Source organism: Lycium ferocissimum, chromosome 1 (assembly GCF_029784015.1).
Source record: "Lycium ferocissimum isolate CSIRO_LF1 chromosome 1, AGI_CSIRO_Lferr_CH_V1, whole genome shotgun sequence".
NCBI classification, from domain to species: Eukaryota; Viridiplantae; Streptophyta; class Magnoliopsida; order Solanales; family Solanaceae; genus Lycium; species Lycium ferocissimum.
The window spans coordinates 29,145,766-29,217,854 of record NC_081342.1 but is presented as its reverse complement, the minus strand read 5'-3'; the positions used below and the strand labels follow the sequence as shown (position 1 = coordinate 29,217,854).

The window sequence follows — 72,089 nt, the reverse complement described above, 5'->3', positions numbered from 1 at the left end:
TAGAAGGTGTCAATCACCATTTTTGACATCCAAAGATGGGATGCAAGTAAGATTGGGGCGACAATAACTATCATCAGTTTCCCTCTCATAGTTCAGCGAGTAACTAAGTTATCTCAGTACTTATTTGGTCAGTAGTTTATTATCAGGACTGATAAGAGAAATATAAAGTTTCTTATGAAGTAGATTACGCACTAATTCTCAGTTGCTATGGCTGACTAAACGGGTGCCTTCTGATTACACTGCTGAATACAAGAGAGGTAGAAAACAAGGCGGTTTATGCACTTCTAATGGTAACTAGGTTGACCTTATGTCATTGGTAATTTTCACTACAAATACTGATCTATTCCAAGCTATAGCAGATAATTGAAATTCAAATACAGAACTGAGGACACTGATTGAGCAACTACAGTCCAATCCAACTACTCATCCACAGTTTACTTGGAATCAAAATCAGTTGAGAAGAAATGGAGGTTAGTGGTTGGAAAGGTCCAACAAATGAGGAATGATATCATTGCCTTATGAGACTCTATTCCAGAGAGAGGCCACTCTGGAGTTGAAGCTACATTAAAGAGATTACTAACACTATTCTAGTGGAAAGGCATAAAGACTGATATATACTTTTCAAAGAAAGAAAAGAGTATGATTTGGCTGCATATCCTGGCTTGTTACAACCACATCCGATTTCGGAGGTGGTTTGGTCCCAATTAGTATGAATTTTATTGTTGGCCTTCCCAAATCAAATGGCCATGAGGTAATTTTGGTAGAAGTAGACAAATTGAGCAAGTATGCTCATTTTATGTATCATAAACATCCTTATGCTCAGTCTGTGGCTAAGGTGTTCATGGATGTTATTGTCATGTTACATGGCCTACCTGATACTGAAAGTGCGAGAGGGGGAGGGGTGAATTGTAACTTTTTCGTTCAGACAGTCGACTAACTGAGAACACTAGTTGACTATAGCGTAATGCGAATGAGGGTGCATATAAATGACACAGAGATATTTTATACTGTTCGATTCAATGCGAATCCTAGTCCAAATTTGCCCCTTGCGAAGGGTGTTCTCTCTGCTCTTTGTAAATGTTTTGGTACAATGGTTTGTTTGAATGGAGCTCCTACGTCTACATTCAAACACTCGTAATCTTTTTGATACAATGCCTCACAAACTATTCTATAGCTCTCCTTTCTTTTTTGTTTACACTATATCACTCAAGACTACAATGTTTGTGAAAAGTAAAGCAGAGAGCTTGAGAGTATGAGACAAATGTATCTCTTTCTTTGTCTCTAGAGCCTCGAATATATAGTCTTCAAGTGATTAGCCGTTAGACTCTTTTTTCAGCAGATATGTCAACCCAAGAGATTTGATCCTTGTAAATTAGGAATATTTGAGGATCCTAATTTCCAAGAATAAAGCAAAAGCTTATTAAAACTTGTAACGATCCTTTCCTTCTATGGTATCATCCTGGTTGGCAGATGCTTGTTTCCTTGTGCGTTGTTGATAAGTAATAAAGGTTGTACAGCTGCTTTCCTTATGCGTCATTTGCCTTGTTGGAGTGGTACTTGTTTCCTTGTATAGCACATTTGATTTAATGCTTGATTCCCCATGATTGTGCTGATTTAATTGATTGAGTAAAAACTGATTCTTGTTCCAAAAATACGCAAAGAGCCTATTTTTATTGAGCCTTGAATTTCTTTCCTTAAGCAACTGACTTGGGCTTGTACGTCTATTCAGCCGACTGAACTCCTGTTGTCCATTGGGCTTATCTGTCCAATCCGTTTGGTTGATCCTTTGAGTATAGTACCTACACAACAATTTGTCATCATTAAAATCATAACACTAACAGATACCATAACGAGTGACAGAGATGTAGTGTTCTTGAGCTCTGTTTGACAAAGTTATTTTCTTTACAAGGAGTGAAGTCGAACACTTCTTCAGCTTACCATTTTCAATTTGATGGCCAAATTGAGGTCCTGAACATATGTTTGGAGACATATTTGAGATGCTTTTGCACTGAAGATGCTACAAACTGGTATTCTTGTTTGTCTATGGCTGAGATTGGTATAATACATCTCACCATTTTGATATAAAGACTACTCCTTATGAGGCTCTCTATGGAAGATTTCTCCGCATTTATCTCTTCTGTCAGGTGAATTAGCTTCAGTTGAGGTAGATAATACACGACCTAATAGAGAAATGAAGCTGCAGTTGCTTAAGCACCATTTCTTGAGAGTTCAGTTGAGGATGAAACGATAGGTTGATTCTCATAAGGTTGACAAAAACTTTGAGGTGAGAGTAGGTCTTTTTTAAGGTTAAACCTTACAAATAAATTAGCGTTTCAGCACAACCATGTCACAAGTTAGCTGCATGGTATTGTAGGCCCTTTCAGATTTTCAAGAGGATAGGATCAGTTGCCTATATACCCCTATTTCCATCTTCAGTACAGATATATCCTACAATCCATGTATCCTTATTGAAGAAGTGCTATGAGGTGCCTGCCCAAATCCCCTATCCTCATTGCTCGTCCTCTTGCCCCCCATCAGAGGAGAATGGTGAAAAGGGGGAATAAGGTTGTGTCACAGGTCTTCTTGATTAAATGGGAAGGACCATCTTGAGGATCAGTTTTCCATATTTTGACCCTTGTGGTCAAGCATCTTTTGCAAGACGGAGTACTGATACATAAAATGGAGCTGAAATATCAGTTAACCTGAGGTAATGTCAGCTGAAGTAGTTATGGTAATTACAACCACTTGAGTTAATTGAGATAAGTCGAATTAGTTAGAAGCAGTTCTACCATATTCGTATACAGCATAATTCATTTTCATTCATTATTAACTCAATTTTCTCAGTTCATCTTCTTTCTTCCATCACTTTAGATCTCTCTCCCGAACTTCTCTGTAAAGTTCCTGATTCAGCTACTTGATTCTCAGGTTCATATTTGAATTCCTGCAATTAAGCTAACATCGACATATTCACTGGTTCATCCCTTTCCCCCCAGAACTATAATAAGGCTTTTGGGCAGCTAAATTGTCAACTGTAAAGGTTTCAATTCATTGTGGGAATAACTGATGGGGATTCCTTTGACTTTTATGGAGCACATAAAAAACGACAAGCTAACTGGAGAATAAAAGGCATCCTTTGTTTATTTTAAAAAGTGAAAGATGTTGGTGTGCAATTATAACAAATCCTGTCGCTCTTAAGCTATAAAATCTTATGCCAGTGAGAGGTGCGTTAACTATTGCCGAATGCAATGTGCGAAGAAGGTAGCGAACTAGAGATAAAAAGTTGCACTGTAGATAAGTTAAGGTGATAAAAGAAATAACATATTGAATTCCATGGTAAAATATCCAGAGTTACTCCAATCAACCACTCCTTAAAGTAGGCAGTAATTGCAAACTCCACCATCAACACCCTTTTCTGGTCCCTATTGATAACACCATCAGCGTTATATAAATACACAAAATCATAAAACCAGAAAAAGCAAAACAAGTTCTCAACCTCAAATGGACAAACTTTTATTGTTCTAAAGCCGAATTAACCTTTAATAAGAAGTTTACAGTTCCACCTAAACTTGCATCCCAAATGGGATTAAGAGAGTCCCAAGATGACAGAGTTCACCAAAATACAAGGAAAAGAACAGCAACCTTAGTACTCTCCAAGAATTCAAAAACTAGAGGTGACAGCAATTTCAGTTGATACCACGGAATGATGGCAAGACAGCAATAAGTGGATCACCATAACCAACAGCTTCTGCAAAGTACCACCGATTGAACAGTGAGTTGAGGTTTTCCAGAAAGAACATTAGAAAACAGTAGATACCGTTGACAATTTAAAAATACATGCACAGACCCACATCAAATATGTTAATGTTTGCACACATTTACCAAGCTAAAAGATTCATCAAACGCAAATGCCAAAGAAATAATACAGGGAAAGGGCAAACGGCTTAGTTAAATTGGTTGGTTGTGAACCATGCATGGCATGCTCGGTTCAAAAGAACCATCATAATGTGCAAAATGGCCAAAACTCACTCACGTATCAATTAGATCACAGGCACTAACTATGGCAGCACCTGTACCTTAGGAGATTAAAGCAACAATGACAAGTATATCAGGTGCTTGTTAGGTCCTATTACTTTTTTCAGTATCACTCTGTGATTGACCAATTGAATCCATCTTCCCATTTACTTATTTCTGTTTGATTTCGTCTCTTCGCCTTAACTACTCATTTACGGTTACAGCATTGTTATAGGTAATTCATAATTACGGCATCATTTCTCTTTAAACATATACTAGTTTCCTAACAGGCTCTTTTTGTAATCATTTGGGTAACATACCTTATATATTCAATAGGTTACTTCTTCATTTCTTTCACATTATACACAATATACACAGAAAAATGGAACCTTTCAAACTTCATAGAGCTTCAATTGTCACATAGCGTTCCTCGAGCATTGCTAGTGTTTTACACAAGTTAAAACAGCTTCAATACCTATCTCATATCCACATAAACTTGACCTTAATTCATAGGAATTATTTGACATCAACATTCTTCCAACTAGTTGAGCCGAAAATCAAAGTTAGATTTAATATTTAGTTGAATCCAACCTTGAGTAGCTACTTATTGTTTCTCAATTTATAATTGATTGCTTCAATAGTTTCATCTAGCTCTAAAATCTATAATTGTGGCGGACGCTACTTCTTTTTTTAAAAAAGAATACAACCAGCTATACTTCTTTTTTTAAAGAATACAACCAGCTATGAGATGTACATACGACTCATTAGATTTTTTGTCATTTCTATAGGATCAAAGTCTTACATGCCAGGTTAAAGAAAGCAAATCAACTTTAAACAATCCACTCAACCCAGAAAGAAACACAGCAGTAAACTCAGACAACAATGCATAACTACATGATTACATCAGATCAATCTGAGAATTAACCCAAAATATCAGAACATGTGTTGTTGACATGATACTGGACTGGAGTCTAGCCCATCATGTCTTAAGTAGGAGATGTAAGTTTAGATCAATTATTGATCTCCCATATGGGCTGATCGTGTCCTAGATGGTTGGTTATATGAAACAACCAACCTACTAGTGCAGTCGTGCAAAAGTTAGTTTTGAGGAGCGGGGAAGTTACGGAGAGGACCCGCAAGGGTGGCTCAGTTGGTTGAGCATGGGGCTTTCATAATGGAGGTCTCAGGTTCGAAACCCCCTGCCTACAACAACAGGAGATTTGCCTTCTGGGTCGAGCTCGTCGCACGGGGCTTGCCTAGTGCAGGTTATCTCTCCTGTGTGGTTTGCGAGCTATTACACAGGAGCTGGGTTTACCCTGTGCGCACCTAAAGGGTAGCTGCTGCAGGTTCCCATGTCATCAAAAAAAAAAAAAAAAAGTTACGGAGAGGAGTTACTTTGATGGGAGAAGTTAAACAAATTGACGTAACTTCTGTTTTAGGAAATTCTTTCTGTGTAATTACACCCAATTACATCCAATTCCAATTACATGGGTGGCTTTCCAAACAGCCCCTTTGAGAAATAGTGTAGTTTTTACTTTTGAAAGAAAGAACTCGCGTAAAAAGCTTCTCCTGATCTTCTTTCTACTCTTAAACATCTCAAAATAGCATATGTTAAAGTAGCAAGGCATTTAGATTATAGTCCCTCCATTCCATATTAAGTGACCTTTTAGGCTTTTTATTTTGTTTCAAAATAAGTGACACTTTAGGATTTCAAGAAGAAATTAATCCTGTTCTTCCAAACTTACCCTTATTTATAATCAAGAATCATTAAATAACTTTTCTTTTTCTAAGCATTAATTAGGGGTAAGTTAGTAAAAATAGTCATAATTTTCTAGGAGTCAATAATTTCTTAAAGGGTGAGCATGAGCTAAAAGAGTCACTTATTATGGAATGGAGGGAGTAGAAAAGGTCTGTTTCCGAATGAAATAGAGCGGACTTGAAGTCAAAACTTCTTGTGGACAATCAACTTCCTGTGTACCCACTGCAATTTTGTGGTTTAATTATTTCAGCACTATAATTGTTAATTTAGCAGATTTTAAGTATTTCGCATGCACTATAATTGTTAATTTAGCAGAAAAACTGCAGCTGGGACAACTTGACGAGTAAAACAAGGTGGAGAAAGAAAAAAATGTTTGAAAGAAGCATACCACCATCATTAAAGAGGATCCTCAAGACTTCTCCAGCCGCATCTGACTGCTCAACAAAAAAATAAGAAAAATTAAAAAAGAGAGGTCACCAAATATTACCCTCAGAGCAGATATTTAACAAAAAATTGCCTTAAAAAGGCTTACCCTGACAGGAAGTTCAGTTCCAAACTGATCCAAAAAGCCAATAATCTGTCCCTCCTTGATAACATCACCCTGCACACAAGCACATATGCATGATTCAAGCACTAAGCTATACTCCCATAAAGGCCTCTGTTAGTTTAATCCTGGCATGTGAGCATCACATTGAAGATAAAAAGCATACGCCAACAAGAAATGTCAATGGTCCACTGAGTTACAAGATCTAGTAAACCACTGGCGCTCTCAACCCTTAGACCTTTAAGCAAAGAAATGATGATGCTCACAAGGCAAAAACAAGCTAGATGTCCTCAGCTCATCCATTCCATCATCTAGACACGGTAGTTATTCAGAGTAACAAACTGTACTCTTTTGAAGAACTCAGCCTACAACCATCTGCTGGTCAAGAGATTTTTTTTTGAGACTAATCTAATTTTTAGGAGAAAGAAAGTTAGTGATTGTCCTTATAATATGAAAGCCTTCAAAAAGAAGAATAAAGTTCATAACAAACGCTGGAGGGTTGGATTCATTATGGGTTACCTCTTTACACGCAGGGGGTTGTTTCTTTCCCTTTAGTGTCCTGGCCCTTCGGAATGAACCAACCTGTCAGAGAGAAGTGGAAGCCATTGCTGATATAGTACATGATAATTGCTAAAAGGATTTAATAGGTCAAGAAATACACACCGTTGGGCATGATACAAGAACATAACCACTAGCTCCAGTAGCCTCTAGAGCTGCTAATTTTGCTGATTTTTCGGCAGCAACATTTGTGAATGGGCTGATCTTTTCTGAGGACGATTTCCCCTGGGATGCCGCAGGAGCAGCAACTGTTGATGAAATAGATGGTTTGCTTGCACTAGGTGGTGGTGATGGTGGTGGTGGTGTGGAAACAACAGGTGCAGGCACTACTGGAGATTCAATGTTCCGTTTCAGGTGGAGTTCGAAATCTCCAACCTATGAGATAAACCATAATATCCAATCAAACATCAGTGGGAATCATAACGCCTTTTCTTTCAGAATATATTAGAAGATAATTTTTCTAAGAAAAATATTTAGAATTATATTTCAACAAAAAGACTAAATAACTATTTACAAGAGAAACCTACAAAAGTGATTCTCTAAACTGAAGATACTTGTCCTATCAAAACCAACATGAAGTTTGTAGATTTGCGTAATCAAATAAGCAACAAACTGTATCAGAAAATTGACTATCATAAGCATTCCACAATTGTTGCCTTCAAACTACTTGGACGATACTTGCTACAATTCCAGTAAGACAGAATAATAGCAGCTTTCAACTCTTTATGCAGGAATGTTTCAACCTTATAATTTTTACTCATTGCAGTAGCATATATGAACATGATTGGTGGTATAGAATGTAGAATCCTGCAAAGCTGTCAGCATCAACATGAACCTGTATTCCGTCTTTTCTTCTACTATAAATCAATATATGAAATTCTGATTCCTGTTGCATGAATGCTTGAATTCTTCCCAAATTATCACCAAATATACCATCAGAACTTTCAGATCAAATGGGTAGTGCTAAATAGTAAATGCTACCGTCTCAAGATATTTTATACTTTGTTTTAACAATTGTAATGCGTTTTACAAGCTTTTTAAAAATTTAATTTTCTTCTATTACAAATGGGGACTAGGGAAGTGGGGTAGTGAGAAGCAAGCTCACACCTATTGAATGGAGACTCCCACCGTTACCACTAGGCTATAAGTCTTGGTACTAATTAACTTGTAAAAATAAGCAATCTGCAGATTGCCACCACGTTGCCATTTTCTAAATATGCTAGTATATAGTTTCAGATTATGTGGCAGTGGAAAAGCTATAATGCATACTCTGTGGCTCTGGAATCTCATAGGATTGAAGATAAGACATGCTATATTTTCTGCATCTTCTTGATGCCTATTAATGAATTTTTTACTTCATTAAAAAAGATAAGTCATGCTTTAACATTCCCTTTTGGTCATTTCCAACTTCCTCAGACTTTCACAGTCTTATAATCCCGTCTATAGTATAGTTCCATATTTCTGTTTCAGAATCTCCCAAACAAATAAAAACGCATTATGCACTACACATGAAAGGATGCACCAGCAAGCAAAGAAATGCTTACCTTAAGTTTCAGCTCAGCTACTTCTGTATCATCACACACCTCAGTAATCAGAGCCTGGTGAAAAGCAGTATAACAACAATCATGCTTAAAGTCACGGCAAACAAAGAGCTAGTCTAGAAATTTGTCTAAGATAAGAAAGCAGTATAAAAGAAGCATCTTAAATAACAATTGGCTAATGAAGAATAAAAGATATGGTTTTGACTTGGTTGCCAAAATTAAGTAAAATGACACTGGTGACTATGGGTTTGCCACAAACATGAGCAGTATTTTCAAATCATACAGAAATAATCACAAGTTCAAAACTATGCCTGACAAAGATTGGCCGAAGTTGCAGAAATTCTTGGTTTCGACATAGTTCAATTGGCATTTGCATGAAAATGGTTAAAAAAGAAAATCCACAGAACTCATGCTTTAGTTCAGAAGGACCAATTAAGCCAAAAGTTGGGCATCAAGCATATAATGCTAAATAATCAACACAAGGTACTTTAGGCACCCGTAAAAAGAATTTTTTTTTTTTAAAAAAAAAAAAAAAAAAACAGTAGGACATTCTAAAATCCAAAGAGATAAACCAACCTCAAAACCCTTCGGAAATGTTGCTGTTGGCAGTGGACTCCTTTCCGTTGGCACTTTTTGGTGGCTAGCTGCAAGAACGGTTCCTTCAGATTAAGGGAGTTTGGCCTAAAAGTTAGATGTGACAAAATAAAGGAAACTAGAAAACTACTCTCCACCCCTTATCAGATAAATGCCAAAATGATAAGCTTTAGATTCCAATAGAAGTTCTGCATACTGCCCAGAATGAATTAATAGGCTGTGATTGCGAGCATAATAGTACGGTAGATACCAAAAAGTACTAGCGCATCAAATAAACCAAGAATGTGATGTACACTCAATGCAATAGCCAAACGGAAATCAGAAAAGATTAGCCCCTAGATACTGATTTGCAACTGGTTCAATAACAAAGTAACTCACCATCAGATTTCGCTGTCACAGTTGTTTCAGATGTCTTTGCACATGAAAGTATCAATCTAACATGCTTGTTAGGAGAAGACGCGAGCCTTGCACCATTTGTGGAGCCCTTTAGGGGAAACTTAGTAGGCTTGGAGTAGGCAACACTATTCATTGGAATGACGCCATGCATTTCAATTACGGACCTCACATGGGAAGTGGTACCTACTGAATCTATCAGAAACAGTAAAGTAGGATATCCACATGAAACAGAAAGATTGATTAGAACTACTTGGAGTATATCAACATGAAACAAATAGATAGAGCAGAACTATTGGCAAGCATTTATGCAAGAAAACAGGTTGGCACCAGTAAGGTAATTGAGAAACTAGATACAGTGAACACCAAAAGATAAAAGGAGCTGTAGGTTTATTAAAATAAAAAATGCACAAAAACCGGTAAAGCCAATTATGTGCTTATGCTAAAAAAAATATTTCCCTTCTTTTCGTTCAAGTGGAAGGAGAAACATTATCTTTTTCCCTTTCCCGGGTCGCCTTACACTAGTTTATACTCATTAATTAGGATCTACCTCATGTTTTTTCTGGATCAATTGCACATTAGTCCCTATACTCAACAGAACTCGTGATCTTTTGTGAAAGTAAATTGCACGTAAGACCTTGCAGCTTCATCAATCATGAACCACTACTTTGAAGTTCTTCTTAAAGACTAAGCTAATAGCATATATCTACTGCCACAAGTTTCTGATCATCAGTTCTTCTAAAATCAGGCATAAAAGAAAGGACAATGTATTATTACTACACAGTTCCAAATATCATTCAATTCCATTATTAATCAACAAAAACTAATACTCCCTCCATCACAATTCATGTGGCACCTTTCAGATTTCGAGATTCAAACAAGTCTTTACCGTAATATTTTCAAATATCTTTTAAATATTTTGAATTGTCAATTATTGTGACTCATAGTACTTTTTAAGTAGTTTCCAAATATGTAAATCTTAAACTACAAGATTCCATGCCCCAATTCACAGTCAAAATTAAATTGTTTGACTCTCTAAATTGAAGCAGTGCCACATAAATTGGGACAAAGGGAGTAGCAAAGAGAAAAATAGAGAGATATCGACAAGCTATAAAGCTCAATCCAATTTAAGAAACTGAAAAACTCATAATATATGCATTTAAATCAATGAGATGAAAATAAGAAAGTAAAACGCATAGCTATCATTTCTTGCCAATTCGCTATCCTTGTAATATAAGACCAAAAAAGTGCACCACCAAATGGGGCTGCTTCGAGTATAGAAAAATGGGCCCTACACGGGAATAGTCGGGATGATACGGGACACCGGATGTTAAACCAAAAAGAATTGCCGATAAAAGTAGATGATTACATTAACATTATAAAACAATTCAATTAGATGCACACACAACTGAGAATGTATATCAACTTACAATGAAAGGAGCGGAGAGCGGTAGCGGACTCCATGAGCTGTGATCGGAGATACCGATGAAGAAATTTGGAAAGAGAGAAAATGGGAAACTGAGAAAAAGAGAGTTTAGTTTACTACAGTTGTGAGATGAGTATATTTAGTGTACTATCTTCATTGAGATGTCCGCCCCCGACTTCTATTTCTTCACCCAATTTGTTGCACCAACCCACTTTATTTTGATGTTAATTAAAAACCTCCTTAATATTACTCCTTTACCCTTAAGAAATACTTACTAGTGAGGAGGGTATTTGACTATTTTACCCAAATTTAAGTTTAATTTATAATCTCTCTCCATTTAATATTTACTCTATTTATATGTCAATGATCTCATTAATGACAAAGTTAACGGGGAAAAGATACTATTAATTGTGCCTTGAGTTCTAATATAATAAATAATTTAAGATAACTATTTTTAGTGACCTCGACAGATAAATGATATGGAGGTATATACATCATACACTCGATCCTGTCTATTTTACTTGTCGCCCTTACTAAAAATTCATGGTTCAACGTAGTTGTCATTTAAAAAAAAACTCAAGATAATTAGTTGTTTGTTTCCGCTTTGACCATTACTCATATAAATGTAGAGAAATAGTAATATGTGAAAAAGAGAATTATATTAAATTGAGAGGAATATAATAATAATAATAATAATAATAATAATAATAATAAAAATAATAATAATTTAGTCAAATTACCTCTAGCTAATGTTTCCTTAGGGTGTGCCAAAAAAAACATATGACAAGTAAATTAATGGACCGGACGGGAGTATTTATAGGTGAAAATTATTTCGCCTCTCCAATTTTGGAAAGCCACCTGGTAATTGGAATTGGTGTAATTACTAGGGTAGTAATTACACAGCCTAGTAATTACACAGGTAGTGTATTACAACGACACCGTTTGTTTGTCATAATGTAATTACCGTGTAATTACAAGCGTCTTGCTTTGGTTGCACCGTAAGTAATTACACAAATCAGTTTAATTTAAAAATAAAATTTAATTATAAAAAATTTAAAATTAATATTTAAAAAATATTGCCTTTATAAATGATATTAAATTAGTTATTTAATAACACATTGTTTCTTAAAAATATATTAATTAATAATCATATATTTGTAACTAATATTGTAACAAAAATAATTGATATATATTTTTCAAATTAATATTTAATTTTAATTAATTATAAAACTCAAAAGAAGATTTTTTTTGTGAGAACGTCATGGATTAGATGTTTGACAAAAAAATAATATTAATAAATATAATGCCATAACATTATTCAAATGTTTGACACAAAAAATCCATCAAATGTAAGTGAAAAATAAACAACATGCAATGTGAAAGCAAATAACTTAAAATTGGAAATATAACCTAAATTCAAAATACAAAAGAAAAAGTTCAACATAATACTCTTATGTCAAATTCCAACATTACAAAAGTAAGTTCCAACATAACTTAAGTAAATAATTCAAAATAAAGAAAAAATATAAGTCTATAACCTCATTCACAATGGAATTCTACTTTAATAACGTCACTTATTATATGTCAAGTTTGTTAATGACTCACTCTTTCCAATATTAAGAGGTGTAGTTTCAAATATTAGAGTAATAATAAGGTTATGCTAAATGAATAAAATAAAAAAATAAAAAAGTACGAGCAATTACATGGAACCACAAGAAGTAAAGGTTGAGAATGAGAAGAAAGAAAATGAAAAATAAATAATATAAAAAGAAAAATACATTTTAAAAAATAAAAATAATTCAAAAGTAAAAATAAAAAAGAAATTAAAATAATAGAAATAAAAAATATTAAAAATCAAAAAAATTAAAATAATAGAAATTAAAAATTAAAAAAAAATTAAAGTAAAAAAAATAAACAAACTAAAAAGTAACCCTGTAATTACAGGGTGTAATTACACCCAATTCTCCCCCCCCCCCCCCCCCGCCCTGAGAATTGGAGGGTGTAATTACACCCTGTCAATTACACCCAATTTCCACCTAACTATGTAATTACTTGGTCAAACAAACAGGCCAAACTCTGTAATTACATCCAATTCCAATTATATGGGTGGCTTTCCAAACAGGCCCTAAAAGAATTGGATTTGCCTTCAGCTATGGATGAAATACATTTTTATCTCATATCTCGGACAGTGCCTATTTTGTTCTTTAAGCAATATTTTAATTCTTTTTGTCATCATAAAGGATTCAGTCAAATAGTGCAACATCTTATTCTAAAATGTAATTTTAAAGTCGCTTGAAGTATAAAGTATCCAAAACAATTTTTTGGAATTTGTTAAAAATACTTTTATTTTAATAATTATAATTGATATTACGCATACTAAGGACCCGTTTGTCCATGAACATTAATCACTTTTTTTCGGAAATTTTTTTCACTTTTTTTTTTTTAAACTAGTGTTTGGCCATGACAATTCCAAAACCCTGTTTTCACTATTTTCAATTTCTGTTTTTGACTCTTGCTTTTGTTTTTCTTTTTTCAAATTTTACCCTGAATTTTCTATTTTTATAAATTTAACTCCATTTATTCTAGTATTTACAACTATTTGTTTTAGTTCTTGTTGGGTTTTGTATGGGGTATAAATGCAAGGTGGGATACTCCGCATAACAGTGTTACTCGCTTCACATATACAACAAATGTGCTCAAACCTTATGAATGGCGATACATTAGTGGTAATTTATTGCATCATTTGATTAAAGAATTTATTTTCTTCCGATAAAAACTAATCTGTACCGGGTGTCTACACCCAACAAGTAAATAAATGACACTTGTTATATTATTTAATTATACATATTAAAATTTAACCATAGTTACCAAGTATTTTGCATATGATCTTAATTAATAATATAATATATTCTCACGCTATTTCGGTTATCTTCTACACAATAAGTAGATTGACCGTAAGTTCTTTGTACTTCTATGCCGGTAACTAATCACATCGCAAAAGCCATAAGTAGATTGTGTAATCGCTTGTTTTGATTCAACCAACCTTAGGATTTAAAGAACATGATTGGACTCATCTTGTAGAGGCCCATCATGAATCTAGTAAAATTTTGATGTCTATAGATGCCCCTACTTCAATGCTTGTCGGAACATAGACTTGATGAAATTCACAGACGAAATTTGAAGTACCCATAAAAATGAAGATACAATCTTTATGATTTTGAGTCTTTGGTAAAGGATCGCTATGTTGTCCTCCTGATGAGTTTGCGGCTTTGATGAGGAATAATTTAAATAGAGAACAAGAGATTTGTCCCTAAAGATTGCCTGTATTGTTGAAGATTTGTTTTTCTTTGGTGTCTCCAAGAAGATAAAGTATTTTTAGCTTGCTCCTTATTGTCGAGCCAACACGATTACATTCATCGGATGGAGCAGCATAAATATTTTTTGCATACAATATTGTTGATCTATCTTGAGGCAATCTTAGCAATTGGCTCAAAATTTCACAAATCTCTATGTATTTCTTGATCCTTTTGTCCTTGTGAAGACCCCTATTTATGACTTTAGGACACAGAGAGAGTTTGTGATGGATACATATTTTCTTTTGCTCAATTTGATTAGTCTACCTTAGTCATTAAATCCATCACAAAACTTATGTGATAATTATATATATTTACTTAGCATGTAACATCACTTATGCACACTGCATGATTTTATTGGTTATTGACTAACTTGGCCTGCCATGTCATTTGACACATGACGTGGACCTTGAGCTAAACAAGATAGACTAGCAAAATTGAATTGGTCTTTCAATTAAATCCAAGCATATTGAATTTAAGCAATTAATTTGATTATATTAGCCTATAATATTTGTTTGGACCAATACATTTTGAAATTAAAATGTGATTCAATTTAATTAATAAATTTCAGTGCATGCAAGTAGCATTTTTGGAAGATTAAGTCCATAAAGTATGAGTTTTAAGAGAAAACTATTCCTATTAATGGTATTTTGTACATCAATCCGACACAAGAGGGCAATGAATTGACTCCTATCAATTTTTGGGTTTTCCTAAATTTGTCTAACTTCCCTCTAGATGTAACTGGTTCTTTTTGCGTTTCTGATGAGACCCACAGTAAATTATAAATTGTGAAATAAAGAACACAAATTTCCTATGTGCATAATCCCCGACTCAAAGGTGTAAAAATTACGATGTAGTCCATTAAAATTTATCCAAACTCCACTAAAACAAAGAGTTAAATTCAAAATACAACTTAGTGATTCTAAGACTTAACTCTAAGCTTTAACCCCAACAATCACTTGATTATTACACCTCTTTAAGTTACCTCTAACTTGAAGCTAATTGTTCCTAAAAAAAAAACAATCTATGAAAGCTTCTATAATCAGATTTGGTTATAAATCGATAGCCTAAAAAAGATGCAGCACCATTAAAGGAATGATAAGAGATTAAAGGATTGAAAAAAGAGGGAGGTTAGAGTAGTTTGTGGTGTGAAAAGGCTTGTGCCCAAAAGGCCTAAATCAAAAAACCACACCTTGTTATCCCGAGTTTATAGCATAGGGACCTCTCCATAATTTTTTGTGGGCATTGGGAAAATAACAACTTATCGGTTAACCCGATACTCCGAGTTTCAAGCAATTTCTTTGGTAGGGAGAGCTTTCCCCGAACGAGTTCTACGCAAAGACGAAATCGAATTAGTTGAGCTTCAATGCAGGTACCGAATACCGAATGTGAAACCAAACAAAACTTCATTGCGATTTTGACCGAGTGTAAGAGTATTTGAATTTGTATAATAGTAAAAGAGTTTTGGTTCTACAAATGTTATTTTGATTCTTCTGGTGCGCTTGCAAGGCAGGGAAATAAAGTTTTAAATTGTTACTATACTTTTGTGATGCTATATTGCTTCTATGTACATTTATTTGATGCTGGGAGTTGAAGGTTATTTTTTCAAAAAAGAAGCCAATGATTAGGGAAGAGCTAAGTTACTGATTAGGACATGACATTTCTGAATAGTTTCCATCGTTTTCAGTTTTTTCTGTTTTTATTGCTTTCAGTTTTTTTCTTCTAATTTTAAATAGAGTAAAAGGGTGAAATTTTGAGGAAAACAGATATATGTATGCTAGTCTTAGAGAAATATAAATATGTATACCGCAAAAATCTGATAAAGAAATCTTGCTTCGAACAGTCTATTATATTTCTTTATATGAACACCAACGAAAAGGAACAGTGAGGTTTAAAAGCATCTCTACTTCTGAAGTAATGAAGTTAATATATTTTAGTTTGACAAAGAATAAGGGGGAAAAACTGGTTAAGTTAATACTCTAGTTAGTGGAGCGCCTCTAGGGAAATACCACTACGATAAAGAGCTTTTCCTGGAAAACAAAAGTTCAGAACTAGTGTTTTTGAGTCTTTTACTAGCTTGATTGGCGAAACTCTATCTCACATTACGAAGATAGATGTGGAGAATTTCTATTTTTGTACATATGCAAATAAAAAAACTAAAATGAGAAGTGACAAAAGACCATTATTACTGTCGCACTACAAGCACAAGAGTGAAGCTGGAATCTTCTCAAATATGGAAAGATCATTCTATGTTTCACCAAAACACCAAAACAGACTGCATCTAGCATATTGTATATCAGAACTTCAGTCAAGCGGCAAAAGCATGGAGTTACAGAGTCACACATGACAATAGCATTACTTGTGCACCAGTGTGCATATAACTAGTTCTATATACTAATCATTTACAGTTCTGGATCACCAATATGTGCAGTGAAGCCATTACCCTGTCATACTATATGACAATACATGTATCAGCACCAAAATGTTCTATATACTAATCATTTACAGTTCTGGATCACCAATATGTGCAGTGAAGCCATTACCCTGTCATACTATATGACAATACATGTATCAGCACCAAAATGTTAAGATGTTTTTCCCCAAACTCACAAGACGACGGCAGAGAAGAAACATCTCTTCCCTAAAGTCCTCGTGTCAGTCATCTTCCAACCATGGCCATCTTCATAGTATTCAATCTGCCATGAATTGCAAGTAACTTATGAGGCAAAGAATGGATAGATGTACTAAACCAAGGTGGAAGTAATAAATAAAAGCAATATACCGTATCTAGAATTTCCTCTTGATCGTTTACTCCGCCAATTACAAATATTTTTCCTCCTATCACAACTGCTCCAGAGTAACCCCTGGGACTGTTCATCTTCTCTCCCATCACCCATGAACCAAATCGTGGATCTAGTATCTCAACAGACGAAACCATGTTCTCTCCATCATAACCACCCAAGGCATATCTGCCAGAATAAATACGTCTGGTTATATCAATCTTCAAGCACAATGTATAAGCATGAAATCAGGACCTTCTAACCAGTAACAACAGGTAGTAGGGAAAATATATAACAAGATCAGGTAATAGTCACCACGCTCGATCCTACCGCTCATTACCTTAAACCTGCTATAGAAAAGCTCACAAGAAGGGAACAAAGTCACCGTGCACCCATCCAACAATCATTTAAGGATCAAGAAATACAGATAAAAGAGTTTGATGGTAAACTTAACATATCTAACAGAGGCTTCTAACAGAAATGGACTTACAACTTCTCATTATAGGCAACCAAAGAGTGGCATCCCCTCCGCGTTGTCATGCTTCCAGCTGTAGTCCATGTAGGTTCTCTCGGGTCAAATCTTTCAACAGATCTAAGTGTTGAACCAAATATCATAGTTAGACACAAATGCACTCCAAACAGAATCTTGACCAAAATAAGTGTCATTATTGGTAAAAGCACCATATGGTCATACATCCACACCCAATAAAACCGTGGTATGAGGCAACCAATGAAACCAAAAGGCTTCCCATATCTAACCTCTAGTAATTATCAAGAGGAGAGAGAAGCATTACCAGTTACCTCTTTTCTGTTAAGTGCAACCAGCTATTAAAGAAAACCACCACTTAAACTTTTGATATGCTAATTATATTCCATTATTGCTAATATATGTAGAGACTGATATACATCAAGACTATTTTTCGGTTAACCAGATACTTAAATTTATACAAACAGAAACACCTACAGGTTACTGAGAGCGCTAGGGCTCTCCAGAAGTTCAGTAGTGCCTTCCAGAATACTATGACAGGCCATAATTTGTCTTTCAAATGTAGTTCCTAAAATGTCCGCCTATACTGCTTCTGGCAAACACAGGAGGAACTACCAAAATCCAAACCCAATCATCAAGACTTTCTCCTCTGGAATTGTTTATTACAGAAGTAGAAATGTAACCGTATTGAACTCCAAAATTTCTGTTCTAACGAGTACTTTAGTCTAAAACTTTACTATGATATCAAAAGTAAGGCTTTCATGGACGTGTGTTGCTCCTGTTATGAGTTTTTAGTTTAGTTTTATTCAAACATTTCTATTCGTTCATTTCATGATATATCTGTGAATTGAACTTATCAAAATCAAAAGAAAGATGTCTATGTGACTTGAAACTTCTTATAGTGAAGATACTAGATTACTAGTAGCTTAGTGACTGTTGGTTCCTAGACAAAGACGCAATAACTCTTCAAAATGGCTTCAAATCAGCATGCAAAACAAAATCTCATGAACGGGGTTAACCTTCAAACTAAGAGCTGATAATACCATTTAGGGAAAATTGTGTGCCAAGCAGAGTATGTGACTTTTCCCAACATCTATGTATGCTTCACTATTTAGGTAATCACAGAGCACTTTTGGAATTAAGAGAGATGCAATGCTAGTTTTGTTAAAGTGTAATGATGCTATTTATTTTATACAGAGAATTGATATTCCTTTTTCTATTTTTTTTTTTTAATTTTTGGCATTTACTACAGATACAACCCAGCTTACCCAATCTAAAAAGAAGTATACAGACACACATATCTATACATATGTACGTATTTATAGTTATATATAGTATTCAATTCCTTGTCACAATGCGTGTTTGACAGTAACCTACATCACAATGTCTCCGCCGCCTGGCACGCCAAAGAGGTGATGCGAAGTCATGAACCATGAGTGTAAGAAGGATTGGCAAAAAGTACATGAAAAAAGTGAAATAAAAGACCTACCTTACTTGATCAGGCTAGGAAAGACTAAAAAGGATTTGACCAACACAATTACACCTTTGTACATAAGATAACAGGGTTGCCCATAAAACTGAGTTTCTAAAAGCTGGATGTATAAACACATGTAAGGACTTATCCCCAAAAAAAGAGGCATAGATGCTTGAGACAAGACACGGAACACAAGAAAGTGGATATGATTCGAAGCATGCAAGAAACGGCTAAATAAAATGAATTACAGGAAAATCATGGGAACCTGAGGCATAAGGAAGACAAAAGACAAAAGTTAGCAACGACACTAATTCTTACTTCATATAAGCCTTCCCATCATAACCACCAGCAACATATATAGCACCATTGATATTTACTGCTGCTGAAGCAAACCGCTGCAACATATGCAAACAACCCAGATCAGTTGAACTGAGCAAATTTCAGGATATATTGCTTCTAGCTTATCTAAGAAAAAGAAAACACTTTTCTCATTAACAGAGCAACATACTTGGCGATACCAACACGAAAATCAGTCATGTACAACACCATAAACTGTAAACAACTTGGATGATACCTTTTGCATCATTGACTGAGCAGAGATCCAATTTCCAATGTTCAAATCAAACATTTCCACCTCTGAGAAACACTGATCACCATTTCCACCGCCAAAAGCAAAAATTTTATCATTCAAAGAAGCTCCAGCTAAGCATCCCCTCTTCTCATTCATTGAAGGTTGTGGCGTCCATTGATTTCTCAACGGATTGTACGATTCAACTAGAAATGAGCAAATACTGTTAACACATTTTTTGGAAACAGACAAACGTAGAGGAAGAAACAATCTCGATTCTTATACCTGTATCCAACCACACATCATTATGTACCCCACCAAGTACAAAAACTTCGCCATTTAATTTCACTGCCATCGCATGAGACCTTGAAAATGCCATTGGGCTAAGTGTTTCCACACGATCATGCAAAGGAAAGTAGGAATCCAAGGATGGAAGCCATGAAGAACCATCAAATCCTCCCACAATGACCACAGAATCATGAATATCTTGCAGAAGTTGTCCTTGTGGTAGGCGTACTTCCTCAAGACTCTTTGAGGCATACAACAGCCCAGGTACCAACCTATTATGCATGTCCAACGGTTCTCGAAGTCCCAATTTGAAATGAACCTGTACATGTAACAAGCAAATAAACTTGATGAACTGAAAGCTCATACTCCCCTGTTTCAATTTATGTGTCTTACTTTTCTTTATAATCTGTTTCGAAAAGAATGCGGGTTTCTATATTTAGTACTTTTTTAATTCCAACATCTCACATGGCGTATTAAGACCACAAGATCTAAGGGTATTTTGGTACATTATACACATTTAGTTTAAGACCACAAGATTCAAAAATCTTCCTTATTTTTCTTAAACTCCGTTCTCAGTCAAACTAAGACGCATAAAATGAAACCGGGGGAATATAGTTCAAGGAATAAGAAGGCACCATTCACTATAACAGGTTTATATTCTGTTGGGCACGGAGAGGAACTCAGTAAACTACCTCACAGAACTATGTGCAAACACAAACATACAAATAGATAATTTTCGGCAGAGTTCACAACTTACCAACATAAGCACCAATGAAGAAGGCATTTCAATAGAATAGCAGAATAGACATAACTAGAGTAAACCATCAAAATTATTTGGAAGCCCTTTTAGATCTTCTGAAAACAGGCACTGCCTCTCTATAAGTATCAGATTTTAGTGCATAATTAACATGGTATTGGCTAGCTCAAAAGTGAAACCTCTCTAGCACCCTATAAATTATTGCAGCTGCCTCTCTATATAAACATTTTTAGGGAGACACAAAGCTCAATAATGCTTTGGTTTCAAACTTAATATCCACATCTCCTCTTGCACTGCCAAAATAATAACCATTTTCTTGAAGTATCAAAATATGCCATACTATATTAAAAACTCCATGTAAACCACATTACTCTTCATATTAAAATGTTTCCTATTCTATTACTAAAACCAAAAAGTAACATGTAGATCTATATGTAACCCTTACAAAATATCAAATGACACTCCATGCCCTTTTTTTGGGGAGAAGTACACTCCATGCCAATTTAACCGTCTAAATTGACATAGGACTATTTTTTTCTGAGAGGGCTCTTAAGAGGAGTTAAATTGCTTATTATCCATTGGGAACACGTCGAGTCACTTGTGTGTTTTAGGAATGAAATAGGAAAAAGTTGCATAAGAAGGGTAAAAGATCGCCTCCGGAAACAGTTTCCAGTTCAATATAAGAGAACGTCTTATACTGCAGATCTTAGGCTTAGTACTGAATTATAAATTAAGATCCAAAAGAATTACTAAATTAAGATCCAAAAGAATTATTCACTTATGAGAAAGGAGCAGATCCCCAACCAAAGATTTCATAGTTGAAGTCAGGTGCAAAACGGACTGTAGACAAGATATTTGAGCATAAAATGAACCAGCAACACAAAAAACATTAGGTCAGACAAAGTAGAAAATACCACCTCTTGCTCCAGAGACATGATTTTCAGGTCTTGTTCCAACTTGGATCTCTCTAGAAACATGATTTTTTGGTCTTGTTCCAACTTAGATCTCTTCAATCCCTCCACTTCTCCTATTAACTTCAAGGATAGTATACCATAATCTATTAGTAGCAGCAAAAGGGAGGAAAGTAACCAGACCGAAAAAAAAAGGACAATTCAGTTTACCTTAGCTACAACAGCTAAAAGATCAGAAGGGTTCACTTGTTTGAGCGTCTCGAGCACTTCAGAATTTCTATGCACTTCAGAATTTCTATCTTCAGAACCAACGTTAAAAGCAAAAGATCGGTGAGAAATATCTCTTTGACCTTCCTCCTTTAAGCCCATCAAACTTGGTGGTCCATCATCCAGCACTTCCACATTATCATTGTCAATGGAGGATTCTGCATGCTGACTTTCTCCATAGGATGACTCCCATTCAGTTTTCAGTTCATTGAGCTGCTGAAGATTCAACTCAGAAACAGTGACTTCAGAATGTTTATTCTTCTGTCCCGTGTATTGCCTTTCGAACAACTTGCTCTGCTCACTGAGGGAGATTGACTCATTCTGCACTGAAGAATAGACAAAGCTTGATGTTGATTCAACAGGTTCTTCATGTTCCACAAAGTCCCAAGCCTGATACACATGCCCATCTTTGTCAACAGAAGATGCAAAGCATGATTCCCAATCCATTCTATGTTTATCTGGGAGTGATGAACTAGGACTTGAAGATGAATTCAGCATTGGATCTGTCTTGCCCATGTCAGAAATTGAATCTGTCTTATCCATATCAGAAGCTGAAGATTTGAACAATGAACTCCACAACTTCTGTGAATTGGCCTTGGGTTCGATTACTGATGCACTAGTGCTTCCTAGCACAGAGGCATGTGACTTGCCATAATTTAGCTTCCCAGTGGTATCAGTACTGGCCAATCTAGAAGCATCTGCCCAACCAGCATGATCCAAGTGATCTGATCTTTCTTCTAGATTCCAGTCTTTCGTTTTATCAACTGCATCTATTGGCCCAGTCGTTGGTAGACTTTTGAAAGGATTATTCCACTTAGATGGATTTTGCAGGTTAACAGCATAGTCGAGGGCTGGCAAAGACAAAAACAAGTCAACCAATCTTTTGGTTTGGCTTCGATCCAGCTCAAACCAAAACAACAATGGTGCATAATAGTTCTCGCCAATGATTGAGGCAAACTGATCTTCAGTCAGGGGACGGCACAACCTTCGCACTCGGATCCTTACCTTTTCAAGATAGAGAGCACACTAGGGTAAGTAACTTGGAATTACTAATCAAACAGTAACAAGCTAGTACACGAAAACATGTATGAAGAATTCTTGTACCTGTGCTTCATATGGTGTACTTTCGTCTCCATCAGAAGTCCACCCATACGGGTTGATATTCAGCTGCCCAGGGCTAGTAGCCTCAAAGATGCCATGGAGCTTTCGATCACTATAGTTGAATAGGAATAGAGTTAAACCAATGTTGATATTCTTCACATATGAGAAATGCGGAGCTGGTAAACCTGTTCGACAAGATCAAGAGAAAAATAAAGGTCCACATCATCAAGTTGTTGTGCAATCTTCACCCGATAAAATAGTACAGAGACAAAAATCTGATATGAAATAGAAGACTAACCGAACAACTGTTTGAACATGCATTCCTTATATGTGAAATGCTTGCATCCAAAAATTACTGCTCCAAGGTCAGCCTTTCTCAGATTCCTAGCTGATACGCTACCATTAACTGTCGACACGTATTTGGATTTCTCCTTTAGCATGACCGTTTTTGTCTTTCTCCCAGCCCCCATTCTTTTATAAGATAAATGACCTGCCAGTCGAAGACCAATGATGTTGAAGTCTTGAATTGAAAGAGTTGGAAATCACAGTTCTCGTTGAACCTGCACATTGTGTTCAGTAGCAGTCAGTACTCAACAACAACCAAAAAAGACTAAGATCATACATGGAGTTCATTTCTGCCTCTATCATTAACTCTTGTCTTTTCAAGAATTAACTAAAAATATTGATGAGAAGAATGAATTAAGATTGATGCCAGCAGTGTAAGCCCACATGTATCAGCGAAGATAAGTATGTTAAAGCATTTGCATGCTATCACAGAGGATGGAATACTAGGTTCAATTAATTTTTTTGGGTAAAGACTAGGTTCAATTAATTTTTATGAGCATTAACAATGTTAAAGCATGACATGCAGGACATTTAGGGATGAAGTAACAGATATATATTTCTTATGAGCACAAAAGTGCTTCCTGTTAAGGGCATCTGGAAGATTACAAGTTTACGAACGGTGCGAATTTGAAATGCACACAAGTTTACGAACAGTGCGAATTTGAAATGCACGATGACTGCATCAACTTGTTTTTCTTTTTCTTTCTTTTGTCTCGTTGTGATAAGGTGATTGCATCAACTTCTTGTGATAGCAGTTAGGAAACTTTGTAGAAGGTCAGCTTTATAAATGTTAACTATGCTCTGAAGTAGAAGAGAAAAACAAGTAACATCAATAGTAACTAAGGTCGAGGTTCTATAATGTACTTCTATGTGTTTTAATGACCAAAATGAGTAAACAAAGATGTCCAGATAGTGAAAAAGAATTCTCAATCTAGGCATAAGTAGGACATGTCCTATCTTGACCTCATAAATTGAGAGGAAGAAGTAACCATAAGTGCATCATACGAACAAACACAGAGAGGACGAAGTAACAAGCAGAAGCATTTGTACGTAGAAAGAGCTAATAGGGGGACAATTGGAGAAGATGCAAGTACAATCCCATGGTAATTGTTGTTACCAAGGAAAGAATGTGGTAAAGAAAAGATATAACATGATGATAAAACCCTCTCCTGAAATATTTCAATTATCGATCACAAATTTATTGCTAGAGTTTTTGGACCCTATATGTATAATTTATTTGATCATGATACCAATGGAGAAGTTTTGAGGAATTTTGAACAGCTCTAGAAAAACAGAACAACGAACAATGTGCGATGGGCACCAACTTGATTCAGGAACAAAAAGGTAATAAAGGATAACGTAGTAAGGCAGAGTCTATATTCTACAACTACAAGTTAACGGGAGTGAGTTACATTGCTGAGAGCTTTTAGCTTTCCAGGGGTACTTATTTTTTTGCAATTATAGCTGGTCGTATTAATCTTAACCGCAATGATGTCATTCTAAGAATCAACTATGTGGCTTAATTGCGAAATTTGGCAAATAGCCCAAAGTTTATTTTTGGTTTTCAATTTCTGAAATCATCACGCATTCTCCAAAAAAGTCTCTTGGCCAGTCATGATTTTATAAACATGCACAACAGGCAATGACTTCACAAGACACCTATGGAAGCAAAACGTAGCTAAACTGCAATATGCAAATTAGAAAGATAAGTCAATAATGTACAGGTCTGTATCTTGCCGCAGCAGCATAGAATCGTCAGTAATATCCTATACATAAGACAAGTAAAAATGTTCTCCAATTTTCCCATGTTTGGTTGGTCAAAATATTTTGGAAAACATTTTCTCTAGGAAAAACAAGTTCCTTAAAAGTGAGGAAAATAACTTACCTAATAGAAGAAGGGAAAACAAGTTAATAAGCCGACGTTCTAAGTTATTGTCCTCCCACCCACCCATCCAATGCCCCCATCCCACCAACCATTAACCATCCCACCCCCACCCCCCCATCCCCCACCCCACCCCCACGGCCGCCACCCCTGAACCCCCACTCCCCATCCCACGCCAGTAGCGTTTTGCTAGATAACATATAAATGCTTTTGAGATAATATTTATTTTCTTACTTACCAAACAATAGAAAATAAGTAATAAATTCCTATGAAAACATTTTCCTTAGTAACAAACGCACCCCAGGTAAATACAAATTTAACTCGAACAAAACAGAAACAACACTGGCAAAACTAAGCGTAACTTAACTACCTAAATATTTACATTTGCATCGTACCTTGCAAATTTGCAATCACAAAATAAGAAAATGTATGTTGCAGCAGAAATAACTCCTACTAGAGCACAACTACTCGTTACCAAAAGAAACTAAAAACACCCATTCCCATTCGGCCATGAGAATTATTCACTTTTTCCCGGAAAACATTCACTTTATTTGAATATCAGCATTTGGCCATGAAAATTCTATATACAACTTATAGATAGGACCCGTTTGGCTATGAGAAATTTTCACTTTTTTCCAGAAAATTATTTAACTTTATTTGGAAATCAATGATTGGCCATGAAAATTCCAAATACAACCTGAAGTTGTATTTGGAATTTGAAAAACACCTAAAACCTTGTTTTCACTTTTTTTACTTTCAATACATTCAAACAACTAAATATTCTTTGCAAAAACTATAACCAAACACAACTCCAACTTCAAAATTCCAAATAAAGTGAAAAATATTTGATTTTCATGGCTAAAAGCCTACTTAAAGTTGTATTTGAAATTCGGAAAACACCTAAAACCCCGTTTTCACTTCAGTACATTCAAACAATTAAATATTATTTACAAAAACTATAACCAAACACAAACTCCATCTTCAAAAATTCCGAATAAAGTGAAAAAATATTCCAAATCAAATTTCACAAACAAAAAAAACGGTTTCTCTAGAAAATGAGACAGGTTTATAATGCCAAAAAATAACCAAAACTTTTAGGAAGAAAAACACCTATATTAGTCAATTAAAACCTTGCACTTCAAACAAAAACATAAAAAACGAAAATGAAAATAACACTGTAAAAAAAAAAAAAAAAAAAACTCCAACACAAAATGAAAACGAAACATAGTGTTAAAACACTCTTCGCTTCAACAACATTACCAAAAAGTGAAAATACATTAGCACTCAAACAATATGCTTCATACATAGTAAAATACAACACATTTTCGAAGACGATCACGTCTTAAGCACTAATATATCTGCAAATATGCACATTATCGGTTAATAAAAAAGCATAAACACTGATCATTAAGCGTGAAGCTTAACAAAAAATATCACCTTTTTCAACTGAGAATAGAAGAGAAGGATGATAAGTGTTGAGTGATGACCATATATTTATTTATATATAAAGAGAAATTGTTGTTAAGGAGTAAAAACACTTTTAAAACATTTTAGAAATTACTAGAATAGTATATATGTTATAATGCTCTACAATTTTCAGAAAAGAAAGGCAGAGTGAAGAGCAGACACCGAAAAGACGAGGATTTAAATTCCATTTATTTTAAGGTGCCGTTTTGGCCATAAAAATTATTCACTTTTTTCTGAATTTCTTTTTTTACTTTTGGGCGTTTGATCATAAATATTCTGAATACAGCTTGAAGTTGTATTTCGAAATATCAAAAACTCAAAAAATTTATTTTTCAAAAAGGTTTCACTTTTTTACAACTACATTTCACAAAAAACTATAATTTCAAAAATTATGGCCAAACACAACTCCAACTCCAACTTCAAAAATTCCAAAAAAAAAAATAAGTGAATTTGTTTTTGATATTTATGGCCAAACGGCACCTAAAAGTTTCTTTTCTCTGTCGCTTTATTTAGATTAAAAAAAAGAAAAAAAATGGCACTTTAGAATCAGGAAAGCATTATTTATTCTTATATCCTTTAAATATTTTTAACTGTTAATTATTGTGATTTATAATATTACATATGTAAATTATTTTTCAAAAACTTAAAGATAGTTGTCAGAATATACGGTCAAAATAAAGAAGTTTGATTTTCGAAATTCGAATTGTATCATATAAATTGGGATAGAGAAAAGAGTTGTTTTTCATTCCTTCCTCATTATTTTTAGAAGGTAAAAAGTCATTATTAATTGTTCATTAAAAAGATTAAGTAATTTGATCAAATATTTTAATAACTTTTAACCAAATTAACAAGTTTTACTATAAAATATCAAACATCTTTGCTAGTCCTAGTTTGTATTTGCTATAAAAAGCTACTTATAATTGATATTTCAACCTTTACATTGTGGATCGTCAAATGCATTCCATTATACGCATGAAAGGCTGCCATGCGTCTATAATAAGTCCATTACGTGCCAACTCACAAGTTTACTAATTAAGGTGGCGAGCCTAAATGCAATTGTGCGAATTGACCGAGTTACCCTCAGAAATCCTTGTAGGACGGTACTTTTCGGGGCTGTTTGGAAAGCCACTCAAGTTATTGGAATTGAAGATTTTATACAGTTTGACATGTTTGTTTGACCAAGTAATTATATAGTTAGGTTAAAATTGAGTGTCTTTACACTCTCCAATTCTCCAAGGGGGTTGAGAATTGAGTGTAATTACACCCTATAATTACAGGATTACTTTTTAGTTTCTTTCTTTTTGTTTTATTTTAATTTCTTTTTAATTTCTATTATTTTTATTTTTTAAAATATATTTTTGTTTTTATATTATTTATCTTTCATTTCCTTTCTTCTCATTCCCAACTTTTATTTCTTGTGGTTCCATATACTTGCTCGTATTTTTTTAGTTTATTCATTTAGCATAACCGTGCTATTATTCTAATTTTTGAAACTACACCTCTTAATATTAGAAAGAATGAGTCGTTAACAAACTTGACATATAATGAATGACATTATTAAAGTATAATTTCGTTGTGAATGAGGCTATAAACTTATATTTTCCCTTTCTTTTGAATTATTTACTTAATTTACGTTGGAACTTACTTATGTAATATTGGAATTTCACATACGAGTATTATGTTAAACTTTTTCTTACGGATTTTGAATTTAGGTTATATTTTCGATTTTAAGTTATTTGTTTTAGTACTATTGACTTATTATTTCAAATTGCATGCTGTTTATTTTTCACATATAGTTAATGGATTTTTTTTTTTGGTCAAACATTTGAATAATATTATGACATTATATTTATAAATATTTTTTTTGTCAAACATCCAATCCATGACGTTCTCTAAAAAAAAGTCTGCTTTTAAATTTTATAATTAATTAAAATTAAAATATTATTAATTTGAAAAAATATATCAATTTTTTTTTTTACAATATTAGTTACAAATGATTATTAATTCATATATTTTCAAGAAACGTTGTGTTATTAAATAACTAATTCAATATCATTTATAAACACACACATTTTTAAATAATAATTTTAAGTGTTTTATAATTAAATTTTATTTTTAAATTAAACTAATTGTGTAATTACACTTGTGCAACCAAACAACACGCTTATAATTACACTGTATTTACATTATGAGAAACAAATATGTCTTTGTAATTACTAGGCTGTGTAATTACTACCCTAATAATTACACCAATTCCAATTACCAGGTGGCTTTCCAAACAGACCCTTCCTTTTTTTTTTTTTTTTGGGTCCTTTTTATAGGTCGTTTAGGTTTCAACATTTGGTCATCTGCTACTGTTTTTTGCTTTTTACATGTTGAATTTGTTTTACTGTTTTTGGAATGAGTACAGAGGCGTGGTAGGGAATACTGCAATGGATGTGATGGGTTGTGACTGGTGGGTGGTTAAATTCAAAATTTTGTTTCTATATAAGTAATGGAACTACTAAAGGAAAAAATGTTGTGTTTTGTTCTTTCGAGAAATTAGTCCTAATAATACAAGAAATAAATAGTGAAGAGAAATAAGTAAATAACTCCGAGCCAAGGCCCAATTTTCACTGTTGCCGCGATCTGCTTCTTCGACTTGGGCTTGAGGAAATATTCGAATCTTAGGCCCATATCCTCTCTTTGTTGGGCTTCGTTTGATATGAGAGGTGGGCTGTGTGCTAAAGACTCGATCTAATGGGATGTTGAGCTAAAAGCCCAACGAAATAATGCGATGGAGGGACAATTTTTTGCGCGGATTCCCTTCAAAGGCACTGGCCTTTAATTTTTACCCGTCAAATTGCTGGTCTTTAATTTTTGTCTTTCGCTTGAAAAGGTGGTCGAAAATACCCAGGGGTTTTGAGTTCGAAACCCCACTCAATAAAAAAAAAAAAATCGCAACGTAAGGTTTTGCCAAAAAGTCTGCCTTATGCGGCAAAGTTTGCCTTAAGGCATAACTAAAGTCCGCCTTATCCGGCAGACGTTGCCTTATATGTAATCTACGATTTTGTTGAGCTTATTCCCTAAAGGTTGAAGTTTTAAACATGTCTTCTTGTTGAATTAGTTTTCTTCAATTTGAAACTTAATAAGAGATTAAATAAGGCTTTTAAATGGATTTATGACTGTGAAATACCTCTTTTATTTAAAAGGTGGCTTGAGAATCATTTCAGTTAATAAGTCATGATTGATGATTCATATAATATAGCATGACTTGTGAGTGTTTGTGGTTGGGCCTGTTTCGGCAAGCTGTGTTAATCTAGAGGACGATTACCCATTATGGATCCTAATATATTGCTTTTGAGCATTGTTGTATTAGTCCAGAGGATTAACCTCCATGGAAAAATAGTCCCGGTGTATCTATTGTTGTGCTAGTCCAGTGGCTGATTAGCCTCAATGGGATAGTAACTCCGGTATCGACTGATTCTTCACCCATGAGTTATCATGTGTTGATTCTTTGGTTGCTTATGAGTTGGCTTGATGATTTTGGGTTTGTAAGTGAAAAATCTTGACAGAATTTGAAAAAGCAAGTGACAAGTCGAAGGCAATAAAATATGAAAACTTATAATATGGTAAACGGTATAATGAGTTGAATTTGATATATTTCTTTGTTATTGGTCTTCACTTATGATTCTTACTAAGTTTGATGATTTACTCTACCTCTGGATTTTGAACTACTTTCATTGATATCGCTTACTGAATTTACTATCTAATTTTGATCTGTCAATTATTGCTCCTTAGACACTCACTGAGTACCCTATTCTTTGTGGTGTGTCAGGTAATGTAGAAGAGCAGATTCGTGACGTGCATACGGAATAGGTAAACTTACTGCTTTCCGGACTTATTGGTGAGCCCGTATATTTGATCGTGGGATACCTCTCTATCTTAGTTATTTCTTTCAGTTTCCGGGCTGCGTCCCCAAGTTAGACTATCCATTTATGCTTCTTAGAAGCTCTATATATAGATGTTATTAATGTGGGTAGTTGATGAAGTCATCGTTTAACTCATTGGGCATTTTGCCACGTTTTATGATTATTTATCTATATTAAACTTTCGCTGATATTTTATAAGTGTGTGCATGTTTTCTTTTAGCCTTTAGTGACTTGTTGATATGATATTGGAAAGCTCAATGTTGATAAACACTCGATTTGGAGGGGGGGGGGGGGAATTCGTGGAGGTTATGGACCCTCTTGAGCATTCAAGGGAGATCAAGTGCACATCTTCAAGCTATACACTTCTTGATCATGAAGATGGATCTCTTGAAGATGATGGAGGGTTAAAATGTGACGGCCTTCAAAATATGTGAGGTAGCTTAGATGGAAGAGTCCAAGAACGCTACATTTGAAGAAGAGTTTATCCTTTATATTGGCTAGATCTTAAATGTGGCTAGTTGTTGCAAATGCCAACTGTGGATAGTAATTCAATAATTAAGGCTAGAACATGTAAAGGCAAAAACAATAAATATTTGTCTTAGTCCATTTTCATTAGTCAGTTTTGAGATTGATGAAATTCTTATCAGTGTCGTTTCTCCCTTATGGAGCTAGGGTTAATGCTTAGTCATTGGTGGGTGGATTCCCTTGTCTCTTAGCTTAGAACCTCTCTTGATAATCTTGGATTAGATTTTCATGTGTGAGTTCAAGTCTTTCTTCTTTCTTGGGTTGATTCATATATTTGTTTCTTGATTGATAGATGTTGTTAACCAATCCAATGTCGATTAATCACAACACTTAGTTGATTAAATCCTTTCTTTCTTCTATCTCATCTTTATATTTCTCTTTATCTTTAATTTTGCATATTTGATTGTTGTTTTCTACTTTCTTAACTATGATTGTATCATTTGGTATCAGAGCTTAGGCTAAAGATTTGTTCCAAAAATTCTTAGACCTTAGCTTGTTTCAATTTGAAAAAAAAAATTAAAAAAAGGAAAATTTTGAAAAATCTCAAAAAAAAAATCGTGTTGTTGTGATTTGTGTTAATTGGTTGATAGATTCGAGCTCCTTGTGGCTGAATCTATCAATGCCCAAAGTTTCAAGTGATTTGGAAGAGTTTTGGTCAAGTTCACCATTGATGACCTTTAAGGTTTACAGAACAAGCAAGTGGGTTTGTTGAAATTCAAGATTGATTGATTCTGATTTAGAGTGGACTCTATTCTCTACGTTGAGGGGAAGCTAGATCTGAAAGTTGGAGTCAATTAGAGTTATTGAAGGACACACGCAATTTTTGTTGTTCTTTATTGTTCTTCATGCTCTTAGTGAAGAAGAAGGCCAAAACTAGAGTTTAATCCAAAAGACAAGTGAAAAATTGGAAGAGTAATTTTTTGGGTACGGAAAGAGGGAAATTTGAGTGGGACACATGGCTCACCCACGTAGCTGGCCTCACCCACACAGCCACCCACACATCTGAGGAGAAGAAAAAATAAAGCTGGAATCACCCACGTGAGCTACTTGGCCACGTAACTCACCCACACAGTCACCCACGCATATGAGGAAAATAAAAAATAGGTTGTGCAATCACCCACGTGAGCTACGTGGCCACGTAACTGAATGTGAGGGGTATTTTGGCACTTTATTTTTGGATGGCTTTAACTTCATTTGTTTGATCTCCCAAACTGATTGACATTTGTAATTGTCCTTACATTGTTGTTAGTTAGTTCTTGTGTCCGTATTTCTTCCATGCTAATTCTTTTTGTGCTTTCTCATTTAATTCATTGTGAATTGTTTGATTCTTATCCATTAATTTTACTATTCTATTTCTTGCATAAACTCCATTCCAAACTGATACATGGTGCTATCTTAGAAATTATCCAAGTTGGCGGTTCACGAGTTTAGGGATACTCCTAGAGTTGTAAAAGGTAAAAAGGTGAGCACATTTGAGTGGTGCTAGCCAAGCACAAATGAGTACAAGGACGAGTGTGGGTGAGGAATTTTTATTACTAACATTGGTTGCTCGTTTTGTAGGTACACATATAGGAGACATAAGGAAAGAGGTTATTGTCACGACCCGTACTACGGGCCGCGACGGGTATCCGGGGCTAACCACCGAACACCTCTCACTTTCTTTGTATCGCTATCATTCATACTATATGCTCATGTTCATATAAGAAAAAGCGCCATTTTTCCGTAATGCACTTGCTTTTATAAACATAGGCCCTTCGCTATCAAAATAATAATATACATGCACACACACAAAAGCCATGGGACCGACTACCCACACTGCGTATCTACGAGCCTCTACTAGAACACCGAACATATGGACGGACAGACCCCGCCGTGCCCAAAATACATGTACACAAAATAATGTCTCAAAATAGCACCTCGGAATAAGGGAGGGCTTCCGTAACTCGTCGCTAACTACGTGTGTCCGCACCGTTTCCTTGTCTGTGGGCGTGAAACATAGCGTCCCAAAGAAACGGACGTCGGTATTTAATATTGTACCGAGTATGTAAAGCATAAGCGAAAGATGGAGAAACATAACGGTAATACATGAAATGACATAAGATGGAAGACCTTAACATTCTCTTCATAGTACTTACCTGTTTTCCGTAGGGACGTTCCATGTTCTATTTCGTGCTCGTATACATAAACGCATACCTTTTTCTTACTTACCTTTCATATCTACTCACTTGTCATACTCATGCTCGTATCACGTGCTTTGCACATACCTAGCCCTTACTCGGCACTTACATGGTATTAGCATATCCGTACTCTAATCGTCATATACATAGCATACTCGTGCTCGTAAAGATGTCATATGCTTACCTCGTTCGTACTCACATGAACGTGATGTATATGGCATAATCATACATATAACCTAATTACAATAATGGAAATATCATACATGTATCATACTCGTATTCATATAGGTCGGTATCGTTCATACTCGGCCCTCTCGGCTCGATAGGCTTGATGGTATACGTACTCGGCCCTCTTGGGCTCGATGAGCTTAATAGTATCCGTACTCGGCCCTCATAGGCTCGATGCACTTGGTAGTATTCGTACTCGGCCCTTCTGGGCTCGATACATACATATGTACATATACATCACGTAGGGGTATCATGCCCTTAACATAGCTAGTCATCATCCTGCATTCATCATAACACATGCATAAACTTATCATCTTGTCGCATTTATTTATACACATTTTATCATTATCCGTATTCGGCCTCATAGGCTCGACAAAGATATCGTATTCGGCCACGAGGGCTCGACCACATCACATATATCTCATATCGTACATGCATTAGAGGTTCATTACTATTTCTCGTTTCATAGTCATGTTGTGGCTTTGTTTTACTCTAGCGTTATCATATGCTTATCATAATTCATCATAGTACGCTTATCATCATATGCTTATCATAATTCATCATAGTACGCTTATCATCATATCATATATACATAACTGTAATAACTGCCCGACCATATAGGTGCGGTGTAATAATCAATATCATTAGCATCATCAATAGCCTGCGTCCAGGATATTATCTCATGCCGCCCACTAAGTGTGTACGCCCATGCCATTTATTATGGTGTGTATAATTGCCCGCCTTGGCGACCGCCGACCATATAGGCGCGGTGTGATATCATCATATACTCATTACATCATGCTTATCATAACATGCTTATCATAGTATGTTATCATAACTCATCATGGTATGCTTGACATCATATACTTATCACAATACATGCATAGGGACTCTTAGCTATTCATACTTTATCGGGGTGACGTAAGGTCGTGGACCCCGATGTCATTATGAGCATTCTTACGTATTCGCCTCACCTTGAAGGAACAAGCATAAGGTGAGTGTGCACAATGATCAATATCATTAAATTACATAAATGTCATCATTAGTTTCTTAGAGGCATCATATCATAGGCTATAGCATTTCTAGACTTTAGCTTGCTATCATCATTTTCGTATTCATCTTATTTTTCTTATCTCGTATAGCTATTCATGAGAGAGGATTCTTAACTTTCTTGGAGATAGAACATTCATAGTAAAAGAGGAATTCATGCCATAGGACTCATGCCTCAGGAAGAAAAGGATTTGCCTCACATACCTTAGCCGTTTAGCTACTCTATTGCTGGCTCGTCCTCCTTCAACGCTTGCGTCTTTACCTTCAAGAGGGTTCGTATCGTCATTAGCTAATCAATCGCGAAAGCATACTTACTAAAGCTATAGAAATTCGGACAGCATCTCCTTTGTTTATACTACTTTCCGTCATATTCTATATCAACTCCCAACATTCATAATAATCATCACAACATCGTTAACAACAATCGTCATTCATTCATCTTATTTGCATTTCATAATCTCACTTCAATTTCCCATAATGATGACTAAAAATCCATCGTCGTATTCTTTCGTATCAAATGCTCATTTCATGTTCTATAGGTCATTTATAACATATTTATATCCTCAACATATTCATTTCCACGATTCAATCCACTACTAATCACTAATGGCATTATTCATCCATTTAATGACCCATTTGTTGTACTCTTCTACAATCCATGAATCTTAACTCAATAATACTTCAAATAGCATGTAAAGTTCATGAAACTTACCTTAAATGATAGAGGAATAAGCTTGGAGTGGTGATTCACCCTTAGCACCAAAACCCTAGTTTAACTCTCTTGGGATTTCTTGACTGGGAAGACTTTTAATGGGTTTCCTTTACTTGATTCTCTTGATTTCTTGTTATTGATCCTTGATTTCTAGGGATTTCTCATGGATGAAATGTTTGGAACTCTCTAGGGGTCTCTTGAAGAAGAATGAAATGAAATGAGCTTAAGTCCCTTTTAAAAACCCCAAAATCTGATCTTTAATGAATTATTGTCGGGATGAACAGTGGTCGTAAAGCACCCTATACGGACCGTATTCCGGTTTACGGTCCGTCCTCCATGCACGTATTTAAGCTTAAGAAAAAACGAAAGTTTGGTTGAGGAATGTGGCAGTTTACGGTCCGGTTTACGGGCCGTATACTAGTTTACGGGACGTATAGTGTGGTCGTATTTAAGCATATCAAAACGAGAAAGGTATCTAGAAATCATGGCAGTTTACGACCCAATTTACGGGCCGTATTTCGATTTACGGTCCGTCTTCCAGTTTACGTCCAACTGGCCAAAATGCAATTCTGCAACTTTTCACTGTACGCCCACGGGGAAATTTCCGAGGTGTAACAGTTATAAGGAATCATGTCGTCCATATCTTTAGATCCTTATGATGACGACATGGAAGGCTATGACCATGACGATGGATATTATGGAGTCAATGATGGCCAATATGATCATGAACAATACCGTGGTGGGAACTACTACTTCGGAGATGAATATTAGGCCAATGGTTCTCATGGATCTCATGATGAAGATGGAGGAGTAGAAGAACCTTGTGATGATGTCTATGGCGGCGATGGAGGTTCTCATACTATACACCATGGATATGGAGATGACTTGAGGTATAATTCTTTCTCACACATACCTTATGAATCATTTGATTAAGATACTCATGAAATAGGAAGTGATGAACATGAATCTTGTGAGTATGTGCCTTGTGATGAATATGTCAATAAAGATAGTGGGTTTGAAATTACTGTGAAGAGTCTTCTAGTGGATATTCATGAGCATTGTTGTTTGATACTTCCTATACTAAAAAAGATGGTATAGTTGTGTGTGTTGGAGTAAGTCAGAGTCGCCCTAGAAGAGAAGGAGAATGTGTATTTCCTATTTCAAGAAGTACCACGTCTCATGCTTCTTAACCTAATACAAATGTGCCCTGTTCTCAATTCGATATGATGTTGAAGGTAGGAAGGGAGCATCGATAGGCAATGGAAGTAGAGGAAATCTAATTTTACAAGGGAGGATTAACCCAAAGAGATGAACTCTTGAAATAAAAGTGAGTGTTTGTGGTTGTACGGGATTCACTCTTGTACTTGATGATCATAGGTACACAAACTTCATCACCCATCGTGCGGTTTAATGTTTGGAAATGCCTTGTGTAAAGAGATGGAATCCTTATTACTATTAAAGAGGGTATTTGGTTGATGAAAGTGTGAAGGTATCCTTTTATCATGGTGAATATCAAGAGGAGGTTTGGTGTGATGTACTTTCAATGAACAATTGTGACTTGTGTTTGGGAAATCCTTGGTTTAATGAACGTAGAATTCCATATGAGCAAGAATGATACAAGTATATATGGTGGACAAGAAAGGGAAACTTCTCTTTCCACCCATACCACCTAAAGAAGATTCAAATGCAAGTGAACCACTTCCTAGAGTGAGCGATCATAATCCTTCACTGTGGGAAAGGTTTGAAAAACATTGAAAAAATATTAAAAAGAATCTCCATTAGTCACTCAACTCTTGGCCAAGGAGCAATCAATATAAGAAGCGAAAGTCATGGAAGATAAAAGTGAATGTGTTACGACCCAATTTAGCTAAGTCATGCGGGCACCTACCCTTCCCACGTCGATAAGCGAACCCTCAACCCAACGATAGTGAAAACGTAAATAAATGACTAAATAAGCGAAAGAGAATAAATCACGTAAGTTTAATGATAATAATATAGAACAAGTGCGAAAATAAGAAAATACAGCTCAGAGTCTGGTCTAATCCATACAAGAGCATCTAACTAGAATCTACAATTCTGGAATATCAATAATACATAAACATTGAAGATGTCTCGGAATAAAAAATAAGACATAAATAAAATAGAATCTTCAAGGCGGCGGACGTCTCGTGCTCGCCCTGTAGACTCTAAGCAAATCTCGGAGCGACTGTCAGCCACGAGAAATAGAAGTTGATATAACCTGGAATTCTACATTCATAAAAGAATGTTGTAAGTGCAGGTCAATACAAAACCACAGTACTGGTAGGTATCATCGGCCAACTAAGTTTAGCTAATATAATCCAGACAATAAAGCAAAATAAGAAGATAATCAACAAGTATAAGTCAGAACCAAGTACACATCATCACCTAAGGTTGAAGCATCTAAACCCAAGTGTGCCAAGTCTCGATATATCTAATCCGAAACCAAACAACACAAGAAAATCACCAGATCATCACAATATAGGCCATAAAGCAATGCAATGCAATAATGTATGAATGCAAATGAAATGCAATATTGTGTACACATGTACTCTGGACGGAAGTATCCATGTCCTGGTAGCACAACCCATGAGGGACCCGGAAGTCCATGTATCTCACTCAATCCACGATTCCGGGACAACCATCGAATATCGGACTCTCACATCACTCCACTATTTCGGGACAACCATCGGACATCGAACTTCTCACATCACTCCACTCAATCCACAATTCCGGGACAGCCATCGGATATCGGACTTCTCACATCACTCTTATGCAAACTGACTCAACTCATCACAATGTTTCCTCAACTATCATCAATATATCAACAATATATCATGAAGGATGAGAATGCGTACAATGTATGAGCCAGTATCAATAATAAGATCAATATCACAAGTACTAAGCATTACCGCCAACAACATCACGAAAGACTACACAAGTCATATAGAATACTATCCTCGTATCAAACATCAAAAAGTGAGGTGACACAATATCATGAACAAGATAGATTAATAGTCTCCAATATCTACTATCACTATGCGGCATCAAGTCCACAACAGTAGAACAAATCAAGTCACAACACAACGGGGTGGCTAGCCCCAATCACACAACAGGGCCCAACCTAAGACAATATCCAACCCAACTTCATACCCAAAGGTTTACATGCTTTCTCCTACAATATCAATTAAATATATGCTTCGCTACACGAATTCTCACCAAGGGTAAGCCATAACCTATCTGGATGGCTGAACAGCAAACACAAATAATCACTCCTTAGCCTTCCTTTTTCGCTGAGCCTCAAGATCAAGAAAGTCTATTCATATGCGAAATCTAGATTAGAAATCATGAAGATCGATACCTATATTGCTATCATTCAAATTGGGTAAAAAACCAATCCTAGAATTTGGGGAACGGGGATCACAATGGCAAAACAGGAAATTCAGGGGTAAATTATCCAATTAAATACTAGGTGATCAAAACCGAACAACTAATTGCTAAATTAACTCAAGGATTCACCCAATTTCGAAATCCAAGCAAAACCCCCAATTTTGGGTATAAATGCTAACTCTTAAATTCAAGAATTCAACACTAATGATGGAAAGTATATGATTAATAACCTTAGATACATCATAATCTAGCATAAATCCAATCAATTTCATCATTTAGAAGCCTAGATAAAATATCTATTAAAACCCACTTTTAATCTTCATCACTTAATGAACTAACAAGGGAAAGGAATTCTAAGATTATTAGGAATAATGAATTAGCAAAGAGATTAGAAGGACTTACCACCAAGAATCTTCTCCAAGAATCCTCTAGAATTCTCTCCATATGAACCACTTTCGGAATAATAAATGAAAGAAAAGACTTGGATTTTATATCATTAACGCGATCCTTTGCCACGGATCACCACTTCGCGGTCAACTGGACGACCCCCGGCGTCCTTGCTCCAGCGGTCCCTTGACCGCTTCAGCGGCGCCTCCCCAGTGGTCCATTGACCGCTACAGCGATCATGCCTAATTGGCAGGGTGACCGGCCCCTCATGGTACTGCGAGGTCTTTGCAAGCGGGCACCAGACACCAGAAACTAATCCAATTTTCACAACTCAACCCGAATTTTCGACTAGCTCCCGAGGCCATCTGCTCAAAAACCATGTATACAGATACAGATAAAAACACACTGCGAACGCACTCGTAGCCTCGGAATACCCAATGAAGGTCTCGTTGACCGAGTTAACACCCGATCCCTCGATTTCAATTTCCCAACCCAAGTCCCAAAATGTACCCGAGTGCATTGGGAACGGAACCAGATATACACACAAGATCTAAAAGACCATCTGCACCTCTCGAAATCGACGGACTTCCGATAAAGGTCCATTTACCCAATAGTCAACTTTAAGTCAATCCTTTTTCGCTTTAAGCCCAAATTCACGAAAAGTCTCCCGAATCAAATCTAAATACCTCAGGAAGCGTGTCAACGGTCCCCTCGTGTCAAAAGTGAGCTCACCAAGCTCGGGAAAGGGTCAAAATTTTCAAAAATTCAATAACGACCAAACAGGTCGTTACATCAGATACCAATTAAACAATCGCTCGAGGACGAGCGACAAGGAAGAGAGGATGAAAAATGCTCGAATCGGCAATAACTGAAGATATCAGCTACGTATGTTGGACCTCTCCTTACAGGAAAGGTTCTCATCGAACAAAACTGAATCCCAACGGATAATACAGAAACCACTAGAACAGTATTTCTACAATTCATGGAAAAGCCTAATGAACATTTGACAAATCTGGTGAAAAACTAACTCATAGAACAAGGGTCCAACAACGGGTAGTACACTTTGGACTCACTTGCCCTCCTTCCCAAATCGCAAAACACCCTTGCCAGGTGTAACATTAAAACCTGATCGTTCACTATACTAGTCATAAGTCTCTAACTTAGCTCAAGCTCCAGTTCTCGTATCTCCGCATTCAAATTTCCTTCACAACTGATCCTCGAGTAAACGAATCGCTTTACTCGAATTCTTTGATTTGATAAAATCGCAACTCTAAACGCAATCAATAAGCCCCACCACTACTTCCCAAACTAATGCAATCCTCTAAAATATGGTCACAACCATGGCCCATTCTGAATTGATAAAATACTCTGATTCTGCTAACTCCTTCTCCCACATCTTCTAAAGTCGTTACTCGCACCACGATTTCTTAGAAACTTATGAATACACGTACCAAAATTCTGAAACCATAACTTCTCCTGCCAGAAAGAATCCTTGATCCATCTGCGATCCCTACGCAAGTTCATTAACTGATCTTACCGGCAGCCAACTTGGCCAGTTTCCAAACCTTCTTAAACCTTCAAATCACAATACCGAAACTATACCACTGAATATCTCGCCGAGCAAAGTCCGTCGGAACCCAACTGATCACTAAAAAGGCCTTTCCCACAACAGCTCCTCCTCAAATCTGTACTCTGCTCATTGTATACCGTTATTCTGTCCAAGCAACTTATCTCAGAAAGTATCACCAAATCCACTAGAAAACCCTGATAAAGCTCGGTAAATCTGTCATACCTTAATTTTGAGCTGAAACTCTTTGAGTTCTTAGATATCTTCCTGGAAGTGTAATCATCGACCTTTCAGCTTAACTCGAATGACGCTGACCCTGAACGAATGCCCAACCCTCAAATATCACCAATAGTCATTAGAACTGACTCTGAATTTCGAAACCAATCATAGTCATATCATGCATAACAATTCCTGTCTATCATTTTCGACTCCACAAGTTGAGTCCTATCCAAGCTATCAACTTAGTACCGAAGAGCTATACTTTACGATTTGAAACTTCATATTTCTTAACCTTTACCGATACGCAAATCCGATACAACCCCGAACAATTGACGCAAAACCTGAAGCCTCATATAGTAATTATATAACCATCGAACCTCTCATAGTATCACCTCGATTTGTTTGTAAATTCTCCAAAAGTATCCAATTTTACACTGTCGCTCGAAATCTCTCGCAATTTCCCCCAAGTCCTTAATAACCAAAAACGGTTGCCCAAACTGTCCAGTCAATATCATACTGTATTACCACGAGCAAGGTCCGTCCCCGAAAATATAACTCAAGCCTCACATGATAGGAATTTCACAATCCTTTCTCTTAAAGCACACTAACTCATCCACTGCAGAATGTTACAAACTTTTCCAACCGTGTACCATCACGCCACTTCTTATAATCTCAACATGTCGGTAAGTGAATATGCTTATTACTAGCTGCCGATCGCGAATCTTACAGAATTTTCCTCATATCACTTAGTCCATTCCTGTAGATTTCCTTCTTAAGCTCACACAACAATCACACCTCATCTGAATATACAAGGCCACGATGCCACAATCCAAATAGACTCTCATAATCTTAAGATGTATCTCATTCTTGCCGACTCTCGATGAAATATACCATTTCTCGACTCGTCAATTTCCCAATTTCTAATCAATTCACGATCACCAATACCGTAGTCAATCCTCGAAGCCACTCAATCGAACACCACATAATCATAAGTTCTGCAAGCTAGCAGAATCAATCAGGGAGATAGGATTATACCACCCACTCTGCACATTAGAGTTTTCTTAACGTTATAACTCGAAATTGAACACTCTCTAAATCCAGCGTATCACACAACGGTCTTACTAATATCCTCATGTATCTCACTATAGCGTCCTTTCCTGAATTGCCTTACTCAATTTTTGAAATGTTATCCCGAACTCAAATCAGTTAACCCATCACTGATCTACCATTTCAAGTATCCATGTTTCTGAATCCCTTACTCAAATCTTTAATATTACTAGTCCTCGAAGAATCACCTCTTACCTTAATTATCAAATCTGAACACCTCTAACCACTCGCACGCCAATCCCTCTCCTAACATCACTAGTAGCGGGGCCCAGACAATTTTACACAACGAATACGTGGTTCCCAACCTTAGTCCACCGCTGACCTCTATTAGTCTATGATGTAACTGAACATACCAAATCATCCATAAACTCTCAAGCCCACTCTAAAAAACGTACAATCGCAACCAAGCTCTCACCTCACTAACTCTTGTTTTCAACGATTTCCTTTCTACCCTTAACCTTAAAGACACCAATTGACCTCATCGGTCACACCCCTTACTGCGCATCATGGTATAATGTCCCCATAGTCCAAACACGACTTGGAAACCCATATTACCTCATCTCAAGTCTTACGAACCTTAATTCACTGAACCTGGTAGCAAGATGTCTCATTGTAATCTCGTATTTCATTCAACTCACTTTTATCACTATTAACCGACAAATGCTCAAATCCACTTGATCCTTTAAACTAATCATCCATTAAGCCGGACAACCACAAAACATTATCAATGCTTCTCCTCCCATCTAAGTGAACAACCAGTAACTCCTCAAGTCATTAACTTATCGCATACACCCATAACATTCACTTAATAACTGAGCAGTCCTTTAACAACAACTAACTTATATCAAGAATAACCTTTAGCACCAGTCCCAACCTTATCCTGACAACCATGCCAGATACCAATTCTTCCCTTCCCAATCTCTCAAAAAATACGCATGTCCAAGATATTCTATGAAGTCTCACTTCGCTATGCGCTTTCCATAAAGGTCTTCCTTCATGTCCTTATTGTCAACTTCTTTTCTTTATTACCCATGATCGCGATACGTTATCCACATTCAATGTCATCACCGAACTTACACTTGTTCTCACATACCGAAGTCTAATACTCTACTGTCACTGAATCGTCGACCCGCTATTGGTTCACTAGTGTCACGCGTACCATCATAAGGCCTTGATGAAGCGAAAGTCATACCGATCATATCATCGAGCAGCCCACTATTGTTAAGCCATAAATGCACTTTGTCACTTCCAAGCAACCCAACGCTGAAACATGGAGACCCGTAACCCGTTGAACTATCTTTTAATTTCTCACGAACTTTCACAATAAACGATTCTAATCACGACTCCACACAGCAATGAGTCTAGTCGTGACTCCACACAATCAAAACCTCAAGCTATAAATAGTGACTAAACTGAATCACGCGTCCAAATCAGGATAACACATCTCGTACCATTCCACAACACATCATAGATGGACCGTTCGTATAAGAATTAAGGACGAATTTTCACCCTCCGTTGGTGATTGAGATAAGAAAATTCAGATACCAATTGAAATCGACTAGATACTGATTTGATAAAGTCGCACGCGAGAATGAAAGAATTCAAAGTTTCCTAAATGTCTTATAGCCTCTCGCGGATAAGCACGAAGTTCATCGTACCGATTCACAAGACTCTATTAGACACGCTCTTGTATTATAGACTGGGTAACCTAGGGCTTTGATACCAACTTGCACGACCCAATTTAGCTAAGTCATGCGGGCACCTACCTTTTCCACCTCCGTAAGCAAATCCTCAACCCAGCAATAGTAAAAACGTAAATAAATAACTAAATAAGAAAAAGAGAATAAATCACTTAAGTCTAACGATAATAATATAAAGCAAGTGTGGAAATAAGAAAATACACCCCAGAGTATGATCTAATCCATACAAGAGCATCTAACTAGAATCTACAAGTCTGGAACATCAATAATACATCAACACTGACTATGTCTCGGAATCGAAAATAAGACATAAATAAAATAGAATCTTCAAGGCGGCAGATATCTCGTGTCATCTTGTAGACTCTAAGCAAATCTCGAAGCGACTGTCAGCTACGAGAAACAGAAGTAGATCCAATCTGGAATTCTGTATTCATAAAAAAATGCGGCAAGTGCGGTCAAAGACAAAACCACGATCTTGGTAGGTATCGTCGAGGGCGACTAAGTTTAGCTAACATAATCCAGACAATAAAGTAAGATAAGCAGATAATCAATAAGTATAAGTCAAACACAAGTCAGAACCAAGTACACGTTATCACCTAGGTTGAAGCATCTAAACCCAAGTGTGCCAAGTTTCAATATATCCAATTCAAAACCAAATAACACAAGAAAATCACCGGATCATCACAATATAAGCCATAAAGCAATGCAATGCAATAATGTATAAATGCAAATGCAATGCAATGCTGTGTACACATGTACTCCAGACGAAAGTATCAACGTCCCGGTAGCCCAATCCATGGGAAACCCACGAAGTCCATATACCTTACTCAATCTATGATTCTGGGACAACTATTGGATATCGGACTCTCACATCACTCCACTCAATCCTCAATTTCAGGACAACCATCGGACATCATACTTATCACATCACTCCACTTAATCCACGATTCCAGGACAAACATCGAATATCGAACTTCTCACATCACTGTCATGCAAATTGAGCCCAACTCATCACAGTGTTTCCTCAAGTATCATCAATGTATCAACAATATGTCATGAAGGATGAGAATGCATATAATGTATGAGCCAACATCAATAATAAGATCAATATCACAAGTACCAAGCATGGGTACGCCAACAATATCATGAAATACTACACAAGTCATAAAAAATACTATCCTTGTATAAAACATCAACTAGTGAGGTACTACAGTATCATGAACAATATGGATCAATAGTCTGCAATATCTACCATCACTACGCGGCATCAAGCCCACAACAATAGAACAAATCAAGTCACAACACAACAGGGTGGCTAGCCCTAATCACACAACAGGGCCCAACCTAAGACAATATCCAATCCAACTTCATACCCGAAGGTTTACATACTTTTTTCGATAATATCATCTAAATATATGGTTAGCTACACGAATTCTCACCAAGGGTAAGTCATAACCTACCTAGATGGTCGAACAACAAACACAAACAATCACTCCTTAGCCTTCCCTTTTCGCTAAGCCTCAAGATCAAGAAAGTCAATTCATATTCGAAATCTAGATTAGAAATCATGAAGATCGATACTTATATTGCTATCATTCAAATTGGGTAAAAAACCAATCCTAGAATTTGGAGAATGGGGCTCACAATGGCAAAACGGGCAATTCAGGGGTAAATTATCCAATTAAACACTAGGTGATCAAAACCCAACAACTAATTGCTAAATTTACTCAAGGATACCCAATTTCAAAATCCAAGCAAAACTCCCAATTTTGGGTATAAACGCTAACTCTTAAATTCAAGACTTCAATACTAGCGATGGAAGGTATATGATTAATAACCTTAGATACATCACAATCTAACATAAGCCCAATCAATTTCATCGTTTGGAAGCCTAGATAGAATATCCATTAAACCCACTTTTAATCTTTATCCCTTAATGAAATAACAAGGGAAAGGGATTCTAAGATTATTAGGAATAATGAATTAGCAAAGAGATTAGAAGGACTTACCACCAAGAATCTTCTAGAATTTCTCCCCATATGAACCATTTTAGAAATAATAAGTGAAAGAAAAGACTTGGGGTTTTATATCATTAATCGCCCTTTGCCATCGCTTTCGATCATCGCTTCCGCGGTCACTTAGGCCTCTTCAGCAGTGCCGCCCCAGTGGTCCCTTGATCGCTACAGCGGTCATGCCTAAATGGCACGAGCTGGTTCAGCGGCAGGGTGACCACTTTGGCGGTACCGGCCGGCGGTGCTCGTGCCTCCAAAGCGGGCACTAGACACCAGAAACTAATTCAATTTTCACAACTCAACCCGAATTTTTGACTAACTCCCGGGGCTATCTGCTCATAAACCATATACACAGCACACATAAAACACGCTACGAATGCACTTGTGGCCTCAGAATTCCCAACGAATGTCTCGTTGACCAAGTGAACACCCGATACCTCGATTTTAATTTTCCAACCCAAGTCCCAAAATGCACTCGAGTGTATTTGGAACCGAACCAGATATACACACAAGATCTAAATGACTATCCAGACCTCTCAGAATTAATAGACTTTTGATAAAGGTCCGTTTACCTAAAAGTCAACTTTAACCTAATCCTTTTTCGTTTTATGCATAAATTTTACAAAAAGTCGCTCGAATCAAATTTAATTACTTCGGGAAGTATGTCAATGGTCCCTTCGGGTCAAAAGTGAGCTCACAAAGCTCGGTAAAGGGTCAAAAGTGTCGAAACTACAATAACGACCAAACTGGTCATTACAGAATGGCACAACTAATTCTTCTCATGTAATTCTTGGCACTTGTCCCAACTCCCATAAAATTGAGAGGAGAAAGGGAGAGAAATGTGACAAGTCTAGAGTAGAAAAACGAGAGATTGTGAGGAGTGATGTGAGAAGGTTTTCACGATCCTATCCTAACTCATGTAACTTTTCATTTTTCTTTAGTTGTCTTAATGATGGTGCAGGTATTCTTGGAAGCAAGCCAAATGTTGAACCTCAAACTTTGAAAAATCATGGGGTAGTTGAAGGCGTTCTGAATGAGCAAATGTGCTCCAATGTTGAAAACCAGGGTAAAAAGATGCTTTGTGTACGCTTCAAGGTAAAATAGCTAATCTCAAATCTCCAAATATTGTGAATGGCCATGTTAACTTGAGTATGAGTGATAGCTTGTCCTTGTGTGATCTTAATGGATCTTTACCATGTGTTGAGCTTGGCTCTTTAATGGATGTTACACCTCGTGTTTTCGTGCGTTGTCGTATCGTAAGGTTGCTAACATAGTAAAAAGGTATTTTTTTAGGTATTTAAATAGTATGATAGTTGTACGTTAAGTTTTGAAGTCAAATGAGTTGTGATACGGAAGTCGACAAAGGTCGTCGCAAGTTACGTTTGTAAATTTCACTGAAATTTGGGTCAGATGTGAAAGAGTTTTTCTCTCAATATACTTGGAGTTATGGGATGATCCACCTATCAAATCGAAGGTCTATGAGTTTAGTTTCTAGTACATTTAACTATTTATCGATACGACATCTGAGTAGAGAGAAATTCGTATTTCCGTACAAGGGTGCAAACTACCACAGAGCAGTAGGCCCAACTTAAGTGATATAAATAGAGCCCCCAACGTTTTAGGCCCTCATTTTCATCAATATTAGACCCTAGAACAGCCCTTATACTCTCCCAAATTTATTCTCCATCAATCACAACTAAGTTCAAAGGCAAATCAAGTGATTACAACATAAGGAATCACATGACAATCATAGAATCGTAGATTTCTCGTTATTTCGATTTTCGGAAGAAAGCTTTATCTTGAAATAACTTAAGTTGCAGAGTATTATTCAACTTTTGAGGTATTATTTAACCTTCTCTTCATCTGTTTGAGCCTTACAAGTAATTAAACCTAGAAATTAGGTAGAAACCCCCATAGAATAAGCTTTTGCAATTCTTATGAACTCTTATGGACTTGGCGTGATTGTTGGGTTGTTTTATATAGTTTTAACATGTTTCTTGGAGTTATGGTGGTATGGATAGGATCATACTGATGAGGGGAAGTAGAAAAGTAAAATTTTGTAGCATTTTGCCGAAAAATTGAGCTCCAAAAGTGCCTACGAACTTATGCTCGCGATTTGCTTACTTAAATGTCTAAGTGAAGATTTCCATGAGCTATGAGTTTGATTTTGATCTTGAATAGTTCATTTTGTGTAGGTAGTCATTCATAAGGTATTCAAGGACCCGGAAAATGCATATAGCTCTATCAACGAGGTATGTAGGGTCCTTCTTTAAATCTTTCGACATGACTAGAACTCGAATGAATGTTTATTGTTTCATCGAATTCGAACTGCTCCACTTCAAATTGATAAAGATGATTAAATCTGCCCTTTTCTCATGAATAACTCACATCGAAGAAGATTTAAGTATTCTCATCCTTCCTTGTTCGTCGCTCAAAGAGAATTAAAATTCTTTTATTCTTTCTTTTTCTGATGTTCATATTGATCATGGTTACTGATAGCTTGAACATGATGTCTACTTCAAACAAATCCATACTACGTAACTTCCATGTTTCTTGTGCTAGTTGCCTCATAATTAGAAATCAAAGAACGTAGGGACAATAACGATAGTCGAAGGATAACGACGATAGGTCACTTCGACTCTTATCATGATGTCTCTTTTGAGGTCGGTCTTGCATTGCACTTGTATATATGTGTTTATTTTCATTACCGACCCGCGCTATAGTTGACCGGGTAGGCACTTATATGTGCACCTAGACATGTCTCTTCTTTACCTAGCCGTGTTGTAGGCGGCTGGAGAGGCACGTAGCTGTGCGTCGCCACTGATCAGTTGGGCAGAGATGATGTTGTGATGATGAGCTCACCCCACAGAGGGATTTATTATTATTGTTATATGATATGATATATACCTCCACAGTGAGGAATGATTTTACGAGCACGCATTTACATTTATGTTGTGGTTATGGTTGCCCTTAGTGGCCTTGAGCAGAGTTTCAGGTTGTTTGTAAATCTCTTCTCATATTATTTACATTATTTGTGCTTGTGCTTACTGCCCTACATATTCAGTACATATTTCGTACTGACGCCTTTTGTGCATTGTGTTCATGCCCACAGGTGCTGATAGACAGGCCGGCGTGCCTCCGTAGTAGGACACCGAGATCAGTCGTTGAGTGTCGCACTCCACTTCTTCAGAGTTGCTGGTTGTGAGTCTATAGGTACAAATGCATATGTATATGTATTGTTTTGGGGCATGTCGGGGCCCTATCCCGACCTGTTGATATTGTGTTGCTCTTTTAGAGGCTTGCAAACCAATTGTCAGTGTATATATGTTTTGCTTGGCCTTGTCGGCCCCCTGTACAGTTGGCTTGACCGTGATATAGTCTTGTTGGCCTTAGCTATATATATATATATAGGTTGTTGTTGGGTTCTTCTGCGTACAGAATTATACATTTGGTTCTTGTTAGTGTCATATTACAGCCTTGTCGGCCCATTATTCATATTACATGTCACAGATGCCATGGTTGGTTTGATCGGGCCTTTGGGTGCCGAGTGCCGGCCACACTCCCCAAGGTTGCGGTGTGACAGCTGTTGACAATATTTTTTATGTGGGTATTTCAATATTAGTTGATCCTCTCTATGAGCAGATTGATCCTTCTTGCAAGGTCAATTTGTGCCCACCTAGTGTTGACATTTGTGATAAAAATATTAGTGTATTTTCATGTGATTAGATTTCTCACAAACTATTTGATCCTATTGATGATCGAATAGATTCTTCTAGCAAGATCAATTTGAGTCCAACTGATGTGGATACTTGTGTTGATCAACCTTTTTATAATGATAGTCCACTAATAGAGAAATTTTGTGATGTGCTTAATGAACCTCAAATTAGTGATGATGTTGATATAGTTGGTCATATAGATAGTCATGTGAAGGAAAGTGCTTTGAAAAATGATATTTATCTTTGTTAAAATGAAATTATATGTTGTGATTCATCATCATTCATTTATTGTTATTTCTGTAAAGATAATATCTTTGATGATGACATGACTATTGGAAGTGATGTGCATAGCGGCATGCATTGTAATGTTAAAAATGTAGCCACCTTTGAAGGCTACAAGGTGTTTGATAATTCACTATGGTATGATGATCCCCTTCCCGGTGAAGGAACTTCATTCTTGAGGGATTGTAAAGTGATGCTTAGTCATGATGACAAGCATGGGGTGGGTGAACTCGTTGACACCCTCCCTGATGACGGAAAATCTTTCTTGAGGGTTTATGATCCACTTGATGGACGAACGTCGTGTGTCAAAAAGGATTTTTAAATTTGAAGAATGCTCTTTAAAGAAGGGGATCAATTTGAATAAAAATGAGCCTACTTCTTGGAAGGACTATGTTAGATCTTCTAACCTAAAGGGTGAGGAGATGCTACTCTAATCTTGGCATAGGTCGTTGAGCTTAAAGGTAAAACTCTCTCTATTGATAAACTTTATTATTTGATTAAATTGTTTGTGAAGTTTCATCAAAAGAGGAGTCTTGATGTCTCATATGGTGGATTTTTATTCAAGCAGATTGTTGATACTTGGTTGTGTCACAAATTTATACATCCTTGGCATGATGGCAGGATTATCGCCTTTTGTACTAACCCTCATGGTATGAGGCTCATGTTTTCGTATGTCTTTCTTTGGGTTTTGCAAGGTTGTGATTCGAGGACGAATCCTTTTTAAGAAGGAGAGGACGATATGATATTAGAAAGCTTAATGTTTATAATGACCTGAGTTGGAGCTCATCCTCAATATCATCTAGTGTCAACGTCCAATTTCATGAATATGGACACTTTAGGGGGCAATTCATGGAACTTATGGAACCTCTTAAGCATTCAAGAGAGATCAAGTGCACATCTTCAACTTATTGTAACGACCCTGCTGGTCATTGTAGTGTTTTTGACCCACTTACCCTTGTTGACCCTTCCCCAAGTCCCGTTAGTAGTATCTATTATTTAATGAAGTCATTGGGTTAGTTCCCGCAAGGTTCAAGTGTAAATTGAGTCATTGATGGAGAAGCTAGTTAAGTTAACGAGTTAGAGTTGACCACGGTCAACGTCGGGTTAGGATGACCTCGTGTCAATGTTTTGAAAGTTCCAATAAGTTAATATGATGATTTTGAACTTGTCTACAAATTTTGGTGAGGTTCCAAAGAGTTCCAGATGGGGTTTGGATTTTGTCAAGCTTATATTCGATGTTTTTACCGTAGGTCCTTGGCTAGAAAGGGATCCAAATTGATCAAACAACCTTTTTTTTGTGTGATATTTGAACCATTAGATCCGTATCGTAATTACGAAGCCATAGCAAAAAGAATCGTTATGTTTCGCCTCCGTATGAGCGAGTTATGACCATTTTCGTTCTGGCTGTTCCTACAGGTCCGCTGTAGCGGATCCATGGCCGCTATAGCGGATCCGCTGCAGCGAACCTACTGACCGCCGCAGCGACCAATGGGGGTAGAATACCCTATTTTTATATTCCAACTCTGAACTATTACCCACAAGACCCCAAAGTCAGTTTTCAAGAGAGAAAGAGGCAAACTTCATTCCATTCATTGGTGAAAGCTGTAACATCTCAGACCTTTAAATTAAGCTTTGACCATGATTTTAGACTTAGAAAATCAGATAAAGAATGTGGGAATTGAAAATTTCCCTTCAGTTGTCAGATGGGCATTTATGCCCCAGCATACGGCCCGTATGTCAAATCGTAATGTGGCATCTAATCACGGTGCATTCTAGAAATTGGCTCAGGAAATTTCATAGTTAAATACGGACCGTATTTTGAAATACGACTCGTATTTGGTGGTCGTATTTGGTAAGGAGTTGTACAGTGTTTCTGTCCGTTGAACATGCTTAAATACGGTCCGGGTTTACGGATCGTATTTTGGTCCGTATTTCTCAGCCCGCACCAGAACCTATAAATACCTGGTTTTAGTTCTAATTTTTTTTTTTTTACTATTTCCTAAAGCCTTAACACGACTTGTTTCTCCTCTCCAACCCCAAGAACTCTAAGGTAAGCAAGTTCTACCCATTCCAATCAAATTCTATCATGTATTTAGATAATCTAAGGTAGAATTCATTGATCTTAACCGTGGGTTTTCATGAAAACCCACAGATAAGGTTTGAGACATAGGCTTTTGGGTTCTTCTCAGAATTTAGACTTTTGGATTGACGATTGTGAAGGTATGTGAGGCTAACTATCTACGTTAGGGAATGTTCATGATTCTCCCTACGCCTCATTCTTCATACTTATCAGCAAATTGACTCAGAATACAGTTTAGCTCTAGTTTCTTGAATAGTTGTAGAATTGTTATCTTCTAGGCTTATAGTTTCTGAATTCGTTCATGATGATTAATTTGAATATTATGAACTCAGTACGTAATCAATATAGACTTGTGAATTGTATCTCATGAGTCTCAGTATGAATGTTTAGAATTATTATGACCAGTTACAAGTTTTATCTTCATAATCAGTAATCAGTAATCAGTATCATATTATCAGTTATATCTCAGTCTCAGTGCTTGTTATTGAATACCTGTATTAGGGCATTATGCTCACAAATATGGACCTAAGGTCACAGATTATGTATATGTACACTTAGGCATCATGCCACATATTTTACATGCATATTATTATTATTGGACCTAAGGTCACAGACAGTAAACAGGTTATTCATTATTCAGGACAGGGAGTATCCATATCTTTACTTCCATGTTCAGTCCAGTTATCAGCATTTCAGTTCCGTTTCAGTTCAGCTTATTATTTCATTCAGTTGCTTTACATACCAGTATAATTCCAGTGTACTGATGTCCCATTTGCTCAAGTCCTACATATCATGATGCAGATACCGATATACAGGGTGCAGACGCAGCTCGCTAGGAGGCTTTCAGATTCAACTAGTCAGTGGTGAGACTCAGTTCTTCGAGGCCCTACATTTATCTTTATATTCAGTCAGTTCGTAGACAGTATTTTCAGTATTAAGGTATGCCGGAGGTCTTGTCCCGGTAGTCAGTCAGTATTTCCTTATTCAGTAGAGACTTTATAGATTAGAGTCAGTTAGATATTTCAGTATTTTGTTGGATTATTGAGTTAGCCCTTTTGGCTACTACTTACTCAGTATTGCAGACTTTAAGTATTTCTTCTGCACAGATACATTTCAGTCAGTTATTTCTCACTCGATTAACATGTGTTTATCATACTTAGATATCAGTATACCACATGTTGCTCCAGCCAGCCAGTTGGTTTGCTCGGTTATATGCAGATAGGCATCGAGTGTTGTGTTACACCTAAGCTATGGTTTGGGGCATGACAAAAGCATCTTGGAGGGTAAGTCCCCACCCTTAATTGTTCCTTTTCCTTTCTTCTTCAAGTTCCATGATTTGTTTAAGGTCCATCAATGGTGGGTGAAAATCCTAGAACCCTATAATTAATAAACTCTTAAACAATTAATGGGTTGTTGATTTTGTTATTGATTAATCATCTAGGAGTATAGATTATTACTTTCTAGGAAGGGAATTTGATTTCTTATGGTTGAAATTACATGTTAAGACTTAGGGTTCTAATAAAAATGGGAGCTTTGTCCTCAAATCTGTTTGAAAGGGGTAAAATTGATTAGAAATCCATGAATTGAAGGTTAGTGATTGTAGAGATAGAAGTTATGATAAATTCACAATCAAAGTATGGTTCCATCCATTGAAAAGGGTAGAAGTAAGTGGGTCATCTTCCCCAAATTTTTGTTCTTGTTTAAATACATGGTTTGTTGCTTACTTAGCATCATATTATTAGACTTTGACCGTTCTGAGGCGCTTCAAAAATAGAAGGCTTGTGTGGAATATTTCATGGCTCCTGTTCTGCATTCAAGGTAGGTTACTACTTACTTTAGTTAGACTTTGATTAGAGAAACATATGTATTGTGTAGAATTGATGGGAGAAAGCATGATTAGGTCTTCAGACATGGTGTTTTGGTTGGATATTAGCTAGGTTGGTATGACTTCTGATTTTATGGGCTCGTCGCCATTACTTTATGTACTGAAATATGAGGTGTAGTTGTATTCATACTGTGGCAATTCGGGATGGATTTCTATTAGGTTGATTGTTGTTGATGATGGCTCGTTGACTTACTTATGATTAGACTTATTACCTAAATTGTCGTGTTGTACTCAGTTCTCTCTTATTGTGACACATATCATCGGAGAAAGGAAGGATGATGAGTTTAGACTTAAATTGTGATATAAACTTATGAGAGTACGTAGGTGAAAACTTGATGTATGATTTACTTTTGATAATAATATATAGAAAAATAGAGTATCTTGGTGATACAAGACTTAGTTGTGAGGCGTACTTGCGACATGTGGAAGTAAAGAGGGACATAGACGATTATGTTGGTTAGAACGGTTTGTATGATTCATTTCATGGTTGAGTTGATCTAAGTCTTGATATGACTTGTGGCTTTGTGACTTGTACCTCCACTGTTGCTTTGTTGGTTTGCTTTGATTTACTATGTTTACACTCATTTATGCATTCATACACTCATACATGATGGAAATGGTTCGGAAACGATTCATGAAAGACTTGTAGCATGATGCCTTGTGGTTGACTTTGACGTTACAAATTGTTCATGGTCCATACATACTAATGAACTGGAATACGTTGAGACATACATTGTGAAGTTAAATTAGTGAAGAAGTTAATATAATCTTCTTATTGAACTTGTGATACTATTTGATACATGGTACTTGATAAATTAATCATTGAAGAGGTATGTGACAGTGTTACTATATATATGAAAAGGCATATTTGATCGGGGTGAGGATGTGACCTATATATGAATAGGCACATTTGATCGGGGGTGAGGATGTGGCCTAGTTGTAAGCTCGTGGGCCGAGGTTCATTCCGAAACAAGGGTACATGGACACCATGGGTCCCCTGCAAGTCATGACTACTGGGCAATGACACCAGTTAGCATGTATTTACAGTTCGAGTGATTGGCTAGTGCATTGCATTGCATTGCATTACACATCATCATATTTTGCATTGCACATCATTACATTTTATTCTGCGTTATTATATGCTGGTTTGGTTCTGATTTTGGTATGGATGTTGAATGCGTATTGTGATACAAATATGACCATTAACTGAGTTAAATTGTGGATTAGTAACTCTACCTAGGGATGAAACTTGGACTTGTGATTATCAGGTAAGATTATTGAGACTTGACAGACTTGTGGTTTAGAAGATTCATCTTAGGCTGTGACTCTGTTATGGGATATTCTGTGATTTGGATTTGAGTATTAAGTGCCTATCTATTTATCTTGTTGATTTTATACTTATATACGTGAACTAATCTTAGTCGGACTATAATGCTTACTGGTACGTAGTGTTTGTATTGGTACTAACTTGCTGCTCCCTTTTTGAGTGCAAATTATGTTTCAGAGATTTCATCCAGGCTACATCTCTAGCTTGAAGCTAGTTTGCTTGATCAGATCCGAGGGTGAGCTTCCACTCATGCCGTGCCACCTGAAGATCTCTATTTCCAGATGTCTACTTTTATTCCAGACATTATTTTTTTATTATGTTTGAGATATACTTCATTCTTTAGACACTGTTGGTTAGAGTCCTTGTACAATGACTTTCAGATTTTGGGGGTGTAATAGTTAAGACTTCCGCACTTATATTATTTATTATTTATGACTTGGTCAAACTATTTATTCATTCTCATGTTCATTGATTGTTTAAGTATACATGATTAAAGAAGTTAAAATTGGCTAGTGATTAATGGGTTAACGGGTAAGGGTTTTCCTACTAGTGATAATAAGGTAGGTGCCTGCACGATCGGTAATTTGGGTCGTGACACTTATACATTATTTGATCACGAAGATAGATCTCTTGAAGATGATAGAAGGTCAACGTGTGGCAACCTTCAAGATATGTGAGATAGCTTCGATAGAATAGTCTAGGACCGCTACATTTGAAGAAGAGTCTATCCTTGATAATGGCTAGATCTTAAATGTGGTTAGTTGTTGCAAATGCCAAATATGGTAGTAGTTCAATAATTGAGGCTAGGACATGTAAAGGCAAAACTAGAAATACTTGCCTTAGTCCATTTTCATTAGTTAGTTTTGATATTGATGAAATTCTTATGAGTGTAGTTTCTTCCTTATGGAGCTTAGGTTAATGCTTAGTCATTAGTGGATGTATTCCCTTGTCTGTTCTCTTAGAACCTCTCTTGGATAATTTTGGATTAAATTTTCATGTATGAGTTTAAGTCTCTCTTCTTTCTTGGATTGATTCATACATTTGTTTGTTGATTGATAGGTGTTGGTAACCAATCCAATGTTGATTAATCACAACAATTAGTTGATTAAATCCTTTCTATCTTCTATCTCATCTCCTATTTCTTCTATCTCATCTATATATTTCTATCTATCATTGATTTCCGCGTATTTGATTGTTGTTTTCATACGTTCGTAATTAGGATTGTATCACTTGTTTAAATAAATGTTTAAAAAGTATTAAATGAGATTAACGATTATCTAACTTATAAGGTGCTTCCAGTGCGGTTCCTTAGCATTGAATGCTAGTTGTGCTAGGATCGGGTTTGGGGCGTGACAAAAAACTAAGTCATTTTAAGCAGCCTTAAGTTATCTTTCAAAAACTTCATAATCTTATTCCCAGACAACACATGAACAAAGATTAAAAAAACACCAACAGCTAAAAAAAACAGATTCATTCACGGTTTTAAAAATTGAACTCTTCCAAAGAACTCTAACCAAAACTGAAGTAGAACACATAATAGAGAATAATCTAAGTTAGTCGAAAATGGCAGGTTACTGATTTAACTATCTCTATTTAAACTTATGACAACGAGTTAATGACTCCGTACTTTACCCACAACTCAATTGAAAGATAAAAATCATTTCAGAATGAAATTAGCGATGAAACATGTCTTGAAGTTGAACAAAGTGACTGGAAAACATGTTGATTGTATCTCAAGCCAAATGCGAAAGCTAATTTGATTAAATGAACAAGAACAACAAGGCAAATACCATTATATTCACATATATTTTTACTTATGTTAAAGCGCTCAATCACAAATACGAATGGAAATATTTTATAGCATTTACTACGTAATATAAATAAAAGTGACTAGCCAAGGTCTAATGAACTATTTCCGAACAAACATGCAATTTCCAACAAGAAGAAAGGAAGGGAAATAAATGTATCCATACGTGATTTTCCCATAAGAAAACTAACAACCCAGAATCCTATCTGGATTAGTATACTTAATTAAACTAAGGTCATCTTTGAACTGCAAACTATAAACCAAATATCCCAAATTCAGAAAAGGAAATAAACTTAATGAATATATAATGAACTAAAATAAATACATTCATACATAGAGAACCATATAAAAGAAAAAGCAACAAAATTGCATATAATGTATAGAACAGGATTTTACCTGTTGAGGAGCAGCGGATATGACTGAAATAAAGGATTGATCGCTTCACGATTTCACCACGCGAATCTTCAAAATAAAAACAAAATATTAAACTTTCTCCACAGTTCAAAAACTCATCTTATGAGCTATGTAATTGAAACACTCAGAAGTTTGGTGTGTAAATTGTGATCTGGAATGTGGCAAGGGGTTCTTTATTATAAAATCCAAAATATTTAGGGTTTGAGCATTAGAGCGATGTGGGACGGATCCGAAATTTGGGTTGCTACTCAATTTTTGAAGAAAATTTAAAATTCGAATTGGGATAAAGATAATTAATGTCTTGCATGCATGTAAATTATGTACTGGTCTGCGATGGTGGAAAGAAAATAGAGGAAAGAATGGAGTGTTATTGCTGAGATGTGTTTTCGCTCATGCTAATGACCAATTGCCATTACTAGTTGCCATTTCTGGACGAACAAAACCTGAGAGCATAGAAAGGAAGAGGATCTTCGCTAAAAATGGTGAATCAGACGTGCTAGGGTTCGATGGGAATTGGGGCGGTAGGATCTAAGGTTGATTTGGGTCTTTGGGGATTTAAGGTTCGTTGGTTTAAGATTGTTTGGACTAACTAACCCCCTGTTTGGATGTTTGTTTCCTATGGTTTATTATTTTATTGTTTTCATTCATATTTTGTTTGTTTTCTTTGTTCTTAAAGTTATATTGTATGGTGTTGTAAACCAGTTGTAACTATGTTTATATAATGAAAAAGCTCAAATTTTGTAACAACAGATTTGGTGGTTTTTGTGTGGTTATAGTAAAACCAAACAATAAAAATGTTATTAGACCACAACAAACGATAGAGTCTATCCAAATATTATATTCGTTAATACAAAGACATACAATACAATACAATAAGATACTATACAATATGACACTGTACATTGTGAAACCATCAGTAAGGGTCATCCATACAGAGTGTAAGGAACTAGGGTGGTTCTTTGAGAGAATCAAGGGGAGAGATTGGACCGGGTTTCAGGCTAAAAATCATTGGGCTGGCGAATTGGGCCCTCATTTTGGTCCGAAAAAGAGTTTAAAAGAGCTGATATTCAAGAGTTTAAGTAGAGGTTAGAAATGAGTTTATAGAATAGCCCTTTTGTATTTCAATTGTAAGTAGAAATAGCCAATCACAGACATTAAACTCAATTTAGAAATGAATTGCTTTTCAATTAATTATAATTAAACTTCTTTATTTTAACAGAGTAAAGTATTTATTTTTCATAAAACTGAAACTAATTATTGTAATTAAGGCGTAAACGACTTTAATATACAATTTGAAATACGTACTAAATCAAACAATTATTATGAACATAATTAATACTTAAAATTATATGTAAAATATATATGATTTATATAATGATATTTTTATAATGAAATGGCAAAATAGTACCAAAATAATTTAGAAATATTTTTTGACTATATAAATTATAAAATAGTTATTTCACTCGGTTTGAAATTCCAGAATTTTAACTAGTTATTAAAACTGTGAAAAATTGGATGTTAACAGGTACATCACTATTTGTTAGTTCCGTCTTCCCCTCAATTATCACCCCTCCCCCCCCCCCCCCACCCCTCCCCCCAAAACACACACAAAAAGACATATAAAAAACTTCATTAGAACTCTCCGTTGGGACAATAAAATACATTTTTTCATTGAAAAGATCTCAGAAGTCCATAGTCTTGAAAATGTTAAAAATTAAGAGATTCCATAATAGTAATCAGTGACAATAATGAACAAAATTTGGCCTAAGATATCACCAAAGCTGAATCAAAGGTTGCATAGGCCAAATCTAAGATTGATATGGGGATTGAAGGGGATACATAAAGTAATAGATGGAACAAAAGAGGAGAGGAAACAAGATATATAGAAGGTCGCTGTAGTTTTGAAATCCAGCTAGGTTCCTGCTAGTGAAAACAGTGCACATAACCATTTAAAGATTAGAGTAGGATATACGCGTGGAAGTGGAGAAAAGAAAGAAGAAAAATGGGTTAGCAGAGGAGCTACAAGTTTTTTTTAAAAAAAAAAAAAAAAAAAAAAAAAAAAAGGCTGTCTTGGCTACAGTATAAACTAGGGCTAAAGTGGGTAATAATTAGAAGTTGGGCCAAATTAATTTTCTTTGGGTTGACATAAGTCATATTAGAAGTTGGGCCAAATTAATTTTCTTTGGGTTGACATAAGTCATAAAGTTCTCTATAAATATTACTTTATATTAGGGGTAACTACATGGCATAACTAACTCTACCACATTTTTATATTTAGTAGCTATAGTTTAAAATAATTACATCCCATAGCTAATTATAATATGTTAAATACAACTTATAGCTACATATATATACAAAGTAGAATACCCCATATCACATTATTTAATTCCAAACTAACCTTCTCATCTCTCTTTCTCCCCTCTCCCCTCCTCCCCACCCCGCTACCCACTGCTCCGGCGAGGAGCTTCCGGCGCCCTCTTTTCCGGCGAGAAACAGTGAAGCAACTTTCAATTTTCAACCTTCTCATCTAATTAGCGTCCCTTCTTCTCATAAACCTTCTCATATTTGAATTGATGCCATCTCCAACTTGCTGTTTTACTTTAAAAATACCATTGATCCAACAAAGGAAATTTGTTGTTGTTAACGCGTATCAAAAAGCATCTACTAAGAGCTACATGTAAACCAAACTCGTGCTCATGTACTACGAGATATCTTTTATGCTCGGTGATATGGAAAGACCGAAAAGATTTACAAGAGAAATCTATGGTTGATGCAAGCATATGAGTATCCATAAAGTTTAAGCTAGAATATTTGTTGAGTCAAATCGATCTTCATTGCTTCATTGATCCAATAGTGAAATTTGTTGTTGTTAACGCGGTGGCTTTTGAGTTTTCACGGTCGATCCTATTAGATCTTAGCCGGATCTACTTAGTTTTGGTAAGATTTTGCTTTGTCGGAATCTGGCCGGCGGTGACTTTTCCGGTCAGATTCCGATGCCGAATCTGGAAAATCATTTTTTTTAGTGTATTCATTAAATTTTTAGCATACAATTCACTGTATTCATTAATTTTTTGGCATACAATTCGCGTTTTGTGTATTTTATTTTCTTGTATTCGTTTTTTGAGTGTATTCGTTAATTTTATTTTTTGTATACAAATGAATACATTAATTTTTGAAGTGTATACAAATGAACAGAGTGAATTTTATTTCTTTGTATTCAATTTTTTTGAGTGTATTTGTTAACTTTTTTAGTGCAAAATTTCGTGTTTTGTATACAATCGATTAAATATAATAAAATGAATACAATCGTAAAAGTAACTATAATGAATACGCTTGATTTGAATACATTTAAATTGAATACAAAATTTAGCAAATTTTAATGACTGTATTCATGAATACAAATACACTTAATAGCGAATACAACATGAAACAAGCGCTAGCTATATGTTTGCCACGAAAAGTAAATAGCTAAACTGTAGCTATGTGGAAAAAAAAACCCCCAAATAGTAGTCATTTATGAAATTTTCCCTTTATATTACTACTATATAGAAAGGTGGGTTTGGGCACTTTTTCGTCGTCCGTTTGTGGGCCCAAAAAAAATTATAGGCCCACATATTTTAAACAACTACTAATATTTTTTTTTTAAAAATATGGGCCCACATATTTTAAACAACTGCTAATATTTAAAAACAACTACTAATATTTTTTTTAAAAAATTGTGGCCCACATATTTTAAACAACTACTAATATTTAAAAAAAATTGTGGGTCCCATATTAAACACCAACCAGTAATTAAAAAAAAAAAGAGAAGAAAAACAAGTGAACCCAAAGACATCCAAACTCACAAGGAAAAAAATGGATCCCATATTAACAAAATCAAGCAATATCAAAAAAAAAAAAAGTGAATCCCATATTAAAAAAAAAAAAAAAAAAAATCAAACAATTAAATCAACAAACAATGTTAAAAAAAAAAAGTGCTTAAAAAAATCAAACAATTAAATCAATAATGATGGATTCATTGCCACATGAGTATCAACCCATTAGAGGGAGCAAATGAAATTATTGTACAGCAACATACTTAAAATACAAAAATGCTTAGAAAATCAAACAATTAAATCAATAATGATGGATTTATTGTCACATGCGTATCAACCCATTAGTGAGAGCAAATGAAATTATTGTACAACAACATACTTAAAATACTTATATTTGTACGCTATAGAAGAGCCGGTTGGGCTCCTTTACCATCGTCCGTTCCAATTAAAAAAAAAAATTGTGGGCCCCATATATATTAAACAATAACTAATATTAAAAAAAAATATGGACCCCATATTAAACACCAAGCAGTATTAAAAAAAAAAAAAAAAAAAGTAGAACCCACCACCTCCAAACTCACGGGGAAAAAAAAGTGGACCCCATATTAACAAAATCAAGCAATTAACAAAATCAAGCAATACAAAAAAAAGGGGGTGGGCCCCATAAAAAGTGGACCTCATATTAACAAAATCAAGCAATATAAAAAAAAAAAAGGGTGGGCCCCATACTAAACACCACCAAGCAATAAATTTTTTTTTTAAAAAAAAAGTGAACCCTATATTAACAAAATCAAGCAATATAAAAAAAAATAAAAATTAACCCTATATTAAAAAAACAAATAATGTCAAAAAGGAAAAAGTGCACTTTGTATTCGTAGAAAGAAACACTAATATAATAAAGTTTTAGACAAGCGTTAAAACTACAATATTATATTAATCGTATTTTGAGGATAGTGTATATATATTAAAAAAAGTGAAACTCACCACCTCCAAACTCACGGGGAAAAAAAAGTGGACCCTATATTAACAAAATCAAGCAATATTGAAAAAAAAAAGTGAACCTCATATTAACAAAATCAAGCAATGTAAAAAAAAAAAAAAAAGAGTGGGCCCCATACTAAACACCACCAAGCAATAAAAAGAAAAAAAGTGGACCTCATATTAACAAAATCAAGCAATATAAAAAAAAAGGGGTGGGCCCCATAAAAAGTGGACCTCATATTAAAAAAAAGTGCACCCCATAAAGGATGGGCCCCATACTAAACAACACCAAGCAATATAAAAAATAAAAAGAAGAAAAAAAAAACTGGAACCCACCATCTCTAAACTCACTAAAAACAAGATTCAAACACAACTACATACACATAGACGCACTATAATCTAAAGTATTGCCAAGCATGAGCAAAGACGGCATAGACATCGTCTAGTAAATTATATAGAAGCATGGGTTTGCACCCATGCTTCGTCGTCCGTAACCCCATTAAAAAAAAAAAAAGGATGGGCCCCATACGAAACACAACCAACCAATAAAAAAAAAAAAAGTGGACCTCATATTAACAAAATCAAGCAATATATTAAAAAAAGGCGGTGGGCCCCATACTAAACACCACCAAGCAATAAAAAAAAAAAGTGGACCTCATATTAACAAAATCAAACAATATAAAAAAAATAAAAAGTTAACCCCATATTAACAAATAAAATAATGTCAAAAAAGAAAAAGTGCAGACTTTGTATTCGTAGCAAACACTAATATAATAAAGTTTTAGATATGAAGCGTAAACTACAATGTTATATTAATCGTGTTTTGAGCATAGTATATATATATATATATATATGCATAAAAATAGTGCAAACTAATAATGTAAAAAAAAAAAGTGCACCCCATAAAGGATGGGCCCCATACTAAACAACACCAAGCAATATAAAAAATAAAAAGAAGAAAAAAAAGTGGAACCCGCCATCTCTAAACTCACGGAAAAAAAAAGTGAACCCCATTCGTCGTCCGTAGCCCCTTAAAAAAAAAGTGGTGGGCCCCATACTAAACACCACGAAGCAATATAAAAAAAGTGAATCCCATATTAAAAAAATAAATAATGTCCAAAAAGAAAAAGTGCAGACTTTGTATTCGTAGCAAATACTAATATAATAAAGTTTTAGATATGAAGCGCAAATTACAATATTATATTAATCGTGTTTTGAGCATAGTGTGTATATATATATATATAAATAGTGCAAACTAATAATGTCAAAAAAAAAGTGCACCCCATAAAGGGTGGGCCTCATACTAAACAACACCAAGTAATATAAAAAATAAAAAGAAGAAAAAAAAGTGGAACTCACCATCTCTAAACTCACTAAAAAAAAAGTGACCCATATTAACAAAATCAAGCAATATTAAAAATAAAAAAAGTGAACTCTATATTAAAAAAACAAATACTGTAAAAAAAAAAAGTGCAGACTTTGTATTCGTAGCAAACACTAATATAATAAAGTTTTAGATACGGAGCACAAACTACAATATTATATTAATCGTATTTTGAACATAGTATATATATATATACGCATAAAAATAGTGCAAACTAATAATGTCCAAAAAAAAAAGTGCACCCCAAATTAAAAAATTAAACAATATTCATGTAATTTTCAAAGTATCTCATTAAGTCAATAATGATGGATTCATTGCCACATGCGTATCAATTCATTAGTAGGAGCAAATGAAATTGCTTTTCTTCAAAAGGTTATGTAGCCAAACCATACAATTTTCTTTCTTTTTTTATATTAGCTTGAGATCTAATCTAGTTATTAAACTGTTGTATTTGCTATTCCGCCATGTCATTTATTTGTTATGTTTACTAAAATAAATATACTTAAAATAAGATAGAATTTAATTACTTTTTTATTTTTATTCTTACTCTAATAAATGTGAAAAGAAATTAATGTCGTAAAAAAAAAAATCAAATGGAGATCAAATAATGAATAAGATAAATTAGTCAAATTATAACTCTAATAGACATTTACTTAAAAAACCATGCAAAAGACAACATGACAAGTAAAATGAGCTAAACCGAGAATATTTATCAAAAATTAAAAAATAGTATTTCTTCGTTTAAATAGAAAATCAATTTCTATTTTGTTTCGTTTTAAACATGTAAAATTAATTTAATAATTTGAATTAGAATTATTCAAATAAAAATTTAATAAAAAATAATAAGTATTTTACACCTTTAAATTAATCGAATTAAAATTAAAAGTATCAACTAATGCTTAAATATTGCTATTATTTTATCTCAAAGAGAGGAAAATAGTTTCCTTTTAAACAATTCTTCTCTTTTAAAAAATATTAATAAATTTGCCGATTTTGTATTCGTAGCAAACACTAATATAATAAAGTTTTAGATACGGAACACAAACTACAATGTTATATTAATCATATTTTGAACATAGTATATATATATACACACACACACATAAAAACAGTATCCAAACACAACTACATACACATAAATGCACTATAATCTAAAGTGTTGGGCCCGTGCGCAAAGACGGGCATAGACCGTCTAGTAACTATATAGAAGAGTGAGTTTACTCACTTTTTCGTCGTCGGTCACTAAAAAAATTAAAAAAATAAGGTGAGCCCCATACTCAAAACACCAAGCAATATTTAAAAAAAACTTTTACGTCGTCGGTCACTAAAAAAATTTTAAAAAAATAAGATGAGCCCCATACTCAAAACACCAAGCAATATTTAAAAAAAAAAAAAAAAAGGACAAAACGTGGACTCCACCATCTCCAAACTTATGAAAAAAAATAAGTGGACCCCCAGCAATATCAAAAAAAAAAAGTGGACTCCATATTAAAAAAGCAAGCAATGTCAAAAAAAAAAAAATCGTGCACCCCATATTAAAAAACCAAACAATATTCATGTAATTCTCAAAATATCCCCACTAAGTCAATAATGGTGGATTCATTGCCACATGCGTATCAACCAATTAGTGGGAGCAAATGAAATTATTGTACAGCAAAAAACATGAATCCCATAATATTGCTTTTCTTTAAAAGGTTAAGTAGCCAAACCATACAATTTCCTTTCTTTTCTTATATTAGCCTAAGATCTAATCTAGATATTTAACTATTGTATTTGCTATTCCGCCATGTCATTTATTTGTTATGTTTACTAAAATAAATATACTTAAAATATTTATATTTTAAAATAAGATAGAATTTAATTACTTTTTCATTTTTTCCCTTAATCTAATAAATGTGAAAAGAGATTAATGTTGTAAAAGAAAAAATAGTATTAAATGGAGATCAAATAATTAATAAGGTAAATTAGTCAAATTATAATTCTAATTAACGTTTCCTTAAAAAACCGTGCAAAAGACAACATGACAAGTAAAATGAGCTAAACCAAAAATATTTAACAAAAAATAAAAAATAGTAGTTCTTCATTTAAATAGAAAATCAAATTTCTACTTTGTTTCGTTTTAAACATGTAAAATTAATTTAATAATTTGAATTAGAATTATCCAAATCAAAATTTGATAAAAAATAATAAGTATTGTTTAGGTCCAATCTAGATACATTAACAATAGAATATTTTACACCTTTAAATTAATCGAATTAAAATTCAAAGTATCAACTGATGCTTAAATATTGCTATTATTTTATATCAAAGAGAGGAAAATAGTTTCCTTTTAGACAAGTCTTCTCTTTTAAAAAGTATTAATAATTTTTTGCCAACTTTGTATTCATAGCAAACACTAATATAATAAAGTTTTGGATACAAAGCACAAACTAGAATGTTATATTAATCGTGTTTTGAACATAGTATGTGTGTGTGTGTATATATATATATATATATATATATATATATATATATATATATATATATATATTGTGCATAAAAACAAGCAAACTAATGCATGTTTATTAGCAATATAAAATATATATATATATATATATATATATATATATATATATATATATATATATCACTACCCAAACACAACTACATACACATGATATACTATAATCAAAGTGTTGGGCTAGCAAAAATTAAATACCAGCCCATTTGAAGGGAAATTTGGTCAAAGCACTTGCCATTGAATAATTCCATTAGTTAAAAGTAGAATTTTACTATAGCTTAGTATTAAATATATTCGTACTTTTCCTATTTTGCCCCTGCTCATAAAAATTGCATCAGAATAGATGATGTCATTTCAAGTGGCAGGTATTAATTATGTTTTTGGCCACGTGTCACTTTTACACTCCTTTTACTTTTCACTGTTTTATCATGGTCACATAATTCCACTTAATAAACAAATAACATTTGTATATATGAATTAATATTCATCTATATATATGCATCGACAAGTACAAATTTAGGTATATTTATTACCGTATAAAATATATATATATATATATATATATATATATATATATATATATATATATATATATATATATATACACACTATTACTACCCAATATATAAATCTTTACAATTGTACACAATTACATACATATAGGTACACTATATAATTCAAAGTGTTGGTAAAAATCTTTATACATCGTCTAGTTTGTTAATAAGTGAGCTAGTTTTACACTTGTCAACTGGTACGTATTAGTTAGTAGAGATAGTTTGTTAATCTTTTTTAAATAGTACCTTCTATCATTGTGATAGATAGAATTCATCATCCCGGATATACTAGAAAATTTTCAAACTCTCTCCTGCTCTTCTTCTCTTTCAATTTACCATCACTGTTACATTAAGAAATTTACAAATGTTGAAATGGTATCAGAACTTTTAGTTGAGGAAATCTAAAAAATATTTGTTTGCGGATTAAAGAAGACCGAGAGATACAAAGATGAATCACTCAGATCCTGAGCATTCAGTCGAGGAGATTTTGGCCTTATCAACCAAAATTTGTGCCTTATGTTACCAAAATTTATGCCTTTTGTTTGTATTATCCCTCTTCCCTCTTGCCCTTTCTGTCTTTTGCATTTGAAACAGACAAATACATGAAAATGTTACGCTATAGACAATTAGATATTACTATCATAAAAAAGAAACATAAAAATTGTTTGGTTTGTTAAATTAATCTTTAAGTATTTTTTATTTTCTTGATACATATTTGGTGAATTAAGAGGGCATGTTGTTGACACCTAATTTTTTCCCTCCAATAATTTTATTTAATAATCGGGGATTCTTGAGTCACAAACGGAGTAAAATAGACATGTTACAAGCCAAAAATAATTTATAAAAAATATTTCGGTGACATTTTGCCATTTCGTTTGGCAAAATATCATCAAGTATACTATTGTATATCATCTTGTATATTTGGTATATTTTTAAGAATTTCAAACATATTTATCAAAATTTAGTTCAAAATAGTGAAAAAATTATTTAGTTAATTGTTTAAAACTATTAGTGATTGATTTATAAATATTTACTCCATTAAATCAAGAAATTTGATTAATTAAATAGATAATAAATTACGTCTCAATTAGTGATTGATTGAAATTTTGATTTATTTATAAGATTAAAGGGTCATAATTGAAATGATCAATTTAATCCTACACTTGAAATTTAGCTATGGTAGAAATGACAAATTGTTTTCAAAATGGTCTTAATTAAAATGTTAGTTTTCCAGATTTGCACAAATAGCCACTTTTTTTGCCTTTGATTTCATTAAAGGAACGAAGTTAGGCCAAGCCCCTATTTTCCTGGGCCGAGTCCAGCCCAAAAAGGACTAGACCCGGTCCAAACCTCTTTTGTCTACAAACATATACAAAACTACCCTTTAGCGTTCAGCGTTGGTAAAATAAGGGTTTCATTTGAAACCCTCGGCCGTCTGTTGAATTCATTCTCTTTCTCGACATCAAGCCAAAATTGGCAAAGATTCAGAGTACGTTGCTTTGACTCAGGTCTGGTATGGACGATTCGTGCAATGCATTAATTGAGAGCACCCTCTCTCTACCGAGCTTCAACCAAACACGGTAGAACCCTCTCTATTGCTTTTGCTTTTTCTGTTATTCACGGTCAGTCAAGGACAAATCCCTTAATGGGATTTGTCTCATTTCAATTTTGAATAGTTGATTCTCATTGGTTTCTTGAGTTTAGGCGTGGTTCAAGATGAATCCCCAAAGAAATTTCTCAGTCCCACATCGAATTTCAACACAAAAACTAGGGTTAGGGTGTTCAATATAAAGAACCTCACCCTTCTCATTTTCACAAGTCTTGATTTTCGAACACACATAAGTCTCGAAAAATAGAGCAAAAGTACCTAACTAAATTAGGGATTTAGCATTTTTTGCTGAAACCTTTAACTAGTTTGGGGTTTTAAGTCTAAAACTTTATTTTTTCTTTGTGGCTGAGTCTCGGTGAGGAGCAAAGGTTTTCAACTCCAATCTCGACACAGGTTGTGCAAAGAAGAGGTAAATTTTCCTCGTTTTAGTTATTTTTTTAGTTTTCTTTTGTGTTTGTGTTTAGCATGCTTGTATGTTTAATTATGTGTTAGTTTAGTTATTAATTTGTTCGTATATGCTGGTTAGGTTTAAATTGTTTTTTAATTAGGTATGTGTTAGATTAACATAATATTAGTGGTTAATATTGGTAAATGCATGTCTTTTCATTTAGTTAGCTTTTAGTGTTAGTATGTTTAGTATAGTCCCTATTTGTCTGATTCCTGCTTAGCTGAATTTAGTATGTATTAGCCTACATTTATATTAGTTGTGTTGCTCTTGCTAGTTAGCTTAGTCAATGATGTCTATATTCATGTGTTCACTTAGTATGAACCTTATTCTTGTTGTTCAAAGTTATGTACCAACACATGCATATTGTTACTGTTTAGATTAGTTTTGACACTTGTCTCGACCCAAATTAATAAGTCATGAAGGCACTAACTCTTGCCAAGTTAGTAAGCCATTCACAACCAGTTAGAATAATTTAATAAGAAAATTAATGCGGAAAAGAAATCATACAAGTCATTTAAAAGTCTTAATAAGTCGATAGTCATAAAAACATAATATAGAGTAACAATCCCCCAAATCTGGTATCACAAGTATAAGAACTAGCTAAAATACTAATACAAGTCTGAGTTATAGGCAATACTGTTTGAATTGAATAACAGAAAAGTAAGGATAGAAGAGAATCCGGTGCTACGGATCTACGTGTAGCTCACCCCAAACCCTCTAGAAGGTCTCCCCAACGACCGACAGTCTCATGAACATCACTCGTACCAGGGACATAATCTGCACACAAAAAGGTTCTGCAAGTGTAGCGTGAATATGGGACACAACATGTATTCAGTAGCAACGTCGACCGATCCTATCTTAAAACGGAGATGAAGCCTGGTTTTTCGAATTCTATTTCTACACCTAACCACAGTCAGCAATCTATATCAATCATAATAATCATGATAATTGTTCAAATCATATGTTACAAGCCTACGTTATAGCATCTAAACCCTTAAGTACAGTCCAACAACTCAATTCAACGTTCCAATAACTCGATATCAGTTAAGCACACCAAACATCACAAATAGGAGAAATGGTGAGAAATGCAAGTGTTATGCAATACAAGGCCTTTCCATCTCCGTAAACACCCTTTCCATCTCCGTACACACCCTTTCCATCTCCATACGCGCACACTCCTTCAATAGGGAGCGCGACCTATAGGAGACTCGCGAGGTCCATATACCATCTGAAACCATTTCCTTTCGGGTTTCTTAGTCATATTTGGCTCTCAATCACATCATCTAGCCAGTATCAGGCTCCCATTACTGTCACTAGCTAATCGGCTCAATTGCATCACTCGACCAATCAGCCCGTATACTCATATCAACCGTCCCGAATCAATTCCTCTTGGATCCAACATATGTATCCTCAAGTGTAATATGCATGAGATACCATATGAAAGCATAAATAGGGCATGTAAACGATAGCAATCAATGTCAAGTAATAAAGACTCAATCTTTAGCCTCTTTTGTAACTAGAATTTCGGAGTGAAGACAACGTTTAAGCACATATAAGACAGGCAGAAAGCATAGATGCAATAAATAAGGGGTCTCTTGCCCACCACAAGTAATACAACAATCTATGCTATCAGCTAATGCCTAAAGCGTGACATTTAGACGGGACTGTACAATTTAACGTACTGTAAATATCCTTATCATGTCATCGGTACCCGATACAAGTGCTCGTCACCTTACGAGTATCGCCAACACCCCCCCCCCCCCCCATTTATTACTCCATTATTCCCTCTTGATTAGACTAATTAGACCAACCACTATGCTCAAAATAAGGTCAAGATCTCAACTTGCCTAAATTTAGAGTCTGACAGTTACAACAAAGGACTTGCCCTTTCGTAGAGCCTCCAAATGATCCCAATCTGTTCAAATACAGTATCTAGGTAAGAATACGAGAGTAACGATACCCATATTGCGATACTTTAATTCCAAACTAGAAAGTCACCCAATATAGGATTCCGAGCCATGAACAAAGAAAATCAAAAATTCAGTCCTAAATTAGTCTACCCAAGACTTATGGAGTCTATATACCAAAAATCAACCAAATCCATAAACAATTCCAAGATTGATTGAAGAAATCCTTGGTTTAAGCTTAGATTAAAAAATCCTTCAATTTCCCAAATTTAAATCATTATTCCTAATATGAAATCCCATAACAATCAGTGATATAAACATAAGAGAGTAGAGACATCATCCGATTGAGAAGGCTACCTGGGATATCTCAAACAGCTCTTAAATCCGAGACCCCAAGCTCCGAAAATGAGAATGAAATGTTTGGGTTCGTTCTTGGGGTTAAGAAAACTGTCCAGGCCCCGACTACTCTTCTCTAATGTGACCCAGACATCCAAACACGGCCCTGACCAGGCTTAGCTCATCAGGATCACGACAGGCCTATCGCGAAACGTGATGGGCCAACCAACCCGGCCCAGACCCCAAATGCTCTGTGCGAACTTGAGACGCACCTCGCGAATGCGATCCGCCTGGTCCCCACCACTCGCGATCGTGAACCCTTCTTCACGAATGCAACGAAGGAAACCAGATCCACTGAAACCAGATTTATTTCTAGTGTTTTACCAGCTCACTCCAAAACCTGAGGCTTATCCAAGACCTTGGGTATACAAACCAAATATGCTTCTTAGCTAAAAAGCACGCTACGAACTCACTTACGCACTCAGAATTTCCAAAAGAGGTCGACTTTACCCAGTCAGTCCCAAACACCCTAAAACTAGTTTACTAACCAAATGACCAAAATAACCCCAAGCATCTCGAGAACCGAACCAATTACTCAACCAAGTCATAATCGACATTCCGAACCTAATTGAATCAATGAAACTTTAAAAAAGACTCATTTACCCTCAGTGCTGATGTTGGTTAACTCAACACTTAAGAATTTCCAAAAACTCCATTTTGTCACTCAAATCACACCCGATTGCCTTGGGAATGGCGCCACTCACCCCCATAAGTCAGATAAATTATGATAACGCTAAGGGATGGGTTAAATAGCGATAATACAGTCAAAGTGACCTAGCGGGTCGTTACATCATCCATCATTTAAACACATGTTCGTCCTCGAACATGAAAGATAAAAGAAATACCTGAATCGCTGAAAAAACTGGGGATATCTCATCCGTATATCTGACTTGATATCCCAGGTAGCCTTCTCAATCGGATGATGTCTCCACTGAATCTTTATTGAAGCAATCTCCTTGGACCTCAACTTCCGGATCTGTCTATCCACAATAGCAACTAGCTCTTCCTCAAAAGTCAGACTTTGATCAAGCAACAACGAATCCCACTGAATCACATGAGAACCATCGGAGTGATACTTCTTGAGCATGAAAATGTGAAACACTGGGTGAGCACCCAACAACACAGGAGGCAAAGCCAACTCATATGCCACCTCCCCAATGCGCTGAACTATCTCAAACCAACCAATGTACCTAGGGCTCAACTTGGCCTTCTTCCCAAACCTCATCATATCCTTCATGGGTGAAACCTTCAATAATACCCATTCACCAAACATAAACTCTAAATAACAAACCTTCCGATCCGTATAAATATTTTGTCTGCTCTGAGCTATAAGCAGCCTCTCTTGAATTAATTTAACTTTGTCTAAAGAATCACTATGCAAGTCTGTACCCCGAGGCCTAATCTCGAATACATCAAACCAACCAACTGAAAAGCGATACCTCCGACTATATAATGCCTCAAATGGTGCCATCTCA

General features: G+C 35.3%; 2 protein-coding genes and 1 non-coding gene across 6 annotated transcripts in view; all 3 read right to left on the bottom strand.

Moving 5' to 3' along the window:
- Nucleotides 1-81, bottom strand: part of LOC132031793 (small nucleolar RNA U31b) — a 91-nt gene extending 10 nt beyond the window's left edge. The window contains exon 1 of the small nucleolar RNA XR_009408349.1: nucleotides 1-81. This exon is cut by the window's left edge and continues 10 nt beyond it. This is a non-coding gene — a small nucleolar RNA (small nucleolar RNA U31b).
- A 3,404-nt stretch (nucleotides 82-3,485) lies between these two features.
- On the bottom strand, nucleotides 3,486-11,024 carry LOC132053666 (uncharacterized). 3 transcript variants are annotated; one of them, XM_059445782.1, is made up of 9 exons: nucleotides 10,831-11,024; nucleotides 9,386-9,595; nucleotides 8,990-9,072; nucleotides 8,417-8,470; nucleotides 6,978-7,247; nucleotides 6,834-6,896; nucleotides 6,303-6,371; nucleotides 6,159-6,204; nucleotides 3,486-3,745 (listed from the first exon to the last, which is right to left on the bottom strand). In XM_059445782.1, exons 1-9 carry the CDS (start codon nucleotides 10,862-10,864, stop codon nucleotides 3,684-3,686), a joined length of 891 nt encoding a protein of 296 aa, XP_059301765.1. In that variant the 5' UTR covers nucleotides 10,865-11,024; the 3' UTR covers nucleotides 3,486-3,683. The 3 variants fall into 3 exon arrangements, with proteins under 3 accessions (XP_059301765.1, XP_059301768.1, XP_059301774.1); XM_059445785.1 differs by having other exon boundaries at nucleotides 6,162-6,204; XM_059445791.1 differs by having other exon boundaries at nucleotides 8,990-9,057.
- Nucleotides 11,025-16,442: 5,418 nt separating this feature from the next.
- On the bottom strand, nucleotides 16,443-57,659 carry LOC132053658 (uncharacterized). 2 transcript variants are annotated; one of them, XM_059445772.1, is made up of 12 exons: nucleotides 57,003-57,658; nucleotides 23,111-23,372; nucleotides 22,816-22,997; nucleotides 21,655-22,716; nucleotides 21,451-21,567; nucleotides 19,774-20,095; nucleotides 19,495-19,694; nucleotides 19,239-19,315; nucleotides 17,450-17,551; nucleotides 16,962-17,148; nucleotides 16,767-16,875; nucleotides 16,443-16,666 (listed from the first exon to the last, which is right to left on the bottom strand). In XM_059445772.1, exons 2-11 carry the CDS (start codon nucleotides 23,280-23,282, stop codon nucleotides 16,786-16,788), a joined length of 2,511 nt encoding a protein of 836 aa, XP_059301755.1. In that variant the 5' UTR covers nucleotides 23,283-23,372; nucleotides 57,003-57,658; the 3' UTR covers nucleotides 16,443-16,666; nucleotides 16,767-16,785. The 2 variants fall into 2 exon arrangements, with proteins under 2 accessions (XP_059301755.1, XP_059301760.1); XM_059445777.1 differs by lacking the exons at nucleotides 16,443-16,666; nucleotides 17,450-17,551 and having other exon boundaries at nucleotides 16,673-16,875; nucleotides 57,003-57,659.
- Between the last annotated feature and the right edge of the window lie 14,430 nt (nucleotides 57,660-72,089).

Excerpts from the sequence above, each read along its gene's own strand:
- LOC132053666 (XM_059445782.1), bottom strand. The coding sequence starts at position 10,864 with ATGGAGTCCGCTACCGCTCTCCGCTCCTTTCATT. Across the intron at positions 8,471-8,989 it reads CATTTCCGAAGGGTTTTGAG|GCTCTGATTACTGAGGTGTG; the intron begins GTTGGTTTATCT and ends GCTTTTCACCAG. Across the intron at positions 7,248-8,416 it reads TAGCTGAGCTGAAACTTAAG|GTTGGAGATTTCGAACTCCA; the intron begins GTAAGCATTTCT and ends TTTATCTCATAG.
- LOC132053658 (XM_059445772.1), bottom strand. The coding sequence starts at position 23,282 with ATGGGGGCTGGGAGAAAGACAAAAACGGTCATGCTAAAGGAGAAATCC. Across the intron at positions 19,695-19,773 it reads TGATGTGTGGTTGGATACAG|TTGAATCGTACAATCCGTTG; the intron begins GTATAAGAATCG and ends GCTCATTTCTAG. Across the intron at positions 17,149-17,449 it reads GTTGCCTATAATGAGAAGTT|ATATGCCTTGGGTGGTTATG; the intron begins GTAAGTCCATTT and ends TTATTCTGGCAG.